Below are 72,089 nucleotides of genomic sequence, written 5' to 3' on the forward strand. Positions count from 1 at the left end.
ACTTGTATAAAGTACTCGAAATTTCTACTTGAGTAAAAGTACAAGTGCTCGATCAAAAAGTGACTTGAGTAGAAGTGGAAGTGCTCGCAGAAAAAGTTACTTAAGTAGAAGTACTAAAGTATTCAACATTTTTTTTACTTAAGTATTGCAAGTAGTTTTTTCAAAAAATTTGCTACTTAAGTACTAAAAGTAAAAAGTACCAGTAGTTTTGAAAAAAAAATTCTACTCAAGTACTGAAAGTAGAAGTACAAGTACTGTGTTATGTAGTTATTAAAGAAAGAAGTCAAAAGTTTGAACATCATATTGTTTTTTATTATTTCAAATGATTTATTCAAATGATTAACCTGTGTTTGTTAGTAGTTTCTTGATGCACTTTAAGCGCTGTAGCATCATTTATTTGTTTGTTTCATATTTTCTTTTTATTGGAAAGATTTGGTATAGCAGCTTTTATTATACACAGCCTTTATTTTCGTATGCGCTGATTTACAAATGACATTATACACATTTTTTTGAGCTTTATGCAACCTGCCATCTACTGTTCTGGCAGTGGTAATTTTTTTAAAAGTAACGAGTAACTATGCAGCACAAAAAAAAAATACTTGAGTAGAAGTATCAAAATCATCGAAAAAATGTAGTGAAGTAAAAGTAGAAGTAGGAGAAAAAAATTCTACTCTAGGAAAGTACAGATACCGCATTTCGGTACTTAAGTACAGTACTTAAGTAGTTCTACTTCGTTACTATACATCTCTGACTAAGTACTATTTCAGTGCATGTCACAAACATTACAGACCTTCCACCACTATTAGTCCGATCCTGGGGGAGGGGGCACAGTTTACTGTTAAATGACTTTAATATCAGGGATAATGTGATTTATAGGGACAGTATAGCCTTCAACATCAGTTTCCCATGGCTGCAGGACTACAAGTCCCAGCATGTTCTCTTGTGTCACTGGTGGCTTGTTTTTTCTGGATATCAATGAGCCACATCTACATTATCCACTATTCTCTCTCTCTCTCTCGTGGGTGATTGTGTACGCGGGGCCCCAGTGCACTGCATTGCCCGGGGGCCTATAAGGCTCTTAAGATGGCACTGGTGGGGGAGGGGTATGAAAAAGAGGATTTCCCCTCTACATATAGGAATCGGTTCACAGCAGAGGGAGCGGGGGAGGGGTGTGCCAACATTTCTACATACAGAGGATTTGGCTCAGTGCAAAGGGGAGGTGTAAGGGGAGGGGTCATGTCAGCATTTCTCTACAGTTTTTACATTGAGGACACAGATTACAGCAGAGAAGATGGGGGAGGGGCCATGGTAACACTTCTCCTATAAACAATGAAGTCAGCTTGAAGCAATGGGAGTGGGGGAGGGGTCTTCCTACAGAGGAGTCAGCTCACAGCAGACGGGGTGGGGCAGGGGGAGGGGCATGTCAGCTGTTTTCCACATGGAGGATTAAACTTACAGCAGAGTGAATGGGGGAGGGGACATGCCAATCTTTCTTTCTAAACTGGGGAGTGAAGTGGAAGCAATGGAGTGGGGGAGGGGAAGAAAGAAAGCATTTCCCCTCTACATATAGGGATCAGGTGACAGGAGAGGGAGTGGGGGAGGGGTGTGAAGAAGAGGGATTGGGGGAGGGGTGTGAAGAAGAGGGAGTGGGGGAGGGGTGTGAAGAAGAGGGAGTGGGGGGAGGGGTGTGAAGAATGATTAGATACTATAAAGAACAGACGTCTGTCCTCTATACTGCATTTCCCATTTCTCCATATTATACTTCCCCTCTACATATAGGGATCAGGTGACAGGAGAGGAGTGGGGGAGGGGTGTGAAGAAGAGGGAGTGGGGGAGGGGTGTGAAGAAGAGGGAGTGGGGGGAGGGGTGTGAAGAAGAGGGAGTGGGGGAGGGGTGTGAAGAAGAGGGAGTGGGGGGAGGGGTGTGAAGAATGATTTGATACTATAAAGAACAGACATCTGTCCTCTATACTGCATTTCCCATTTCTCCATATTATACTTCCCCTCTACATATATTGATCAGGTGACAGGAGAGGAGTGGGGGAGGGGTGTGAAGTAGAGGGAGTGGGGGAGGGGTGTGAAGAAGAGGGAGTGGGGGAGGGGTGTGAAGAAGAGGGAGTGGGGGAGGGGTGTGAAGAAGAGGGAGTGGGGGAGGGTTGTGAAGAAGAGGGAGTGGGGGGAGGGGTGTGAAGAATGATTTGATACTATAAAGAACAGACATCTGTCCTCTATACTGCATTTCCCATTTCTCCATATTATACTTCCCCTCTACATATAGGGATCAGGTGACAGGAGAGGAGTGGGGGAGGGGTGTGAAGTAGAGGGAGTGGGGGAGGGGTGTGAAGAAGAGGGAGCGGAGAGAGGTGTGAGGAAGAGGGAGCGGGGGAGGGGTGTGAAGAAGAGGGAGTGGGGGAGGGGTGTGAAGAAGAGGGAGTGGGGGGAGGGGTGTGAAGAATGATTTGATACTATAAAGAACAGACGTCTGTCCTCTATACTGCATTTCCCATTTCTCCATATTATACTTCCCCTCTACATATAGGGATCAGGTGACAGGAGAGGAGTGGGGGAGGGGTGTGAAGAAGAGGGAGTGGTTGAGGGGTGTGAAGAATGATTTGATTATATAAAGAACAGACGTCTGTCCTCTATACTGCATTTCCCATTTCTCCATATTACTCTTTAGGCTGTGACATTGAAGTGCTCAGCAAAGTCAGGATTAGAAATAGTGTGATGTCAGCTCTGGGCGGAGTCTCCCCGCCTCCAGTGTTTATTGGGGAAGCTGATTGGCTCAGGAGGTTCTCACACTAAAATACTGACATCTCTATGTACAGCAAAGACTCAACAAGAGATAGAAAATATATTTTATAAAGAGAATGATTTGTAATGAATAATACAGTCAGTCAGGTCATTATTTAGTATAGTTAGATAATTAGTGAATTAGATAGGAGAAGTGTGATTGGATATTCCCAATTATAGGTGATTATCTCTATGCATTTACTGGATGTGTTTTCTGCACATGGTTCTATTCCCTGACTCAGGGCGTACCATGAAATCAGAGGGCTGTGTGCAAGATTAAAACTGGGCCCTAGACGTTGATTTAAAAAAAAAATGCAAAAAGTGGCCTTGGTGTAAAGTGTGCTAAATATTTGACGTGGCTTAAAGGGGGCATGGTTAAAGGGGGCGTGGTTAAATAGGGTTGGAGATGACTTGCATAGTGCAGAATGTGGTAATGGTAAATAGAAGATGTACAGTGCGGAGTGAATGGCGGGGAGTAGAATGTGCGATGGTAAGACAGTAGAAGTTGTCAGCAGTTCTTCTAATTCTTACAACTTATTTTTTATTATTTTTTTTTTTAATTATTTAAACAAAAAGGTTTTTTTGGGGGGGTGGGGGCACAATGGACAGTTTCAGTAGAGCAGTGTACAGTGTCAGAATTGTATTATTTAATTTTTTTATTATTTAACAATTCTATAATTTACACTATATATATGCTTTAAAGATTTTATTTTCTTCGGGGGGGGGGGGGCATTGGACATTATCAGTAGAGCAGTGGATGGTATCAGTAGTTTTTTATTTTTATTATATTATTTTTATATTTATTTACACTTTTACATTTTTATAACTTTATTACAATTTGTTTTTAATATTACTTTTACAATGCTATGGGGGGGGGGGGGCGAACATTGTCCATAGGGCAGTGGACAGTGTCAGTATATATATATTTTATTTTATCTTCTAATATGTTTTACAGTTTTATTTTTTTAATATATTTTCAAAAAATAATGTCATTTCATTTTTTAAAGTGCCCCTGGGAGGGGGGCAGTGGATGGTCTCAGTAGGCACTGAACAGTGGTGTCAGTAGTTTTTATTTATTCATTTTTTTTACAATTATATTTTTTATTTAATTTATGTTGAAACACTTTTTTCACAGTGCTCCTGGGGGGCAGTGGATTATGTCAGTAGGGCAGTGAACAGCGTCAGTAGAGGAGTGAATTGTGTCAGTAGTTTTTTATTATCTTTTTTTTTTTGTTTTGTTTTTTTTACACATGTATTTTTTTTTTTACATCCCAATTCATGTTATTTTTTTTTTGTCATAGCTATGGATCATGTCATTAGGGCAGTGGACATTAAACGTAGTTCTTTATTTTATTATTTTTTTTAATTTTCTTAAATTTAATTGTTTCAACATTTTTTAAAGTTTCATTTTTTTTTTTTTTTTTTTAGAATTTAATTATTTTTTTATTCTTTTCATTCTTAAAAAATGCTTTTGGGGAGGCCAGTGGATAATACCAGAAGGGTAATAGGCAGTTTTAGTAGAACAAAGGACAGTGTCAAAATGGTATTATTTTATTTTTAATATTTTTTTTACAATTTTCTTATTTTTTACTATTTATTATGTTTTTCACAGAAAATATGCACCCCCCCTAATCGATCAGGGAAACGTGCTGTATCTCCACATGAAATTACTCCAAAAATCAAAACAGTCTAATATCTTTAGAGGCGTAAACATTGGTCATGGTCAACATGGGGAGCCTCCCCGAAAACCTATGTTTGGGGCAGCTGCTGGCCCTTTGCACCCTAGTAAAGGTGCTGTAACCAAAGCCCATAGGGATATGTCAACACTAGAGACTGATAGCAATCCCCCTTTGGCATGTACCCCAGTGCTGGCTGCGTCAGCAACGCAGCCGGTGCTGGGAGACAAGAGAATGGGGACGTTAGACTCCCATGTGGTCAAACTCAATTAGAACCAGACACACTTGATGTAGTTAACCTCTCCTCCTATCCGCTATCCCCAGTAGAAAAAGAGGTACTAGCACTAGGATTAAGTTTTTGCCCTTTGGACAAATTAGATAAGTTTGAGGTCGTGAAAGAATTGCATTTATTTGCAAGGAATCTGACTTTCAGATTTATATATGATAAAGAACGAGGCACCACGGAAGCAGGGTCAGATGAAACTTACAAGGACTTCAAGGTCCAGGACTTCAAGATGCTGAAAATCCTCATGCAGTTATTAGACGAAAATGAACAATATCAGGGAGGTGTGTAACGCTCCTGTGTTTTTGTTATAGGCTGGATTTTCAGCTGCAAAATCTCCACTCAGTAGTCATGTAGAGATGTGTTGAATACCAGATCCAACTCTCCAGGACTCATCACCGTGGGCCTGTCAGCTTCAACATACAGATATATACACACTCAATGAGATGTTCCTGGAGTGATAGGATGTATATGATAGTATGAAGGTGATGTGCTGAAGGGACAGGTGTGAACAGTGACAAGGATGGTAAGCACTTGATAGGTTTGTACAGGAGAGTTCAAGATGGTATTTATGAATGCAGATAAGTTAGTATCGAGTATGCTAACAGGTGGTGAGGACAGCAGATGACAAATACAGGATAGACTAACCCAGTGCAAGGATAGATAGTAGTAGACAGGAGAGCTAGCAATCTATGCAGCAGTGCAGATGATAGATGGTAGTAGACAGGAGAGCTAGCAATCTATGCAGCAGTGCAGATGATAGATGGTAGTAGTCTCAAGAGCTAGCAATCTATGTAACAGTGCAGATGATAGGATAGTATGGATAGGTAGTAACAGTCCTTAATGCAATAGTAGTAGTGTACGTTATGGAGGTTTCCCCTGCGGGGTACTTATCACTATAGTATAGTAGTAGAAGGGTCCGGTGATGAGGAAGTGATCCAGTAGCGAGATACAGGGATCAGTAGCGAGGTTCGGGTCTGAGGAAGTGATCCTGGTAGCGAGATACAGGGATCTGTAGCGAGGTTCCACAGCGAGACACGCTTGTAAGCATAGATGCAAGGCAGGTTGAACGAACATGTGAGTGAGAACGCCGGCGGTTGAAATAGCCGCTCTGCGGCGCTCAGTGATGACAGCATCGGTCTTAAAGGTGTATGCGCACCTACCAGAAGAGAATGGTGGGACGCATACACGGAATGGAAAGTGGAATAAGGGTACCAGAGGTACCAGAACATTACAGTACCCCCCCCCTTAAGGCCGGCTCCGGAAGGCCTCTAGAACTGTTTTTTCCGGGTATTTCGAGTGAAAATTGCGAATCAGTCTAGGGGCATGTATATCAGAGGTATCCAGCCAGGTGTCGTCTTGGGGCCCATAGTTCTTCCATCATACTAGATATTGGAGTCTTCTTCTGTGGATACGAGAATCCAGAATCTCCTTTATCTCATATTCTTCTCCGCCTTCAACTTGTACAGGAGGTGGAGGTGGGATGGTAGGCCTTATTCCTTGGTTAGGAACATGTGGCTTCAATAGCGACACATGGAAGATGGGATGGATCTTGAGATCTGCCGGTAAGGTGAGCTGTACTGCAGCTTTTCCAATTAGTTTCCTGATTGGGAAGGGTCCCAAGAATAAAGGCCCAAGCTTTTTGCTAGGGATCTTTAATCTTAAATTTTTTGTTGATAGCCAAACGAGGTCCCCAATAACATACTGAGGAGAAGGTCTTCTACGAAGGTCGTAGTACCTTTTTTGTTGACTATGAGCGTGTGATATGGTAGTATTGAGTAAACCCAAAGAGTCTTTTATTTGGGTAAGGTAATCCGAGGCTACTGGGTTACTCGATGGCAGGATGCATGGTGGAAGAAGAGTGGGATGAAACCCATAGTTCAAGTAGAACGGACTTTGCTTCGTAGTACTGTGGGTTGCGTTGTTGTAAGCAAATTCCGCTAGAGGAAGGAGATCCACCCAATCATCCTGCAGGTATGATGTGTAGCAGCGTAGATATTGCTCAATGCACTGGTTGACTCTTTCAGTCTGTCCGTTGGTCTGAGGATGGTAGGGAGAAGTGAGCTTTCGCTCAATGCATAAAATTTGACAAAGTGCTTGCCAAAATTTAGAGATAAATTGTGAACCACGGTCGGACAAAAGAGTCTTTGGAATTCCATGCAACTTGAACACATGTTTCATCAGTAGTTCCGCTGTTTGTTTGGATGAAGGTAGTCTACGGATAGCGATGAAATGTGCCATCTTTGTCAAGTGGTCCACTGACACTAGGATGGTATTAAATCCTTTGGAAGGTGGTAGTTCTACTATGAAATCTAAGGACACAACTTCCCATGGAACCTGGGGTATTGGTAGACTACAAAGTAGTCCAGATGGTTTTGTAGTGTCAATTTTGGACCTTGCACAGATGTCACATGAAGAAACAAATTTTTGTACAGACGTCTTCATATCAGGCCACCAAAACTGCCTGGTGAGTAAATTAAAGGTTTTCGTCATACCCATATGTCCTGCCATGGGTACATCATGCGATAACTCCAAGATCTTGGTGCGCATAGTAGGGGGTATGTAAAGTTTGTCATTGTAATAGAGGAAGCCTTCTGCATCAGTACTTAGTTGTGGTGGAGGTGAATCCATTCCTATACTGTGCAAAATCTCTTCCTTCAAGGATCGGACAACACCAATAATGCGTTCATAGGGTATTATGGGAATGGAAGGGATTTCGGCGCAGTTATCTTCGGTTAGTCGTGATAGCGCATCCGCTTTTTTATTTTTGTCTGCAGGCGTATAGGTCACTAAGAAATTAAATCTTAAAAAGAATAATGACCATCGTACCTGCCGGTGGGAAAGAGTCTTGTTAGTCTGGAGGTATTGAAGGTTTTTATGATCTGTATATATGAGTATTGGTAACTGGGTACCTTCGAGCAGATGTCGCCAATTCTCCAGTGCCAATTTTATGGCAAGCAACTCCTTTTCACCCACTGGGTAATTCACCTCTGGGCTGCTTAGTGATTTTGAAAAGAAAGCAACTGGGTGGAGTGATGAAGTGTTTGTTGGTCGTTGGGAGAGAACTGCTCCTACTGCCATATTTGACGCATCTACCTCTAGAATATATTGGAGGGATGGGTCTGGATGGCGTAGTATGGGAGCAGAAGTGAAGCTTGATTTTAACAAGCAGAAAGCTTGATTTGCTTCTTCTGACCATTTGAATGGTTTTTTTATACTTGTCAGTTGTGTGAGAGGTCTCACAATGGCGGAAAAGTTCTTGATGAACTTCCTATAGAAGTTTGAGAATCCTAGGAATCGCTGTAGGGCCTTACGAGTTGTTGGTATAGGCCAGTCTAGAATACAGGATATCTTACTCATATCCATCTTAATTCCAGTTTTGGATATGAAGTATCCTAGAAATAATATTTCTTCTTTATGAAATAGGCATTTTTTTAATTTCACGTATAGACTGTGTGAGAGCAGTCTGGACAACACAAGTCTTACATGTTTTATGTGTTCAGGCATAGATCGAGAATAGATAAGTATATCGTCTAGGTATACTACAACACAGACATCAAGTAAGTCTCTAAAGATGTCGTTTATGAATCTTTGGAAAGCTGCGGGAGCATTACATAGCCCGAATGGCATCACAAGGTATTCGAATAGTCCGTATCTGGTTCTGAATGCTGTTTTCCACTCATCCCCGTCACGGATTCGGATTAGGTTGTATGCCCCTTTCAGGTCTAATTTGGTGAAATAAGTAGCCCCACGCACTTGTTCAATAAGTTCAGGGATAAGCGGCAAAGGATAGCGATCCTTTATTGTAATCGTGTTTAATTGCCTATAATCGATAGGCCTGAGACTGGAATCCTTATTGCGGACAAAGAAAAGTCCTGCAGCAGTGGAAGAAGTAGAGGGTCTAATGAACCCTTTTGTCAAATTCTCATCCAAGTATTCCTTGAGGTGAGAAAGTTCATCCTGTGAAAGGGGATAAACATGACCGAAAGGCAATTTGCTGTTAGGGAGTAGATCGATAGTGCAATCGTAATCCCTATGGGGAGGAAACACTTGAGCATTTTTCTCAAGGAACACTTCGGACAGATCCTGATAGCATAGTGGTGCAATTTCATCTGACACCACAGACAGAATCTTCCCATAAGATGGGAGGTTACACGTATTCTCACAATAGTGAGAAGGGAAAACCAAAGTCCGTTTTTTCCAATCTATGATTGGTTGGTGTGTGTGTAACCAGGGAAGTCCCAAAATAATAGGAAAATGGGGTGAGGATAGTATATAAAAAGTGATGGTCTCCACATGTGACTCGTTGGTAGTGGCAAGGAGTGCCTGTGTCTGGTTGGTGATTGGACCAGAAGACAGTGGAATACCATTAATGAAACTAACAGAAACAGGCTTAGATTTTGAAATAATAGGTATTTTATTTAAGGTAACAAAGCGTGTATCAATATAGTTTCCACACGATCCAGTGTCGACCATAGCCTTGGTGGTGATCCTAGTTTGGTCCCACTGTAATATTAAATGAAAAAAAAGATAGGGGTTAGAAAAGGAAGTCGTTAATCCTCCCAGCAAGACATGTGAACACCCACCCTCTTTTTTGCGAACAAGGGGACAGGTGCTTATCAAATGATCCGGGGATGCGCAATACATGCAGAGATTTCTGGATGTTCTTCTAGCTCGTTCAGTAGTCGTTAAAGGTGGGCGTATGGTTCCTACATCCATGGGAGTAGGGTCAACGGCCGAAATCCGAGAAGGACTAGACAATGGCATTCCCATCTTTTCAGCCCTTCTTTCTCGCAGTCGTCTGTCGATGTTGATACTAAGTTGTATCAAGGCCTCCAAGGTGCCAGGTAAATCCGCTCGGGCGAGCTCGTCTTTAACAGCTTCCGATAACCCGAGTCTGAATTGAGTTCTCAAAGATGTGTCATTCCACCCTGAATCAAGGGTCCATCTTTTGAACTCAGATACAAAGTCTTCTACAGGTCTCCTTCCTCGTTTCAAGGCCCTCAACTGCATGTCAGCAGTACTCTGCCTATTGGGGTCATTGTATAAGCTGGTGAGTTCCGCTAGGAATAAAGAATAGATGTTGAGAATCTGATCATTATTCTCAAAGAGAGAATCTGCCCAGGCCCGTGGATCACCCGTCAAGTATGAAATAACGGTACAGACTTTTATTTGATCAGTGGGGTATGTACGAGGCTTTAACAAAAAAAGCAATTGACATGTGTTTTTGAATTCCCGAAATTTTTTCCGGTCGCCTGTAAACACTAGAGGGGGGTTTATTTTAGGTTCAGGAGGCTGAACAGCAGTAAGTCGTGAGAGCTGGGTTACCTGCTGTGTTAAAGTCTGATTCTTTTCTTGTATGTCAGTCAGAGCAAGTATTAACGCTTTTACTTGTTGTGTTAATTGTGTCACTTGAGTGGGTAATTCTGCTGAATCCATTTTTAAGGTTCGTTCAATCTGTAACGCTCCTGCGTTTTTGTTATAGGCTGGATTTGCAGCTGCAAAATCTCCACTCAGTAGTCATGTAGAGATGTGTTGAATACCAGATCCAACTCTCCAGGACTCATCACTGTGGGCCTGTCAGCTTCAACATACAGATATATACACACTCAATGAGATGTTCCTGGAGTGATAGGATGTATATGATAGTATGAAGGTGATGTGCTGAAGGGACAGGTGTGAACAGTGACAAGGATGGTAAGCACTTGATAGGTTTGTACAGGAGAGTTCAAGATGGTATTTATGAATGCAGATAAGTTAGTATCGTGTATGCTAACAGGTGGTGAGGACAGCAGATGACAAATACAGGATAGACTAACCCAGTGCAAGGATAGATAGTAGTAGACAGGAGAGCTAGCAATCTATGCAGCAGTGCAGATGATAGATGGTAGTAGACAGGAGAGCTAGCAATCTATGCAGCAGTGCAGATGATAGATGGTAGTAGTCTCAAGAGCTAGCAATCTATGTAACAGTGCAGATGATAGGATAGTATGGATATAGTATAAGCATAGATGCAAGGCAGGTTGTACGAACATGTGAGTGAGAACGCCGGCGGTTGAAATAGCCGCTCTGCGGCGCTCAGTGATGACAGCATCGGTCTTAAAGGTGTATGCGCACCTACCAGAAGAGAATGGTGGGACGCATACACGGAATGGAAAGTGGAATAAGGGTACCAGAGGTACCAGAACATTACAAGGTGATAGTATGGATTCCTCCTCTTCCAGTGAGGAGGAAGAAAAATCCACCCGAGTCCCCCTAAATTGAAGGCTAAATCTAAGGTGTTTCCAAAGTTGCAGACATGCCCAGCTATCTGGGCTTTTTTGAAACAATCAATTAAAGATATCGAAAACCTGCCAACTACAATGCCATATGCCCCAAATATAAGTAGTGAGCAGAAAAGGGCTCTTGACTGCTTGATCCGTAACAACCACATTGTCGTCAAGCCCTCTGGCAAGGGCGGCAATGTGGCCGTTATGGATTGCAGCCAATACGAGGATATGTGCCTCACCATCTTATCCAATCAGGACTGGTACTTACGTGTCTCATCTGACTTAGTTCAGGAGAAAACTGCCGCATTTGGGGATCTCCTACGAGAGGCACTAGCAAAGGGCACTATTGATCAAGACTAGGGTTGAGCGAACACGGACTGTATTATTCGTGTTCGTACCGAAATAATTGGATTTTTGTTACCCGAACACGGACACTTTACTGTATATTCGGGTAAAAATCCGTGTTCGGTCGTTTTATTTCCGGGTTTTGCATGCTTTGGCGCGCTTTCCATGGCGGGCTTTCAACAGCCAATCAACAAGCGTTTAACTGGTGTGCCTTAAGCCATCCCAGCCATACCTACAAATGTATCAGTAGCTGTGATTGGCCGTCTGAAGCATGTGACCAAGTCTTTATAAGTTCGAGGCAGCGCCGCTATGGCGTCATTCTGCTGCTTAGATCAGGGAGAGAGCACACATCAATGTGCTGGCTGCTGATTTTAGGGACAGACAGGAAAAAAAAACATTTGTGTCCGGATAGAATTGAGGGACAGGTCGGAGTGTGTTAGGCAGGGCGAGTTGTAGGCATTTTAGGGAGAGAGTCTGCTGTTTTTTAGGGAAAGTGTGTTCTACAAACTACTATCGACATTGCTGTGTGGGGTGGGGTTTGCACTCAGTCCCGATCTACGATCTCTTATCAATCCTGTTAGGGATAGAGTCTGCAGATTTTTAGGGAAAGTGTGTTCTACAAACTACAATCGATATTGCTGTGTGGGGTGGGGTCTGCACTCAGTCCCGATCTACGATCTCTTATCAATCCTGTTAGGGATACAGTCTGCTGATGTTTAGGGAAAGTGTGTTCTACAAACTACAATCGATATTGCTGTGTGGGGTGGGGTCTGCACTCAGTCCCGATCTACGATCTCTTATCAATCCTGTTAGGGATAGAGTCTGCAGTGCTGATTTTTAGGGAAAGTGTGTTCTACAAACTACAATCGATATTGCTGTGTGGTGTGGGATAGGAGATAGGCAGGTGTCAGTGATCCACATCCATTTTGCTGTGTGGGCTGCAGTGAACACAATCTTTTTGGGGTGCAGTGAACACAATCTTTGTGGGGTACCGTGAACACAATCTTTGTGGGGTGCAGTGAACACAATCTTGGTGCAGTGAACACAATCTTTTTGGGGTGCAGTGAACCTAATCCTTTTGGGGTGCAGTGAACACAATCTTTGTGGGGTGCAGTGAACAAAATCTTTTTGGGGTGCAGTGAACACAATCTTTTAGGGGTGCAGTGAACACAATCCTTTTGGGGTGCAGTGAACACAATCTTTGTGGGGTGCAGTGAACACAATCTTTGTGGGGTACAGTGAACACAATCTCATACTTCTGAAGATTTGAGGGTGCTGCCTGTTCCACACTCCCCCTACTCCTCATCCATCCTTTTAGGGGTACAAACAATAGTAATTGGGGCCTAGTGTGGTTGTGTACGTGTGAGATACATACACTTTTTTGGATCATATTTTCTATTTCGCTATTTAATCAAAAACCTTTGGGGATCAGTTAAATTGCGAGATAGTCTGTGTTGGTACGTGTGAGATCCACCTTTCCAAGTTTTTGAGGTTCATCTCATACTTCTGAAGATTTGAGGGTGCTGCCTGTTCCATACTCCCCCTACTCCTCATCCAGCCTTTTAGGGGTACAAACAATAGTAATTGGGGCCTAGTGTGGTTGTGTACGTGTGAGATACATACACTTTTTTGGATCATATTTTCTATTCCGCTATTTAATCAAAAACCTTTGGGGATCAGTTAAATTGGGGGATAGTCTGTGTTGGTACGTGTGAGATCCACCTTTCCAAGTTTTTGGGGTTCATCTCATACTTCTGAAGATTTGAGGGTGCTGCCTGTTCCATACTCCCCCTACTCCTCATCCATCCTTTTAGGGGTACAAACAATAGTAATTGGGGCCTAGTGTGGTTGTGTACGTGTGAGATACATACATGTTTTTGATCATATTTTCTATTCCGCTATTTAATCAAAAACCTTTAGGGGTCAGTTAAATTGGGGGATAGTCTGTGTTGGTACGTGTGAGATCCACCTTTCCAAGTTTTTGGGGTTCATCTCATACTTCTGAAGATTTGAGGGTGCTGCCTGATCCATACTCACCCTACTCCTCATCCAGCCTTTTAGGGGTACAAACAATAGTAATTGGGGCCTAGTGTGGTTGTGTACGTGTGAGATACATACACTTTTTTTGATCATATTTCCTATTCCGCTATTCGATAAAAACCTTTGGGGATCAATTAAATTGCGGGATAGTCTGTGTTGGTACGTGTGAGATCCACCTTTCCAAGTTTTTGAGGTTCATCTCATACTTCTGAAGATTTGAGGGTGCTGCCTGTTCCATACTCCTCCTACTCCTCATCCTGCCTTTAGGGGTACAAACAATAGTAATTGGGGCCAAGTGTGGCTGTGTACGTGTGAGATACATACACTTTTTTTGATCATATTTCCTATTCCGCTATTCAATAAAAACCTTTGGGGATCAATTAAATTGCGGGATAGTCTGTGTTGGTACGTGTGAGATCCACCTTTCCAAGTTTTTGAGGTTCATCTCATACTTCTGAAGATTTGAGGGTGCTGCCTGTTCCATACTCCCCCTACTCCTAATCCAGCATTTAGGGGTACAAACAATAGTAATTGGGGCCTAGTGTGGTTGTGTTTGTGTGAGATACATAAACTTTTTTTGATCATATTTCCTATTCTGCTATTCAATAAAAACCTTTGGGGATCAATTAAATTGCGGGATAGTCTGTGTTGGTACGTGTGAGATCCACCTTTCCAAGTTTTTGGGGTTAATCTCATACTTCTGAAGATATGAGGGTGCTGCCTGTTCCAAACTCCTCCTACTCCTCATCCAGCCTTTTAGGGGTACAAACAATAGTAATTGGGGCCTAGTGTGGTTGTGTATGTGTGAGATACATACACTTTTTTGGATCATATTTTCTATTCCGCTATTTAGTCAAAAACCTTTGGGGATCAGTTAAATTGGGGGATAGCCTGTGTTGGTACGTGTGAGATCCACCTTTCCAAGTTTTTGGGGTTCATCTCATACTTCTGAAGATTTGAGGGTGCTGCCTGTTCCATACTCCCCCTACTCCTCATCCATCCTTTTAGGGGTACAAACAATAGTAATTGGGGCCTAGTGTGGTTGTGTACGTGTGAGATACATACACTTTTTTTGATCATATTTCCTATTCCGCTATTCAATAAAAACCTTTGGGGATCAATTAAATTGCGGGATAGTCTGTGTTGGTATGTGTGAGATCCACCTTTCCAAGTTTTTGAGGTTCATCTCATACTTCTGAAGATTTGAGGGTGCTGCCTGTTCCATACTCCCCCTACTCCTCATCCATCCTTTTAGGGGTACAAACAATAGTAATTGGGGCCTAGTGTGGTTGTGTACGTGTGAGATACATACACTTTTTTGGATCATATTTTCTATTCCGCTATTTAATCAAAAACCTTTGGGGATCAGTTAAATTGGGGGATAGTCTGTGTTGGTACGTGTGAGATCCACCTTTCCAAGTTTTTGGGGTTCATCTCATACTTCTGAAGATTTGAGGGTGCTGCCTGTTCCATACTCATCCTACTCCTCATCCAGCCTTTTAGGGGTACAAACAATAGTAATTGGGGCCTAGTGTGGTTGTGTACGTGTGAGATACATACACTTTTTTGGATCATATTTTCTATTCCGCTATTTAATCAAAAACCTTTGGGGATCAGTTAAATTGGGGGATAGTCTGTGTTGGTACGTGTGAGATCCACCTTTCAGGGTTTTTGGGGTTCATCTCATACTTCTGAAGATTTGAGGGTGCTGCCTGTTCCAAACTCCCCCTACTCCTCATCCATTCTTTTAGGGGTACAAACAATAGTAATTGGGGCCTAGTGTGGTTGTGTACGTGTGAGATACATACACTTTTTTTGATCATATTTCCTATTCCGCTATTCAATAAAAACCTTTGGGGATCAATTAAATTGCGGGATAGTCTGTGTTGGTACGTGTGAGATCCACCTTTCCAAGTTTTTGGGGTTCATCTCATACTTCTGAAGATTTGAGGGTGCTGCCTGTTCCAAACTCCTCCTACTCCTCATCCAGCCTTTTAGGGGTACAAACAATAGTAATTGAGGCCTAGTGTGGTTGTGTACGTGTGAGATACATACACTTTTTTGGATCATATTTTCTATTCCGCTATTTAGTCAAAAACCTTTGGGGATCAGTTAAATTGGGGGATAGTCTGTGTTGGTACGTGTGAGATCCACCTTTCCAAGTTTTTGGGGTTCATCTCATACTTCTGAAGATTTGAGGGTGCTGCCTGTTCCATACTCCCCCTACTCCTCATCCATCCTTTTAGGGGTACAAACAATAGTAATTGGGGCCTAGTGTGGTTGTGTACGTGTGAGATACATACACTTTTTTTGATCATATTTCCTATTCCGCTATTCAATAAAAACCATTGGGGATCAAATAAATTGCGGGATAGTCTGTGTTGGTACGTGTGAGATCCACCTTTCTAAGTTTTTGAGGTTCATCTCATACTTCTGAAGATTTGAGGGTGCTGACTGTTCCATACTCCCCCTGCTCCTCATCCATCCTTTTAGGGGTACGAACAATAGTAATTGGGGCCTAGTGTGGTTGTGTACGTGTGAGATACATACACTTTTTTGGATCATATTTTCTATTCCACTATTTAATCAAAAACCTTTGGGGATCAGTTAAATTGGGGGATAGTCTGTGTTGGTATGTGTGAGATCCACCTTTCCAAGTTTTTGGGGTTCATCTCATACTTCTGAAGATTTGAGGGTGCTGCCTGTTCCATACTCCCCCTACTCCTCATTTATCCTTTTAGGGGTACAAACAATAGTAATTGGGGCCTAGTGTGGTTGTGTACGTGTGAGATACATACACTTTTTTGGATTATATTTTCTATTCCGCTATTTAATCAAAAACCTTTGGGGATCACTTAAATTGGGGGATAGTCTGTGTTGGTACGTGTGAGATCCACCTTTCCAAGTTTTTGGGGTTCATCTCATACTTCTGAAGATTTGAGGGTGCTGCCTTTTCCATACTCCTCCTACTCCTCATCCAGCCTTTTAGGGGTACAAACAATAGTAATTGGGGCCTAGTGTGGTTGTGTACGTGTGAGATACATACACTTTTTTGGATCATATTTTCTATTCCGCTATTTAATCAAAAACCTTTGGGGATCAGTTAAATTGGGGGATAGTCTGTGTTGGTACATGTGAGATCCACCTTTCCAAGTTTTTGGGGTTCATCTCATACTTCTGAAGATTTGAGGGTGCTGCCTCTTCCATACTCCCCCTACTCCTCATCCATCCTTTTAGGGGTACAAACAATAGTAATTGGGGCCTAGTGTGGTTGTGTAGGTGTGAGATACATACACTTTTTTTGATCATATTTTCTATTCCGCTATTTAATCAAAAACCTTTAGGGGTCAGTTAAATTGGGCGATAGTCTGTGTTGGTACGTGTGAGATCCACCTTTCCAAGTTTTTGGGGTTCATCTCATACTTCTGAAGATTTGAGGGTGCTGCCTGTTCCATACTCCCCCTACTCCTCATCCATCCATTTAGGGGTACAAACAATAGTAATTGGGGCCTAGTGTGGTTGTGTACGTGTGAGATACATACACTTTTTTTGATCATATTTCCAATTCCGCTATTCAATAAAAACCTTTGGGGATCAATTAAATTGCGGGATAGTCTGTGTTGGTACGTGTGAGATCCACCTTTCCAAGTTTTTGGGGTTCATCTCATACTTCTGAAGATTTGAGGGTGCTGCCTGTTCCAAACTCCTCCTACTCCTCATCCAGCCTTTTAGGGGTACAAACAATAGTAATTGAGGCCTAGTGTGGTTGTGTACGTGTGAGATACATACACTTTTTTGGATCATATTTTCTATTCCGCTATTTAATCAAAAACCTTTAGGGGTCAGTTAAATTGGGCGATAGTCTGTGTTGGTACGTGTGAGATCCACCTTTCCAAGTTTTTGGGGTTCATCTCATACTTCTGAAGATTTGAGGGTGCTGCCTGTTCCATACTCCCCCTACTCCTCATCCATCCATTTAGGGGTACAAACAATAGTAATTGGGGCCTAGTGTGGTTGTGTACGTGTGAGATACATACACTTTTTTTGATCATATTTCCAATTCCGCTATTCAATAAAAACCTTTGGGGATCAATTAAATTGCGGGATAGTCTGTGTTGGTACGTGTGAGATCCACCTTTCCAAGTTTTTGGGGTTCATCTCATACTTCTGAAGATTTGAGGGTGCTGCCTGTTCCAAACTCCTCCTACTCCTCATCCAGCCTTTTAGGGGTACAAACAATAGTAATTGAGGCCTAGTGTGGTTGTGTACGTGTGAGATACATACACTTTTTTGGATCATATTTTCTATTCCGCTATTTAGTCAAAAACCTTTGGGGATCAGTTAAATTGTTGGATAGTCTGTGTTGGTACGTGTGAGATCCACCTTTCCAAGTTTTTGGGGTTCATCTCATACTTCTGAAGATTTGAGGGTGCTGCCTGTTCCATTCTCCCCCTACTCCTCATCCATCCTTTTAGGGGTACAAACAAAAGTAATTGGGGCCTAGTGTGGTTGTGTACGTGTGAGATACATACACTTTTTTTGATCATATTTCCTATTCCGCTATTCAATAAAAACCATTGGGGATCAAATAAATTGCGGGATAGTCTGTGTTGGTACGTGTGAGATCCACCTTTCCAAGTTTTTGAGGTTCATCTCATACTTCTGAAGATTTGAGGGTGCTGACTGTTCCATACTCCCCCTACTCCTCATCCATCCTTTTAGGGGTACGGACAATAGTAATTGGGGCCTAGTGTGGTTGTGTACGTGTGAGATACATACACTTTTTTGGATCATATTTTCTATTCCGCTATTTAATCAAAAACCTTTGGGGATCAGTTAAATTGGGGGATAGTCTGTGTTGGTATGTGTGAGATCCACCTTTCCAAGTTTTTGGGGTTCATCTCATACTTCTGAAGATTTGAGGGTGCTGCCTGTTCCATACTCCCCCTACTCCTCATTTATCCTTTTAGGGGTACAAACAATAGTATTTGGGGCCTAGTGTGGTTGTGTACGTGTGAGATACATACACTTTTTTGGATCATATTTTCTATTCCGCTATTTAATCAAAAACCTTTGGGGATCACTTAAATTGGGGGATAGTCTGTGTTGGTACGTGTGAGATCCACCTTTCCAAGTTTTTGGGGTTCATCTCATACTTCTGAAGATTTGAGGGTGCTGCCTTTTCCATACTCCTCCTACTCCTCATCCAGCCTTTTAGGGGTACAAACAATAGTAATTGGGGCCTAGTGTGGTTGTGTACGTGTGAGATACATACACTTTTTTGGATCATATTTTCTATTCTGCTATTTAATCAAAAACCTTTGGGGATCACTTAAATTGGGGGATAGTCTGTGTTGGTACGTGTGAGATCCACCTTTCCAAGTTTTTGGGGTTCATCTCATACTTCTGAAGATTTGAGGGTGCTGCCTCTTCCATACTCCCCCTACTCCTCATCCATCCTTTTAGGGGTACAAACAATAGTAATTGGGGCCTAGTGTGGTTGTGTACGTGTGAGATACATACACTTTTTTTGATCATATTTTCTGTTCGCTATTTAATCAAAAACCTTTAGGGGTCAGTTAAATTGGGCGATAGTCTGTGTTGGTACGTGTGAGATCCACCTTTCCAAGTTTTTGGGGTTCATCTCATACTTCTGAAGATTTGAGGGTGCTGCCTGTTCCATACTCCCCCTACTCCTCATTCAGCCTTTTAGGGGTACAAACAATAGTAATTGGGGCCTAGTGTGGTTGTGTACGTGTGAGATACATACACTTTTTTTATCATATTTTCTATTCCGCTATTTATTCAAAAACCTTTAGGGGTCAGTTAAATTTGGCGATAGTCTGTGTTAGTACGTGTGAGATCCACCTTTCCAAGTTTTTGAGGTTCATCTCATACTTCTGAAGATTTGAGGGTGCTGCCTGTTCCATACTCCCCCTTCTCCTCATCCAGCCTTTTAGGGGTACAAACAATAGTAATTGGGGCCTAGTGTGGTTGTGTTCGTGTGAGATTCATACACTTTTTTTGATCATATTTCCTATTCCGCTATTCAATGAAAACCTTTGGGGATCAATTAAATTGGGGGATAGTCTGTGTTGGTACGTGTGAGATCCACCTTTCCAAGTTTTTGGGGTTCATCTCATACTTCTGAAGATTTGAGGGTGCTGCCTGTTCCATACTCCCCCTACTCCTCATCCATCCTTTTAGGGGTACAAACAATAGTAATTGGGGCCTAGTGTGGTTGTGTACGTGTGAGATACATACACTTTTTTGGATCATATTTTCTATTCCGCTATTTAATCAAAAACCTTTGGGGATCAGTTAAATTGGGGGATAGTCTGTGTTGGTACGTGTGAGATCCACCTTTCCATGTTTTTGGGGTTCATCTCATACTTCTGAAGATTTGAGGGTGCTGCCTGTTCCATACTCCTCCTACTCCTCATTCAGCCTTTTAGGGGTACAAACAATAGTAATTGGGGCCTAGTGTGGTTGTGTACGTGTGAGATACATACACTTTTTTGGATCATATTTTCTATTCCGCTATTTAATCAAAAACCTTTGGGGATCAGTTAAATTGGGGGATAGTCTGTGTTGGTACGTGTGAGATCCACCTTTCCAAGTTTTTGGGGTTCATCTTATACTTCTGAAGATTTGAGGGTGCTGCCTTTTCCATACTCCCCCTACTCCTCATCCTTCCTTTTAGGGGTACAAACAATAGTAATTGGGGCCTAGTGTGGTTGTGTACGTGTGAGATACATACACTTTTTTTGATCATATTTCCTATTCCGCTATTCAATAAAAACCTTTGGGGATCAATTAAATTGAGGGATAGTCTGTGTTGGTACATGTGAGATCCACCTTTCCAAGTTTTTGAGGTTCATCTCATACTTCTGAAGATTTGAGGGTGCTGCCTGTTCCATACTCCCCCTACTCCTCATCCATCCTTTTAGGGGTACAAACAATAGTAATTGGGGCCTAGTGTGGTTGTGTTCGTGTGAGATACATACACTTTTTTTGATCATATTTCCTATTCCGCTATTCAATAAAAACCTTTGGGGATCAATTAAATTGCGGGATAGTCTGTGTTGGTACGTGTGAGATCCACCTTTCCAAGTTTTTGGGGTTCATCTCATACTTCTGAAGATTTGAGGGTGCTGCCTGTTCCAAACTCCTCCTACTCCTCATCCAGCCTTTTAGGGGTACAAACAATAGTAATTGGGGCCTAGTGTGGTTGTGTACGTGTGAGATACATACACTTTTTTTGATCATATTTTCTATTCCGCTATTTAATCAAAAACCTTTAGGGGTCAGTTAAATTGGGCGATAGTCTGTGTTGGTACGTGTGAGATCCACCTTTCCAAGTTTTTGGGGTTCATCTCATTCTTCTGAAGATTTGAGGGTGCTGCCTGTTCCATACTCCCCCTACTCCTCATCCAGCCTTTTAGGGGTACAAACAATAGTAATTGGGGCCTAGTGTGGTTGTGTACGTGTGAGATACATACACTTTTTTTGATCATATTTCCTATTCCGCTATTCAATAAAAACCTTTGGGGATCAATTAAATTGGGGGATAGTCTGTGTTGGTATGTGTGAGATCCACCTTTCTGAGTTTTTGGGGTTCATCTCATACTTCTGAAGATTTGAGGGTGCTGCCTGTTCCATACTCCCCCTACTCCTCATCCATCCTTTTAGGGGTACAAACAATAGTAATTGGGGCCTAGTGTGGTTGTGTACGTGTGAGATACATACACTTTTTTGGATCATATTTTCAATTCCGCTATTTAATCAAAAAACTTTGGGGATCAGTTAAATTGGGGGATAGTCTGTGTTGGTACGTGTGAGATCCACCTTTCTAAGTTTTTGGGGTTCATCTTATACTTCTGAAGATTTGAGGGTGCTGCCTGTTCCAAACTCCTCCTGCTCCTCATCCAGCCTTTTAGGGGTACAAACAATAGTAATTGAGGCCTACTGTGGTTGTGTACGTGTGAGATACATACACTTTTTTGGATCATATTTTCTATTCCGCTATTTAGTCAAAAACCTTTGGGGATCAGTTTAATTGGGGGATAGTCTGTGTTGGTACGTGTGAGATCCACCTTTCCAAGTTTTTGGGGTTCATCTCATACTTCTGAAGATTTGAGGGTGCTGCCTCTTCCATACTCCCCCTACTCCTCATCCATCCTTTTAGGGGTACAAACAATAGTAATTGGGACCTAGTGTGGTTGTGTAGGTGTGAGATACATACACTTTTCTTATCATATTTTCTATTCCGCTATTTAATCAAAAACCTTTAGGGGTCAGTTAAATTTGGCGATAGTCTGTGTTGGTACGTGTGAGATCCACCTTTCCAAGTTTTTGGGGTTCATCTCATACTTCTGAAGATTTGAGGGTGCTGCCTGTTCCATACTCCTCCTACTCCTCATCCAGCCTTTTAGGGGTACAAACAATAGTAATTGGGGCCTAGTGTGGTTGTGTACGTGTGAGATACATACACTTTTTTGGATCATATTTTCTATTCCGCTATTTAATCCAAAACCTTTGGGGATCAGTTAAATTGGGGGATAGTCTGTGTTGGTACGTGTGAGATCCACCTTTCCAAGATTTTGGGGTTCATCTCATACTTCTGAAGATTTGAGGGTGCTGCCTGTTCCATACTCCCCCTACTCCTCATCCATCCTTTTAGGGGTACAAACAATAGTAATTGGGGCCTAGTGTGGTTGTGTACGTGTGAGATACATACACTTTTTTTGATCATATTTCCTATTCCGCTATTCAATAAAAACCTTTGGGGATCAATTAAATTGCGGGATAGTCTGTGTTGGTACGTGTGAGATCCACCTTTCCAAGTTTTTGAGGTTCATCTCATACTTCTGAAGATTTGAGGGTGCTGCCTGTTCCATACTCCCCCTACTCCTCATCCATCCTTTTAGGGGTACAAACAATAGTAATTGGGGCCTAGTGTGGTTGTGTACGTGTGAGATACATACAATTTTTTGGATCATATTTTCTATTCCGCTATTTAATCAAAAACCTTTGGGGATCAGTTAAATTGGGGGATAGTCTGTGTTGGTACGTGTGAGATCCACCTTTCCAAGTTTTTGGGGTTCATCTCATACTTCTGAAGATTTGAGGGTGCTGCCTGTTCCATACTCCCCCTACTCCTCATCCAGCCTTTTAGGGGTACAAACAATAGTAATTGGGGCCTAGTGTGGTTGTGTACGTGTGAGATACATACACTTTTTTTGATCATATTTCCTATTCCGCTATTCAATAAAAACCTTTGGGGATCAATTTAATTGGGGGATAGTCTGTGTTGGTACGTGTGAGATCCACCTTTCCAAGTTTTTGGGGTTCATCTCATACTTCTGAAGATTTGAGGGTGCTGCCTGTTCCATACTCCCCCTACTCCTCATCCATCCTTTTAGGGGTACAAACAATAGTAATTGGGGCCTAGTGTGGTTGTGTACGTGTGAGATACATACACTTTTTTGGATCATATTTTCAATTCCGCTATTTAATCAAAAACCTTTGGGGATCAGTTAAATTGGGGGATAGTCTGTGTTGGTACGTGTGAGATCCACCTTTCCAAGTTTTTGGGGTTCATCTTATACTTCTGAAGATTTGAGGGTGCTACCTGTTCCAAACTCCTCCTGCTCCTCATCCAGCCTTTTAGGGGTACAAACAATAGTAATTGAGGCCTAGTGTGGTTGTGTACGTGTGAGATACATACACTTTTTTGGATCATATTTTCTATTCCGCTATTTAGTCAAAAACCTTTGGGGATCAGTTTAATTGGGGGATAGTCTGTGTTGGTACGTGTGAGATCCACCTTTCCAAGTTTTTGGGGTTCATCTCATACTTCTGAAGATTTGAGGGTGCTGCCTGTTCCATACTCCCCCTACTCCTCATTCAGCCTTTTAGGGGTACAAACAATAGTAATTGGGGCCTAGTGTGGTTGTGTACGTGTGAGATACATACACTTTTTTTGATCATATTTCCTATTCCGCTACTCAATAAAAACCTTTGGGGATCAATTAAATTGCGGGATAGTCTGTGTTGGTATGTGTGAGATCCACCTTTCCAAGTTTTTGAGGTTCATCTCATACTTCTGAAGATTTGAGGGTGCTGCCTGTTCCATACTCCCCCTACTCCTCATCCATCCTTTTAGGGGTACAAACAATAGTAATTGGGACCTAGTGTGGTTGTGTAGGTGTGAGATACATACACTTTTTTTATCATATTTTCTATTCCGCTATTTAATCAAAAACCTTTAGGGGTCAGTTAAATTTGGCGATAGTCTGTGTTGGTACGTGTGAGATCCACCTTTCCAAGTTTTTGAGGTTCATCTCATACTTCTGAAGATTTGAGGGTGCTGCCTGTTCCATACTCCCCCTACTCCTCATCCAGCCTTTTAGGGGTACAAACAATAGTAATTGGGGCCTAGTGTGGTTGTGTTCGTTTGAGATACATACACTTTTTTTGATCATATTTCCTATTCCGCTATTCAATAAAAACCTTTGGGGATCAATTAAATTGCGGGATAGTCTGTGTTGGTACTTGTGAGATCCACCTTTCCAAGTTTTTGGGGTTCATCTCATACTTCTGAAGATTTGAGGGTGCTGCCTGTTCCAAACTCCTCCTACTCCTCATCCAGCCTTTTAGGGGTACAAACAATAGTAATTGGGGCCTAGTGTGGTTGTGTACGTGTGAGATACATACACTTTTTTTGATCATATTTCCTATTTCGCTATTCAATAAAAACCTTTGGGGATCAATTAAATTGCGGGATAGTCTGTGTTGGTACGTGTGAGATCCACCTTTCCAAGTTTTTGGGGTTCATCTCATACTTCTGAAGATTTGAGGGTGCTGCCTGTTCCATACTCCCCCTACTCCTCATCCATCCTTTTAGGGGTACAAACAATAGTAATTGGGGCCTAGTGTGGTTGTGTACGTGTGAGATACATACACTTTTTTGGATCATATTTTCTATTCCGCTATTTAATCAAAAACCTTTGGGGATCAATTAAATTCGGGGATAGTCTGTGTTGGTACGTGTGAGATCCACCTTTCCAAGTTTTTGGGGTTCATCTCATACTTCTGAAGATTTGAGGGTGCTGCCTGTTCCATACTCCTCCTACTCCTCATTCAGCCTTTTAGGGGTACAAACAATAGTAATTGGGGCCTAGTGTGGTTGTGTACGTGTGAGATACATACACTTTTTTTATCATATTTTCTATTCCGCTATTTAATCAAAAACCTTTAGGGGTCAGTTAAATTTGGCGATAGTCTGTGTTGGTACGTGTGAGATCCACCTTTCCAAGTTTTTGAGGTTCATCTCATACTTCTGAAGATTTGAGGGTGCTGCCTGTTCCATACTCCCCCTACTCCTCATCCAGCCTTTTAGGGGTACAAACAATAGTAATTGGGGCCTAGTGTGGTTGTGTTCGTTTGAGATACATACACTTTTTTTGATCATATTTCCTATTCCGCTATTCAATAAAAACCTTTGGGGATCAATTAAATTGCGGGATAGTCTGTGTTGGTACGTGTGAGATCCACCTTTCCAAGTTTTTGGGGTTCATCTCATACTTCTGAAGATTTGAGGGTGCTGCCTGTTCCAAACTCCTCCTACTCCTCATCCAGCCTTTTAGGGGTACAAACAATAGTAATTGGGGCCTAGTGTGGTTGTGTACGTGTGAGATACATACACTTTTTTTGATCATATTTCCTATTTCGCTATTCAATAAAAACCTTTGGGGATCAATTAAATTGCGGGATAGTCTGTGTTGGTACGTGTGAGATCCACCTTTCCAAGTTTTTGGGGTTCATCTCATACTTCTGAAGATTTGAGGGTGCTGCCTGTTCCATACTCCCCCTACTCCTCATCCATCCTTTTAGGGGTACAAACAATAGTAATTGGGGCCTAGTGTGGTTGTGTACGTGTGAGATACATACACTTTTTTGGATCATATTTTCTATTCCGCTATTTAATCAAAAACCTTTGGGGATCAATTAAATTGGGGGATAGTCTGTGTTGGTACGTGTGAGATCCACCTTTCCAAGTTTTTGGGGTTTATCTCATACTTCTGAAGATTTGAGGGTGCTGCCTGTTCCATACTCCCCCTACTCCTCATCCATCCTTTTAGGGGTACAAACAATAGTAATTGGGGCCTAGTGTGATTGTGTACGTGTGAGATACATACACTTTTTTGGATCATATTTTCGATTCCGCTATTTAATCAAAAACCTTTGGGGATCAGTTAAATTCGTTGATAGTCTGTGTTGGTACGTGTGAGATCCACCTTTCCAAGTTTTTGGGGTTCATCTCATACTTCTGAAGATTTGAGGGTGCTGCCTGTTCCATACTCCTCCTACTCTTCATTCAGCCTTTTAGGGGTACAAACAATAGTAATTGGGGCCTAGTGTGGTTGTGTACGTGTGAGATACATACACTTTTTTGGATCATATTTTCTATTCCGCTATTTAATCAAAAACCTTTGGGGATCAGTTAAATTGGGGGATAGTCTGTGTTGGTACGTGTGAGATCCACCTTTCCAAGTTTTTGGGGTTCATCTCATACTTCTGAAGATTTGAGGGTGCTGCCTGTTCCATACTCCCCCTACTCCTCATCCATCCTTTTAGGGGTACAAACAATAGTAATTGGGGCCTAGTGTGGTTGTGTATTTGTGAGATACATACACTTTTTTTGATCATATTTCCTATTCCGCTATTCAATAAAAACCTTTGGGGATCAATTAAATTGCGGGATAGTCTGTGTTGGTACGTGTGAGATCCACCTTTCCAAGTTTTTGAGGTTCATCTCATACTTCTGAAGATTTGAGGGTGCTGCCTGTTCCATACTCCCCCTACTCCTCATCCATCCTTTTAGGGGTACAAACAATAGTAATTGGGGCCTAGTGTGGTTGTGTGCGTGTGAGATACATACACTTTTTTTGATCATATTTTCTATTCTGCTATTTAATCAAAAACCTTTAGGGGTCAGTTGAATTTGGCGATAGTCTGTGTTGGTACGTGTGAGATCCACCTTTCCAAGTTTTTGGGGTTCATCTCATACTTCTGAAGATTTGAGGGTGCTGCCTGTTCCATACTCCCCCTACTCCTCATCCAGCCTTTTAGGGGTACAAACAATAGTAATTGGGGCCTAGTGTGCTTGTGTACGTGTGAGATACATACACTTTTTTTGATCATATTTCCTATTCCGCTATTCAATAAAAACCTTTGGGGATCAATTAAATTGCGGGATAGTCTGTGTTGGTACGTGTGAGATCCACCTTTCCAAGTTTTTGGGGTTCATCTCATACTTCTGAAGATTTGAGGGTGCTGCCTGTTCCATACTCCCCCTACTCCTCATCCATCCTTTTAGGGGTACAAACAATAGTAATTGGGGCCTAGTGTGGTTGTGTACGTGTGAGATACATACACTTTTTTGGATCATATTTTCTATTCCGCTATTTAATCAAAAACCTTTGGGGATCAATTAAATTCGGGGATAGTCTGTGTTGGTACGTGTGAGATCCACCTTTCCAAGTATTTGGGGTTCATCTCATACTTCTGAAGATTTGAGGGTGCTGCCTGTTCCATACTCCTCCTACTCCTCATTCAGCCTTTTAGGGGTACAAACAATAGTAATTGGGGCCTAGTGTGGTTGTGTACGTGTGAGATACATACACTTTTTTTATCATATTTTCTATTCCGCTATTTAATCAAAAACCTTTAGGGGTCAGTTAAATTTGGCGATAGTCTGTGTTGGTACGTGTGAGATCCACCTTTCCAAGTTTTTGAGGTTCATCTCATACTTCTGAAGATTTGAGGGTGCTGCCTGTTCCATACTCCCCCTACTCCTCATCCAGCCTTTTAGGGGTACAAACAATAGTAATTGGGGCCTAGTGTGGTTGTGTTCGTTTGAGATACATACACTTTTTTTGATCATATTTCCTATTCCGCTATTCAATAAAAACCTTTGGGGATCAATTAAATTGCGGGATAGTCTGTGTTGGTACGTGTGAGATCCACCTTTCCAAGTTTTTGGGGTTCATCTCATACTTCTGAAGATTTGAGGGTGCTGCCTGTTCCAAACTCCTCCTACTCCTCATCCAGCCTTTTAGGGGTACAAACAATAGTAATTGGGGCCTAGTGTGGTTGTGTACGTGTGAGATACATACACTTTTTTTGATCATATTTCCTATTTCGCTATTCAATAAAAACCTTTGGGGATCAATTAAATTGCGGGATAGTCTGTGTTGGTACGTGTGAGATCCACCTTTCCAAGTTTTTGGGGTTCATCTCATACTTCTGAAGATTTGAGGGTGCTGCCTGTTCCATACTCCCCCTACTCCTCATCCATCCTTTTAGGGGTACAAACAATAGTAATTGGGGCCTAGTGTGGTTGTGTACGTGTGAGATACATACACTTTTTTGGATCATATTTTCTATTCCGCTATTTAATCAAAAACCTTTGGGGATCAATTAAATTGGGGGATAGTCTGTGTTGGTACGTGTGAGATCCACCTTTCCAAGTTTTTGGGGTTTATCTCATACTTCTGAAGATTTGAGGGTGCTGCCTGTTCCATACTCCCCCTACTCCTCATCCATCCTTTTAGGGGTACAAACAATAGTAATTGGGGCCTAGTGTGATTGTGTACGTGTGAGATACATACACTTTTTTGGATCATATTTTCGATTCCGCTATTTAATCAAAAACCTTTGGGGATCAGTTAAATTCGTTGATAGTCTGTGTTGGTACGTGTGAGATCCACCTTTCCAAGTTTTTGGGGTTCATCTCATACTTCTGAAGATTTGAGGGTGCTGCCTGTTCCATACTCCTCCTACTCTTCATTCAGCCTTTTAGGGGTACAAACAATAGTAATTGGGGCCTAGTGTGGTTGTGTACGTGTGAGATACATACACTTTTTTGGATCATATTTTCTATTCCGCTATTTAATCAAAAACCTTTGGGGATCAGTTAAATTGGGGGATAGTCTGTGTTGGTACGTGTGAGATCCACCTTTCCAAGTTTTTGGGGTTCATCTCATACTTCTGAAGATTTGAGGGTGCTGCCTGTTCCATACTCCCCCTACTCCTCATCCATCCTTTTAGGGGTACAAACAATAGTAATTGGGGCCTAGTGTGGTTGTGTATTTGTGAGATACATACACTTTTTTTGATCATATTTCCTATTCCGCTATTCAATAAAAACCTTTGGGGATCAATTAAATTGCGGGATAGTCTGTGTTGGTACGTGTGAGATCCACCTTTCCAAGTTTTTGAGGTTCATCTCATACTTCTGAAGATTTGAGGGTGCTGCCTGTTCCATACTCCCCCTACTCCTCATCCATCCTTTTAGGGGTACAAACAATAGTAATTGGGGCCTAGTGTGGTTGTGTGCGTGTGAGATACATACACTTTTTTTGATCATATTTTCTATTCCGCTATTTAATCAAAAACCTTTAGGGGTCAGTTGAATTTGGCGATAGTCTGTGTTGGTACGTGTGAGATCCACCTTTCCAAGTTTTTGGGGTTCATCTCATACTTCTGAAGATTTGAGGGTGCTGCCTGTTCCATACTCCCCCTACTCCTCATCCAGCCTTTTAGGGGTACAAACAATAGTAATTGGGGCCTAGTGTGCTTGTGTACGTGTGAGATACATACACTTTTTTTGATCATATTTCCTATTCCGCTATTCAATAAAAACCTTTGGGGATCAATTAAATTGCGGGATAGTCTGTGTTGGTACGTGTGAGATCCACCTTTCCAAGTTTTTGAGGTTCATCTCATGCTTCTGAAGATTTGAGGGTGCTGCCTGTTCCATACTCCTCCTACTCCTCATCCTGCCTTTAGGGGTACAAACAATAGTAATTGGGGCCTAGTGTGGTTGTGTACGTGTGAGATACATACACTTTTTTTGATCATATTTCCTATTCCGCTATTCAATAAAAACCTTTGGGGATCAATTAAATTGCGGGATAGTCTGTGTTGGTACGTGTGAGATCCACCTTTCCAAGTTTTTGAGGTTCATCTCATACTTCTGAAGATTTGAGGGTGCTGCCTGTTCCATACTCCCCCTACTCCTCATCCAGCCTTTTAGGGGTACAAACAATAGTAATTGGGGCCTAGTGTGGTTGTGTACTTGTGAGATACATACACTTTTTTGGATCATATTTCCTATTCCGCTATTCAATAAAAACCTTTGGGGATCAATTAAATTGTGGGATAGTGTAATGTTCTGGTACCTTTGGTACCCTAATTCCACTTTTCCTAAGTGTATGCGCCCCACCATTCTCTTTTGGTAAGGTGCGCATACACCTTTAAGACCGATGCTGTCATCACTGAGCGCCGCTGGAGCGGCTATTTCAACCTCCGGCGGTCTCACTCACATGTTCGTTCAACGCCGCAAAATCTGCCTTGAAGCTCTCATGCTTGCAAGCATACCTCGCTATCGGAACCACGCTGCTGATCCCTGTATCCCGTTACCGGATCATCCGCTCTTGCCGAACCTCTCCTCTACTACATTGCTACTAGTGATAAGTACCCCACAGGGGAAACCTCTATAACCTTCATACTAAAGCTTACACAATCTAGCTCTGCATACTAAGGACTATTACTACATCTGCACTAACTAAGATTGCTAGCTCTTGAGCCTAATACCATCTGCTCTTGCACTGGGTTGGTCTATCCTGTATGTTCACCTGCTACTCTATCATCTGCTACCATACATGATTGCTAAACCTATCTGCATCCCATCTGCTACTATCTTACTTTCAAGAACATTCCTTTCAAGTGTCTGTCATCTACCATCTCTACCCAACCTGTCTCTTCATCCTATCATCACTATATTACTATACATATAAGTCACTCTAGGAACATCTTATTGAGTGTGTGTATTTACTTGCTGAATTGAGACTATCCACACATGATGAGTCTTGGGAGTTGGGATTGGTGTCTCAGCGTTTCTCTACATGACTACTGAAGTGGAATATTTCTCAAGTAACTGCGTTAATACACGCACTTGCTGAATTAAGAGAAGAAAATCAGGCTCTGACGCAGCAGGTAACCAGACTGACACAACTTACCACTGCTCAGTCCCCTGAACCCAAAATAAATCCTCCTTTGGTATTTACAGGCGATCGCAAAAAATTTCGCGAATTTAAAAACGAATGTGAGTTACTTTTCTTGCTAAAACCCCATACCTACCTTACTGATCACATTAAGGTTTGTACTATTATTTCTTACCTAACAGGCGATCCTCGGGCCTGGGCAGACTCTCTTTTTGAGAAAAACGATCAGCTTCTCAAATCCTATGCCTTATTTCTAGCAGAACTTTCTAGCCTATATGATGATCCCAATAGGCACAGTACTGCCGATCTTCAATTAAGGTCCTTGAAACAAGGTAGGAGACCTGTGGAAGACTTTGTCGCAGAATTCAAGAGATGGACCCTTGATTCAGAATGGAATGATGCATCTCTGAAAACTCAATTTAGGCTTAGCCTATCAGAGGCCGTTAAAGACGAGCTCGCCCGTGCGGATCTGCCAAAAACCCTGGATGCATTGATACAACTCAGTATCACCATAGATAGAAGACTACGAGAAAGAAAGGCTGAAAAAATGGGAATGCCATTATCCAGTTCTTCTCGGATTTCGGCCGATGACCCCACTCCTATGGAGGTAGGAACCATACTCCCACCTTTATCAACAGTGGAAAGAGCCAGAAGACGATCTGGTAATCTCTGCTTGTACTGTGCATCCCCGGATCACAAGATAAACATCTGTCCCCTAGTCTACAAAAAGAAGGGTGAGTGTTCACTTGTCCTCCTAGGGGGATTGACAACTTCAATTACTAACCCTTACCTTTTTGTTTGCTTAACATTACAGTGGGACCAGAACAGGATTACTACTAAGGCCATGATTGACACAGGATCTTGTGGAAATTATATTGACATACGTTTTGCTGCTTTAAATAAAGTCCCTATTATTTCTAAACCTAAACCTGTCTCAGTGAGTCTTATTAACGGTGTTCCTTTATCCTCTGGTCCAATCACTGATCAGACACAGGCACTCCTAGTCACTACTAACGGGTCTCATATGGAGACCACTACCTTCGACCTAATACCTTCACCCCACTTTCCCATTGTTTTGGGACTTCCCTGGTTACACACACATCAACCAACCATAGATTGGAAGGAACGGACCCTGGCCTTCCTCTCTTGCTATTGCGAGGGTACGTGTAACTTCCCGTCTTCCGGGAAGATCCTGTCTGTGGTGACAGATGAGATTGCACCACTATGTTATCAGGATCTCTCTGAGGTTTTTCTTAAGAAAAATGCTCAAGCACTACCTTCCCATCGAGACTATGATTGTAGTATTGATCTACTCCCAAATAGCAAATTGCCGTTCGGTCATGTTTATCCTCTTTCACAGGATGAACTTTCCCATCTCAAAGAATATTTGGATGAGAATTTAAAAAAAGGTTTTATTAGACCTTCCACTTCTTCCACAGCAGCAGGACTCTTTTTTGTCCGCAATAGGGACTCAAGTCTCAGGCATATCATCGACTATAGGCAATTGAATGCTATTACAATAAAAGATCGCTATCCTCTACCGCTTATCCCTGAGCTCATTGAGCAGGTGCGTGGAGCTACCTATTTTTCAAAATTGGACCTGAAAGGGGCATACAATCTCATTCGAATCCGTGATGGACACGAGTGGAAGACTGCATTCAGAACCAGATACGGATTGTTCGAATATCTTGTAATGCCATTCGGGCTATGCAACGCCCCTGCAGCCTTTCAACGATTTATAAACGATATTTTCAGAGACTTACTAGATGTCTGTGTTGTGGTATATCTGGACGATATACTTATATATTCAAGATCCTTGTCTGAACACATAAGACATGTAAGACTAGTATTATCGAGATTGCTTGCACACAACCTATACGTGAAACTGAAAAAATGCTTGTTTCATAAAGAAGAGGTACTGTTTCTAGGCTACATCATATCCAAAACAGGAATCAAGATGGCCATGAGTAAGATATCCTGCATTCAGGATTGGCCTACACCAACCACCCGCAAGGCACTACAGCGATTCCTTGGATTTTCTAATTTCTACAGGAAATTCATCAGGAACTTCTCTGCCATTGTGAGACCCCTCACACAGCTCACTAGCATTAAGAGACCATTCAAATGGTCAGATGAAGCAAATAAAGCTTTTCACCTGTTAAAGACAAGGTTTACTTCTGCTCCCATACTACGCTATCCAGACCCATCCCTCCAATACATTCTGGAAGTAGATGCGTCAAACATGGCAGTAGGAGCAATACTCTCCCAACGACCAACTAACACTTCACCACTCCATCCAGTCGCCTTCTTTTCTAAATCCTTAAGCAGTCCAGAGGTAAATTACCCCGTGGGTGAAAAGGAACTGCTTGCTATAAAATTGGCTCTGGAGAATTGGTGACATCTACTCGAAGGCACCCGATTACCAATACTTATATACACGGACCATAAAAATCTTCAATATCTTCAGACTAACAAAACTCTCTTTCACCGACAGGTACGATGGTCACTATTCTTTCTAAGGTTTAACTTCCTAGTGACCTACACACCTGCAGATAAGAACAAAAAGGCGGATGCACTATCACGACTAACTGAAGAAAACTACTTTGAAATCCCTTCCGTTCCTATAATACCTCACAAGCGTATTATTGGAGTTGTCCGTTCTTTGAAGGAAGAGGTTTTGCATGGTATAAGTTTGGATTCACCCCCACCACAACTAAATACCGATGCAGAAGGCTTCCTCTACTACAACGACAAACTTTACATACCACCTACCATGCGCACCAAGATCTTGGAATTATCGCATGATGTGCCTATGGCAGGACATATGGGTATGACAAAGACTCTTAATCTGATTACCAGACAATTCTGGTGGCCTGACATGAAAACATCTATACAAAAATTCGTCTCTTCATGCAATGTCTGTGCCAGGTCCAAAATTGACACTACGAGACCATCCGGGCTACTATGCAGTCTACCAATACCCCAAACTCCATGGGAAGTTGTGTCCTTGGACTTTATAGTAGAACTACCTCCTTCCAAAGGATTTAATACCATCTTGGTGTCAGTGGACCATCTGACAAAGATGGCACATTTCATTGCTATTCGCAGACTACCTTCGTCCAAACAAACGGCAGAACTCCTGATGAAACATGTCTTTAAGTTACATGGTATCCCAAAAACTCTTCTGTCTGACCGTGGATCACAATTTATTTCCAAGTTCTGGCAAGAACTATGTCACATACTACGAATTGAGCGGAAGCTCACTTCTCCTTACCATCCGCAGACCAACGGACAGACTGAAAGAGTCAACCAATGCATCAAGCAATATTTACGTTGTTACACTTCTTACCAACAGGATGATTGGGTGGATCTTCTCCCTTTGGCAGAATTTGCCTACAACAACGCAACCCACAGTACGACCAAGCAGAGTCCGTTCTACTTGAACTATGGGTTTCATCCCTCTATTCTTCCACCACGCATCCTTCCTTCAAATAACCCAGTAGCCTCAGACTATCTTACCCAAATAAAGGACTCTCTGGGTTTGCTTAATACTACCATTGCACACGCTCACAGTCAACAAAAGAAGTACTATGATCTTCGCAGAAGACCTTCTCCTCAGTATGCTATTGGGGACCTCAATTGGCTCTCAACAAAAAATTTAAGACTGAAAATCCCTAGCAAAAAGCTTGGACCTCTCTTCTTGGGACCTTTCCCAATCAAGAAACTTATTGGAAAAGCTGCAGTACAGCTTACATTGCCAATAGACCTCAAAATACATCCCATTTTCCATGTGTCGCTACTGAAGCCCCATGTTCCTGACCAAGGAATAAGGCCTACTATCCCACTTCCTCCTCCTGTACAAGTTGAAGGTGGAGAAGAATATGAGATAAAAGAGATTCTGGATTCTCGTATCCACAGAAGAAAACTTCAATACTTAGTTCGATGGAAGAACTATGGGCCCCAAGACGACACCTGGCTAAACACCTCTGACATACATGCCCCTAGATTAATCCGCAACTTTCATGCAAAGTACCCAGACAAACCAGCTCCAGAGGCCTTCAGGAGCCGGCCTTAAGGGGGGGTACTGTAATGTTCTGGAACCTTTGGTACCCTAATTCCACTTTTCCTAAGTGTATGCGCCCCACCATTCTCTTTTGGTAAGGTGCGCATACACCTTTAAGACCGATGGTGTCATCACTGAGCGCCGCTGGAGCGGCTATTTCAACCTCCGGTGGTCTCACTCACATGTTTGTTCAACGCCGCATAATCTGCCTTGAAGCTCTCATGCTTGCAAGCATACCTCGCTATCGGAACCACGCTGCTGATCCCTGTATCCCGTTACCGGATCATCCGCTCTTGCCGAACCTCTCCTCTACTACATTGCTACTAGTGATAAGTACCCCACAGGGGAAACCTCTATAACCTTCATACTAAAGCTTACACTATCTAGCTCTGCATACTAAGGACTATTACTACATCTGCACTAACTAAGATTGCTAGCTCTTGAGCCTAATACCATCTGCTCTTGAACTGGGTTGGTCTATCCTGTATGTTCACCTGCTACTCTATTATCTGCTACCATACATGATTGCTAAACCTATCTGCATCCCATCTGCTACTATCTTACTTTCAAGAACATTCCTTTCAAGTGTCTGTCATCTACCATCTCTACCCAACCTGTCTCTTCAGCCTATCATCACTATATTACTATACATATAAGTCACTCTAGGAACATCTTATTGAGTGTGTGTATTTACTTGCTGAATTGAGACTATCCACACATGATGAGTCTTGGGAGTTGGGATTGGTGTCTCAGCGTTTCTCTACATGACTACTGAAGTGGAATATTTCTGCAGCTGTAAATCCACATTATACATAAAACGCAGGAGCGTTACAGATAGTCTGTGTTGGTATGTGTGAGATCCACCTTTCAAAGTTTTTGAGGTTCATCTCATACTTCTGAAGATTTGAGGGTGCTCCCTGTTCCATACTCCCCCTACTGCTCATCCATCCTTTTAGGGGTACAAACAATAGTAATTGGGGCCTCGTGTGGTTGTGTGCGTGTGAGATACATACACTTTTTTTGATCATATTTTCTATTCCGCTATTTAATCAAAAACCTTTAGGGGTCTTTTAAATTTGGCGATAGTCTGTGTTGGTACGTGTGAGATCCACCTTTCCAAGTTTTTGGGGTTCATCTCATACTTCTGAAGATTTGAGGGTGCTGCCTGTTCCATACTCCCCCTACTCCTCATCCAGCCTTTTAGGGGTACAAACAATAGTAATAGGGGCCTAGTGTGGTTGTGTACGTGTGAGATACATACACTTTTTTTGATCATATTTCCTATTCCGCTATTCAATAAAACCTTTGGGGATCAATTAAATTGCGGGATAGTCTGTGTTGGTACGTGTGAGATCCACCTTTCCAAGTTTTTGAGGTTCATCTCATACTTCTGAAGATTTGAGGGTGCTGCCTGTTCCATACTCCTCCTACTCCTCATCCTGCCTTTAGGGGTACAAACAATAGTAATTGGGGCCTAGTGTGGTTGTGTACATGTGAGATACATACACTTTTTTTGATCATATTTCCTATTCCGCTATTCAATAAAAACCTTTGGGGATCAATTAAATTGCGGGATAGTCTGTGTTGGTACGTGTGAGATCCACCTTTCCAAGTTTTTGAGGTTCATCTCATACTTCTGAAGATTTGAGGGTGCTGCCTGTTCCATACTCCCCCTACTCCTCATCCAGCCTTTTAGGAGTACAAACAATAGTAATTGGGGCCTAGTGTGGTTGTGTACTTGTGAGATACATACACTTTTTTGGATCATATTTCCTATTCCGCTATTCAATAAAAACCTTTTTGGATCAATTAAATTGTGGGATAGTGTAATGTTCTGGTACCTTTGGTACCCTAATTCCACTTTTCCTAAGTGTATGCGCCCCACCATTCTCTTTTGGTAAGGTGCGCATACACCTTTAAGACCGATGCTGTCATCACTGAGCGCCGCTGGAGCGGCTATTTCAACCTCCGGCGGTCTCACTCACATGTTCGTTCAACGCCGCATAATCTGCCTTGAAGCTCTCATGCTTGCAAGCATACCTCGCTATCGGAACCACGCTGCTGATCCCTGTATCCCGTTACCGGATCATCCGCTCTTGCCGAACCTCTCCTCTACTACATTGCTACTAGTGATAAGTACCCCACAGGGGAAACCTCTATAACCTTCATACTAAAGCTTACACTATCTAGCTCTGCATACTAAGGACTATTACTACATCTGCACTAACTAAGATTGCTAGCTCTTGAGCCTAATATCATCTGCTCTTGCACTGGGTTGGTCTATCCTGTATGTTCACCTGCTACTCTATCATCTGCTACCATACATGATTGCTAAACCTATCTGCATCCCATCTGCTACTATCTTACTTTCAAGAACATTCCTTTCAAGTGTCTGTCATCTACCATCACTACCCAACCTGCCTCTTCAGCCTATCATCACTATATTACTATACATATAAGTCACTCTAGGAACATCTTATTGAGTGTGTGTATTTACTTGCTGAATTGAGACTATCCACACATGATGAGTCTTGGGAGTTGGGATTGGTGTCTCAGCGTTTCTCTACATGACTACTGAAGTGGAATATTTCTGCAGCTGTAAATCCACATTATACATAAAACGCAGGAGCGTTACAGATTGAACGAACCTCAAATGGATTCAGCAGAAATAACCACTCAGGTGACACAATTAAAACAGCAAGTAACTGCGTTAATACACGCACTTGCTGAATTAAGAGAAGAAAATCAGGCTCTGACGCAGCAGGTAACCAGACTGACACAACTTACCACTGCTCAGTCCCCTGAACCCAAAATAAATCCTCCTTTGGTATTTACAGGCGATCGCAAAAAATTTTGCGAATTTAAAAACGCATGTGAGTTACTTTTCTTGCTAAAACCCCGTACCTACCTTACTGATCACATTAAGGTTTGTACTATTATTTCTTACCTAACAGGCGATCCTCGGGCCTGGGCAGACTCTCTTTTTGAGAAAAACGATCAGCTTCTCAAATCCTATGCCTTATTTCTAGCAGAACTTACTAGCCTATATGATGATCCCAATAGGCAGAGTACTGCCGATCTTCAATTAAGGTCCTTGAAACAAGGTAGGAGACCTGTGGAAGACTTTGTCGCAGAATTTAAGAGATGGACCCTTGATTCAGAATGGAATGATGCATCTCTGAAAACTCAATTTAGGCTTGGCCTATCAGAGGCCGTTAAAGACGAGCTCGCCCGAGCAGATCTGCCAAAAACCCTGGATGCATTGATACAACTCCGTATCACCATAGATAGAAGACTACGTGAAAGAAAGGCTGAAAAAATGGGAATGCCATTATCCAGTTCTTCTCGGATTTCGGCCGATGACCCCACTCCTATGGAGGTAGGAACCATACGCCCACCTTTATCAACTGTGGAAAGAGCCAGAAGACGATCTGGTAATCTCTGCTTGTACTGTGCATCCCCGGATCACAAGATAAACATCTGTCCCCTAGTCTACAAAAAGAAGGGTGAGTGTTCACATGTCCTCCTAGGGGGATTGACAACTTCAATTACTAACCCTTACCTTTTTGTTTGCTTAACATTACAGTGGGACCAGAACAGGATTACTACTAAGGCCATGATTGACACAGGATCTTGTGGAAATTATATTGACATACGTTTTGCTGCTTTAAATAAAGTCCCTATTATTTCTAAACCTAAACCTGTCTCAGTGAGTCTTATTAACGGTGTTCCTTTATCCTCTGGTCCGATCACTGATCAGACACAGGCACTCCTAGTCACTACTAACGGGTCTCATATGGAGACCACTACCTTCGACCTAATACCTTCACCCCACTTTCCCATTGTTTTGGGACTTCCCTGGTTACACACACATCAACCAACCATAGATTGGAAGGAACGGACCCTGGCCTTCCTCTCTTGCTATTGCGAGGGTACGTGTAACCTCCCATCTTCCGGGAAGATCCTGTCTGTGGTGACAGATGAGATTGCACCACTATGTTATCAGGATCTCTCTGAGGTTTTTCTTGAGAAAAATGCTCAAGCACTACCTCCCCATCGAGACTATGATTGTAGTATTGATCTACTCCCAAATAGCAAATTGCCGTTCGGTCATGTTTATCCTCTTTCACAGGATGAACTTTCCCATCTCAAAGAATATTTGGATGAGAATTTGAAAAAAGGTTTTATTAGACCTTCCACTTCTTCCACAGCAGCAGGACTCTTTTTTGTCCGCAATAGGGACTCAAGTCTCAGCCCTTAATCGACTATAGGCAATTGAATGCTATTACAATAAAAGATCGCTATCCTCTACCGCTTATCCCTGAGCTCATTGAGCAGGTGCGTGGAGCTACCTATTTTTCAAAATTGGACCTGAAAGGGGCATACAATCTCATTCGAATCCGTGATGGACACGAGTGGAAGACTGCATTCAGAACCAGATACGGATTGTTCGAATATCTTGTAATGCCATTCGGGCTATGCAACGCCCCTGCAGCCTTTCAACGATTTATAAACGATATTTTCAGAGACTTACTAGATGTCTGTGTTGTGGTATATCTGGACGATATACTTATATATTCACGATCCTTGTCTGAACACATAAGACATGTAAGACTAGTATTATCGAGATTGCTTGCACACAACCTATACGTGAAACTGAAAAAATGCTTGTTTCATAAAGAAGAGGTACTGTTTCTAGGCTACATCATATCCAAAACAGGAATCAAGATGGACATGAGTAAGATATCCTGCATTCAGGATTGGCCTACACCAACCACCCGCAAGGCGCTACAGCGATTCCTTGGATTTTCTAATTTCTACAGGAAATTCATCAGGAACTTCTCTGCCATTGTGAGACCCCTCACACAGCTCACTAGCATTAAGAGACCATTCAAATGGTCAGATGAAGCAAATAAAGCTTTTCACCTGTTAAAGACAAGGTTTACTTCTGCTCCCATACTACGCCATCCAGACCCATCCCTCCAATACATTCTGGAAGTAGATGCGTCAAACATGGCAGTAGGAGCAATACTCTCCCAACGACCAACTAACACTTCACCACTCCATCCAGTCGCCTTCTTTTCTAAATCCTTAAGCAGTCAAGAGGTAAATTACCCCGTGGGTGAAAAGGAACTGCTTGCTATAAAATTGGCTCTGGAGAATTGGCGACATCTACTCGAAGGCACCCGATTACCAATACTTATATACACGGACCATAAAAATCTTCAATATCTTCAGACTAACAAAACTCTCTTTCACCGACAGGTACGATGGTCACTATTCTTTCTAAGGTTTAACTTCCTAGTGACCTACACACCTGCAGATAAGAACAAAAAGGCGGATGCACTATCACGACTAACTGAAGAAAACTACTTTGAAATCCCTTCCGTTCCTATAATACCTCACAAGCGTATTATTGGAGTTGTCCGTTCTTTGAAGGAAGAGGTTTTGCATGGTATAAGTTTGGATTCACCCCCACCACAACTAAATACCGATGCAGAAGGCTTCCTCTACTACAGCCGTCACTAAATGGCGGCCCGCGGTCCAGGAGCGGCCCGCACGATGCTTCCGCCCGGACCCGTCAGGCCGCCACTGTAAGTAGTTATTAGTTTGCTGGGACCGCGGGTGTCCCAGCAACCAGTGACATTACGTGTGTGCGCCCCGCCCCCTGCTTCTTTCTTCGGCTCCCTCCCAGCCAGCCGCGAGTTGGGGCGTGACGTCACGAGCGGGCCCCGCCCCCTGCTTCTTTCTTCGGCTTCCTCCCAGCCAGCCGTGAGTTGGGGCGTGACGTCACGAGCGGGCCCCGCCCCCCTGCTCCTAACTGCGGCTCCTGACTCTCACACTCAGCCTAGCCGCGAGCACGCCCTGCCCCTCTGATGTTCGCTGCTCCTGGCTCCCGCATTTTCTGCTCCCAAAGGTATGTGGGGCACATTTTTATAAAATGCAGACTGATGGGCATATTTTGTTAAGGGGCACACATTTGTGTCCATTAGAGTGCCCCATAAAATATGCCTATTAGAGTCCCCCCTAGCATAAAATGTGCCCATCAGCGTGCGCCTTATTTTATGTTAAGGGTCACGCTGATGGGCAAATTTTTTGTTAAGGGGCACTCTAATAGGCATATTTTATGTTAAGGGGAACTCTAATGGGCATATTTTATGTTAAGGGGAACTCTAATGGGCATATTTTATGTTAAGAGCAACGCTGATGGACACGTTTTGTTTTGCCCATCAGCGTGCCCCTTAACATAAAATGTTCCCATTAGAGTGCCCCTTAACATAAAATGTTCCCATTAGAGTGCCCCATATGTTAAGGGGCACTCTAATGGGAACATTTTATGTTAAGGGGCACTCTAATGGGAACATTTTATGTTAAGGGGCACTCTAATGGGAACATTTTATGTTAAGGGGCACGCTGATGGGCAAAACAAAACGTGTCCATCAGCGTTGCTCTTAACATAAAATATGCCCATTAGAGTTCCCCTTAACATAAAATATGCCCATCAGAATGCCGCCTAACATAAAATGTGCCCATCAAAGTGCCCCTAACATAAAATGTGCCCATCAGAATGCCCCCTAACATAAAATGTGCCCATCAAAGTGCCCCCTTACATAAAATGTGCCCATCAGCGTTCCCCTTATTTTATGTTAGGGTCACACTGATGGGCATATTTTATGTTAAGGGGCATGCTGATGGGCAAATTTTATGCTAAGGGTCACGCCGATGGGCACATTTTATGCTAGGGGGCAAGCTGATGGGAAAATTTTATGCTAAGGGTCACGCTGATGGGCACATTTTATGTTAGGGGGCACTCTGATGGGCACATTTTATGTTAAGGGGCACTTTAATGGACATATTTTATGTTAAGAGCAACACTGATGGACACGTTTTGTTTTGCCCATCAGTGTGCCCCCTAACAAAATGTGCCCATCAGAGTGCCCCCTAACATAAAATGTGCCCATCAGCGTGCCCCCTAACATAAAATGTGCCCATCAGAGTGCCCCCTAACATAAAATGTGCCCATCAGCGTGCTCCTTATTTTATGTTAAGGGGCACGCTGATGGACACATTTTATGTTAGGGGGCACTCAAATGGGCATATTTTATGTTAATAGCAACGCTGATGGACACGTTTTTGTTTTGCCCATCTTTCTGAGTCATAGCTCAGACTTCAGATTCGGACCTCGGCCCAAAGAAAATTTTAGCGACCGGACCTCCTTGAATTTTAATTCATTACCCCTGCTCTACTACAACGACAAACTTTACATACCACCTACCATGCGCACCAAGATCTTGGAATTATCGCATGATGTGCCTATGGCAGGACATATGGGTATGACAAAGACTCTTAATCTGATTACCAGACAATTCTGGTGGCCTAACATGAAAACATCTATACAAAAATTCGTCTCTTCATGCAATGTCTGTGCCAGGTCCAAAATTGACACTACGAGACCATCCGGTCTACTATGCAGTCTACCAATACCCCAAACTCCATGGGAAGTTGTGTCCTTGGACTTTATAGTAGAACTACCTCCTTCCAAAGGATTTAATACCATCTTGGTGTCAGTGGACCATCTGACAAAGATGGCACATTTCATTGCTATTCGCAGACTACCTTTGTCCAAACAAACGGCAGAACTCCTGATGAAACATGTCTTTAAGTTACATGGTATCCCAAAAACTCTTCTGTCTGACCGTGGATCACAATTTATTTCCAAGTTCTGGCAAGAACTATGTCACATACTACGAATTGAGCGGAAGCTCACTTCTCCTTACCATCCGCAGACCAACGGACAGACTGAAAGAGTCAACCAATGCATCGAGCAATATTTACTTTGTTACACTTCTTACCAACAGGATGATTGGGTGGATCTTCTCCCTCTGGCAGAATTTGCCTACAACAACGCAACCCACAGTACGACCAAGCAGAGTCCGTTCTACTTGAACTATGGGTTTCATCCCTCTATTCTTCCACCACGCATCCTTCCTTCAAATAACCCAGTAGCCTCAGACTATCTTACCCAAATAAAGGACTCTCTGGGTTTGCTTAATACTACCATTGCACACGCTCACAGTCAACAAAAGAAGTACTATGATCTTCGCAGAAGACCTTCTCCTCAGTATGCTATTGGGGACCTCAATTGGCTCTCAACAAAAAATTTAAGACTGAAAATCCCTAGCAAAAAGCTTGGACCTCTCTTCTTGGGACCTTTCCCAATCAAGAAACTTATTGGAAAAGCTGCAGTACAGCTTACATTGCCAATAGACCTCAAAATGCATCCCATTTTCCATGTGTCGCTACTGAAGCCCCATGTTCCTGACCAAGGAATAAGGCCTACTATCCCACTTCCTCCTCCTGTACAAGTTGAAGGTGGAGAAGAATATGAGATAAAAGAGATTCTGGATTCTCGTATCCACAGAAGAAAACTTCAATACTTAGTTCGATGGAAGAACTATGGGCCCCAAGACGACACCTGGCTAAACACCTCTGACATACATGCCCCTAGATTAATCCGCAACTTTCATGCGAAGTACCCAGACAAACCAGCTCCAGAGGCCTTCAGGAGCCGGCCTTAAGGGGGGGTACTGTAATGTTCTGGTACCTTTGGTACCCTAATTCCACTTTTCCTAAGTGTATGCGCCCCACCATTCTCTTTTGGTAAGGTGCGCATACACCTTTAAGACCGATTCTGTCATCACTGAGCGCCGCTGGAGCGGCTATTTCAACCTCCGGCAGTCTCACTCACATGTTCGTTCAACGCCGCATAATCTGCCTTGAAGCTCTCATGCTTGCAAGCATACCTCGCTATCGGAACCACGCTGCTGATCCCTGTATCCCGTTACCGGATCATCCGCTCTTGCCGAACCTCTCCTCTACTACATTGCTACTAGTGATAAGTACCCCACAGGGGGAACCTCTATAACCTTCATACTAAAGCTTACACTATCTAGCTCTGCATACTAAGGACTATTACTACATCTGCACTAACTAAGATTGCTAGCTCTTGAGCCTAATACCATCTGCTCTTGAACTGGGTTGGTCTATCCTGTATGTTCACCTGCTACTCTATCATCTGCTACCATACATGATTGCTAAACCTATCTGCATCCCATCTGCTACTATCTTACTTTCAAGAACATTCCTTTCAAGTGTCTGTCATCTACCATCTCTACCCAACCTGTCTCTTCAGCCTATCATCACTATATTACTATACATATAAGTCACTCTAGGAACATCTTATTGAGTGTGTGTATTTACTTGCTGAATTGAGACTATCCACACATGATGAGTCTTGGGAGTTGGGATTGGTGTCTCAGCGTTTCTCTACATGACTACTGAAGTGGAATATTTCTGCAGCTGTAAATCCACATTATACATAAAACGCAGGAGCGTTACAGATAGTCTGTGTTGGTACGTGTGAGATCCACCTTTCAAAGTTTTTGAGGTTCATCTCATACTTCTGAAGATTTGAGGGTGCTGCCTGTTCTATACTCCCCCTACTCCTCATCCATCCTTTTAGGGGTACAAACAATAGTAATTGGGGCCTCGTGTGGTTGTGTGCGTGTGAGATACATACACTTTTTTTGATCATATTTTCTATTCCGCTATTTAATCAAAAACCTTTAGGGGTCAGTTAAATTTGGTGATAGTCTGTGTTGGTACGTGTGAGATCCACCTTTCCAAGTTTTTGGGGTTCATCTCATACTTCTGAAGATTTGAGGGTGCTGCCTGTTCCATACTCCCCCTACTCCTCATCCAGCCTTTTAGGGGTACAAACAATAGTAATTGGGGCCTAGTGTGGTTGTGTACGTGTGAGATACATACACTTTTTTTGATCTTATTTCCTATTCCGCTATTCAATAAAAACCTTTGGGGATCAATTAAATTGCGGGATAGTCTGTGTTGGTACGTGTGAGATCCACCTTTCCAAGTTTTTGAGGTTCATCTCATACTTCTGAAGATTTGAGGGTGCTGCCTGTTCCATACTCCTCCTACTCCTCATCCTGCCTTTAGGGGTACAAACAATAGTAATTGGGGCCTAGTGTGGTTGTGTACATGTGAGATGCTTACACTTTTTTTGATCATATTTCCTATTCCGCTATTCAATAAAAACCTTTGGGGATCAATTAAATTGCGGGATAGTCTGTGTTGGTACGTGTGAGATCCACCTTTCCAAGTTTTTGAGGTTCATCTCATACTTCTGAAGATTTGAGGGTGCTGCCTGTTCCATACTCCCCCTACTCCTCCTCCAGCCTTTTAGGAGTGCAAACAATAGTAATTGGGGCCTAGTGTGGTTGTGTACTTGTGAGATACATACACTTTTTTGGATCATATTTCCTTTTCCGCTATTCAATAAAAACCTTTGGGGATCAATTAAATTGTGAGATAGTGTAATGTTCTGGTACCTTTGGTACCCTAATTCCACTTTTCCTAAGTGTATGCGCCCCACCATTCTCTTTTGGTAAGGTGCGCATACACCTTTAAGACCGATGCTGTCATCACTGAGCGCCGCTGGAGCGGCTATTTCAACCTCCGGTGGTCTCACTCACATGTTCGTTCAACGCCGCATAATCTGCCTTGAAGCTCTCATGCTTGCAAGCATACCTCGCTATCGGAACCACGCTGCTGATCCCTGTATCCCGTTACCGGATCATCCGCTCTTGCCGAACCTCTCCTCTACTACATTGCTACTAGTGATAAGTACCCCACAGGGGAAACTTCTATAACCTTCATACTAAAGCTTACACTATCTAGCTCTGCATACTAAGGACTATTACTACATCTGCACTAACTAAGATTGCTAGCTCTTGAGCCTAATACCATCTGCTCTTGCACTGGGTTGGTCTATCCTGTATGTTCACCTGCTACTCTATCATCTGCTACCATACATGATTGCTAAACCTATCTGCATCCCATCTGCTACTATCTTACTTTCAAGAACATTCCTTTCAAGTGTCTGTCATCTACCATCTCTACCCAACCTGTCTCTTCAGCCTATCATCACTATATTACTATACATATAAGTCACTCTAGGAACATCTTATTGAGTGTGTGTATTTACTTGCTGAATTGAGACTATCCACACATGATGAGTCTTGGGAGTTGGGATTGGTGTCTCAGCGTTTCTCTACATGACTACTGAAGTGGAATATTTCTGCAGCTGTAAATCCACATTATACATAAAACGCAGGAGCGTTACAGATTGAACGAACCTCAAATGGATTCAGCAGAAATAACCACTCAGGTGACACAATTAAAACAGCAAGTAACTGCGTTAATACACGCACTTGCTGAATTAAGAGAAGAAAATCAGGCTCTGACGCAGCAGGTAACCAGACTGACACAACTTACCACTGCTCAGTCCCCTGAACCTAAAATAAATCCTCCTTTGGTATTTACAGGCGATCGCAAAAAAATTCGCGAATTTAAAAACGCATGTGAGTTACTTTTCTTGCTAAAACCCCGTACCTACCTTACTGATCACATTAAGGTTTGTACTATTATTTCTTACCTAACAGGCGATCCTCGGGCCTGGGCAGACTCTCTTTTTGAGAAAAACGATCAGCTTCTCAAATCCTATGCCTTATTTCTAGCAGAACTTACTAGCCTATATGATGATCCCAATAGGCAGAGTACTGCCGATCTTCAATTAAGGTCCTTGAAACAAGGTAGGAGACCTGTGGAAGACTTTGTCGCAGAATTCAAGAGATGGACCCTTGATTCAGAATGGAATGATGCATCTCTGAAAACTCAATTTAGGCTTGGCCTATCAGAGGCCGTTAAAGACGAGCTCGCCCGAGCGGATCTGCCAAAAACCCTGGATGCATTGATACAACTCAGTATCACCATAGATAGAAGACTACGAGAAAGAAAGGCTGAAAAAATGGGAATGCCATTATCCAGTTCTTCTCGGATTTCGGCCGATGACCCCACTCCTATGGAGGTAGGAACCATACGCCCACCCCTATCAACTGTGGAAAGAGCCAGAAGACGATCTGGTAATCTCTGCTTGTACTGTGCATCCCCGGATCACAAGATAAACATCTGTCCCCTAGTCTACAAAAAGAAGGGTGAGTGTTCACATGTCCTCCTAGGGGGATTGACAACTTCAATTACTAACCCTTACCTTTTTGTTTGCTTAACATTACAGTGGGACCAGAACAGGATTACTACTAAGGCCATGATTGACACAGGATCTTGTGGAAATTATATTGACATACGTTTTGCTGCTTTAAATAAAGTCCCTATTATTTCTAAACCTAAACCTGTCTCAGTGAGTCTTATTAACGGTGTTTCTTTATCCTCTGGTCCGATCACTGATCAGACACAGGCACTCCTAGTCACTACTAACGGGTCTCATATGGAGACCACTACCTTCGACCTAATACCTTCACCCCACTTTCCCATTGTTTTGGGACTTCCCTGGTTACACACACATCAACCAACCATAGATTGGAAGGAACGGACCCTGGCCTTCCTCTCTTGCTATTGCGAGGGTACGTGTAACCTCCCGTCTTCCGGGAAGATCCTGTCTGTGGTGACAGATGAGATTGCACCACTATGTTATCAGGATCTCTCTGAGGTTTTTCTTGAGAAAAATGCTCAAGCACTACCTCCCCATCGAGACTATGATTGTAGTATTGATCTACTCCCAAATAGCAAATTGCCGTTCGGTCATGTTTATCCTCTTTCACAGGATGAACTTTCCCATCTCAAAGAATATTTGGATGAGAATTTGAAAAAAGGTTTTATTAGACCTTCCACTTCTTCCACAGCAGCAGGACTCTTTTTTGTCCGCAATAGGGACTCGAGTCTCAGCCCTTAATCGACTATAAGCAATTGAATGCTATTACAATAAAAGATCGCTATCCTCTACCGCTTATCCCTGAGCTCATTGAGCAGGTGCGTGGAGCTACCAATTTTTCAAAATTGGACCTGAAAGGGGCATACAATCTCATTCAAATCCGTGATGGACACGAGTGGAAGACTGCATTCAGAACCAGATACGGATTGTTTGAATATCTTGTAATGCCCTTCGGGCTATGCAACGCCCCTGCAGCCTTTCAACGATTTATAAACGATATTTTCAGAGACTTACTAGATGTCTGTGTTGTGGTATATCTGGACGATATACTTATATATTCACGATCCCTGTCTGAACACATAAGACATGTAAGACTAGTATTATCGAGATTGCTTGCACACAACCTATACGTGAAACTGAAAAAATGCTTGTTTCATAAAGAAGAGGTACTGTTTCTAGGCTACATCATATCCAAAACAGGAATCAAGATGGACATGAGTAAGATATCCTGCATTCAGGATTGGCCTACACCAACCACCCGCAAGGCGCTACAGCGATTCCTTGGATTTTCTAATTTCTACAGGAAATTCATCAGGAACTTCTCTGCCATTGTGAGACCCCTCACACAGCTCACTAGCATTAAGAGACCATTCAAATGGTCAGATGAAGCAAATAAAGCTTTTCACCTGTTAAAGACAAGGTTACTTCTGCTCCCATACTACGCCATCCAGACCCATCCCTCCAATACATTCTGGAAGTAGATGCGTCAAACATGACAGTAGGAGCAATACTCTCCCAACAACCAACTAACACTTCACCACTCCATCCAGTCGCCTTATTTTCTAAATCCTTAAGCAGTCCAGAGGTAAATTACCCCGTGGGTGAAAAGGAACTGCTTGCTATAAAATTGGCTCTGGAGAATTGGCGACATCTACTCCAAGGCACCCGATTACCAATACTTATATACACGGACCATAAAAATCTTCAATATCTTCAGACTAACAAAACTCTCTCTCACCGACAGGTACGATGGTCACTATTCTTTCTAAGGTTTAACTTCCTAGTGACCTACACACCTGCAGATAAGAACAAAAAGGCAGATGCACTATCACGACTAACTGAAGAAAACTACTTCGAAATCCCTTCCGTTCCTATAATACCTCACAAGCGTATTATTGGAGTTGTCCGTTCTTTGAAGGAAGAGGTTTTGCATGGTATAAGTTTGGATTCACCCCCACCACAACTAAATACCGATGCAGAAGGCTTCCTCTACTACAACGACAAACTTTACATACCACCTACCATGCGCACCAAGATCTTGGAATTATCGCATGATGTGCCTATGGCAGGACATATGGGTATGACAAAGACTCTTAATCTGATTACCAGACAATTCTGGTGGCCTGACATGAAAACATCTATACAAAAATTCGTCTCTTCATGCAATGTCTGTGCCAGGTCCAAAATTGACACTACGAGACCATCCGGTCTACTATGCAGTCTACCAATACCCCAAACTCCATGGGAAGTTGTGTCCTTGGACTTTATAGTAGAACTACCTCCTTCCAAAGGATTTAATACCATCTTGGTGTCAGTGGACCATCTGACAAAGATGGCACATTTCATTGCTATTCGCAGACTACCTTCGTCCAAACAAACGGCAGAACTCCTGATGAAACATGTCTTTAAGTTACATGGTATCCCAAAAACTCTTCTGTCTGACCGTGAATCACAATTTATTTCCAAGTTCTGGCAAGAACTATGTCACATACTACGAATTGAGCGGAAGCTCACTTCTCCTTACCATCCGCAGACCAACGGACAGACTGAAAGAGTCAACCAATGCATTGAGCAATATTTACGTTGTTACACTTCTTACCAACAGGATGATTGGGTGGATCTTCTCCCTCTGGCAGAATTTGCCTACAACTACGCAACCCACAGTACGACCAAGCAGAGTCCGTTCTACTTGAACTATGGGTTTCATCCCTCTATTCTTCCACCACGCATCCTTCCTTCAAATAACCCAGTAGCCTCAGACTATCTTACCCAAATAAAGGACTCTCTGGGTTTGCTTAATACTACCATTGCACACGCTCACAGTCAACAAAAGAAGTACTATGATCTTCGCAGAAGACCTTCTCCTCAGTATGCTATTGGGGACCTCAATTGGCTCTCAACAAAAAATTTAAGACTGAAAATCCCTAGCAAAAAGCTTGGACCTCTCTTCTTGGGACCTTTCCCAATCAAGAAACTTATTGGAAAAGCTGCAGTGCAGCTTACATTGCCAATAGACCTCAAAATACATCCCATTTTCCATGTGTCGCTACTGAAGCCCCATGTTCCTGACCAAGGAATAAGGCCTACTATCCCACTTCCTCCTCCTGTACAAGTTGAAGGTGGAGAAGAATATGAGATAAAAGAGATTCTGGATTCTCGTATCCACAGAAGAAAACTTCAATACTTAGTTCGATGGAAGAACTATGGGCCCCAAGACGACACCTGGCTATACACCTCTGACATACATGCCCCTAGATTAATCCGCAACTTTCATGCGAAGTACCCAGACAAACCAGCTCCAGAGGCCTTCAGGAGCCGGCCTTAAGGGGGGGTACTGTAATGTTCTGGTACCTTTGGTACCCTAATTCCACTTTTCCTAAGTGTATGCGCCCCACCATTCTCTTTTGGTAAGGTGCGCATACACCTTTAAGACCGATTCTGTCATCACTGAGCGCCGCTGGAGCGGCTATTTCAACCTCCGGCGGTCTCACTCACATGTTCGTTCAACGCCGCATAATCTGCCTTGAAGCTCTCATGCTTGCAAGCATACCTCGCTATCGGAACCACGCTGCTGATCCCTGTATCCCGTTACCGGATCATCCGCTCTTGCCGAACCTCTCCTCTACTACATTGCTACTAGTGATAAGTACCCCACAGGGGAAACCTCTATAACCTTCATACTAAAGCTTACACTATCTAGCTCTGCATACTAAGGACTATTACTACATCTGCACTAACTAAGATTGCTAGCTCTTGAGCCTAATACCATCTGCTCTTGCACTGGGTTGGTCTATCCTGTATGTTCACCTGCTACTCTATCATCTGCTACCATACATGATTGCTAAACCTATCTGCATCCCATCTGCTACTATCTTACTTTCAAGAACATTCCTTTCAAGTGTCTGTCATCTACCATCTCTACCCAACCTGTCTCTTCAGCCTATCATCACTATATTACTATACATATAAGTCACTCTAGGAACATCTTATTGAGTGTGTGTATTTACTTGCTGAATTGAGACTATCCACACATGATGAGTCTTGGGAGTTGGGATTGGTGTCTCAGCGTTTCTCTACATGACTACTGAAGTGGAATATTTCTGCAGCTGTAAATCCACATTATACATAAAACGCAGGAGCGTTACAGATAGTCTGTGTTGGTACGTGTGAGATCCACCTTTCCAAGTTTTTGAGGTTCATCTCATACTTCTGAAGATTTGAGGGTGCTGCCTGTTCCATACTCCCCCTACTCCTCATCCAGCCTTTTAGGGGTACAAACAATAGTAATTGGGGCCTAGTGTGGTTGTGTACGTGTGAGATACATACACTTTTTTTGATCATATTTCCTATTCCGCTATTCAATAAAAACCTTTGGGGATCAATTAAATTGCGGGATAGTCTGTGTTGGTACGTGTGAGATCCACCTTTCCAAGTTTTTGGGGTTCATCTCATACTTCTGAAGATTTGAGGGTGCTGCCTGTTCCATACTCCTCCTACTCCTCATCCTGCCTTTAGGGGTACAAACGATAGTAATTGGGGCCTAGTGTGGTTGTGTACGTGTGAGATACATACACTTTTTTTGATCATATTTCCTATTCCGCTATTCAATAAAAACCTTTGGGGATGTAACGCTCCTGCGTTTTTAGTATAGGCTGGATTTGCAGCTGCAAAATCTCCACTTAGTAGTCATGTAGAGATGTGTTGAATACCAGATCCAACTCTCCAGGACTCATCACCGTGGGCCTGTCAGCTTCAACATACAGATATATACACACTCAATGAGATGTTCCTGGAGTGATAGTATGTATATGATAGTATGAAGGTGATGTGCTGAAGGGACAGGTGTGAACAGTGACAAGGATGGTAATCACTTGATAGGGTTTGTATAGGAGAGTTCAAGATGGTATTAGGAATGCAGATAGGTTAGTATCGAGTATGCTAACAGGTGGTGAGGACAGCAGATGACAAATACAGGATAGGCTAACCCAGTGCAAGGATAGATAGTAGTAGACAGGAGAGCCATCAATCTATGCAGCAGTGCAGATGATAGATGGTAGTAGGCTGAAGAGCTAGCAATCTATGTAACAGTGCAGATGATAGGATAGTATAGATAGGTAGTAACAGTCCTTACTGTGCATAGGTAGATAGTGCAATAAGGTTATGGAGGGTTCCCCTGCGGGGTACTTATCACTTGTAATGTTAGTAGTTTAGAGAGGTCCAGTAGATGAGGAATGATCCGGTAGCGAGATACAGGGATCAGTAGCGAGGTTCCGGTCTGCTCCAGGTAAAGGGAATGGCTGGAGGTTCCGATCGAGAGACAGGCTTGAAAGCATGTGGGTAACAAGGCAGGTAGAACGAACAATGTGAGTGAGACCGCCGGCGGTTGAAATAGCCGCTCTGCGGCGCTCAGCAGTGACATCATCGTTCTTAAAGGTATATGCGTACCACCTGAAGAGAAAGGTGGGACGCATTACAGAGGAAAGTGGTGATTAAGGGTACCGGAGGTACCAGAATCTTACTGTACCCCCCCCCTTAAGGCTGGCTCCGGAAGGCCTATAGGACAGGTTTCTCTGGGTGTTTCGAGTGAAAGTTCCGTATAAGTCTACGAGCATGAATATCAGAGGTATCTAGCCAGGTGTCGTCTTGGGGTCCATAATTCTTCCATCTTATGAGATACTGGAGTCTTCCTCTATGAATGCGAGAATCCAAAATTTCCTTGATCTCATACTCTTCTCCGCCTTCAACTTGTATTGGAGGTGGAGGCAAGATGGTAGGCCTTATTCCTTGGTTAGGAACATGGGGCTTCAGTAGCGACACATGGAAGATGGGATGGATCTTGAGATCTGCTGGTAGGGTGAGCTGTACTGCAGCTTTTCCGATAAGTTTTTTAATTGGGAAGGGTCCCAAAAATAAAGGTCCAAGCTTCTTGCTAGGGATTTTTAATCTTAAGTTCTTTGTCGATAGCCAAACAAGGTCCCCAATAGCATACTGAGGAGAAGGTCTTCTACGAAGGTCGTAGTACTTTTTTTGTTGACTGTGAGCGTGTGATATAGTGGTATTGAGTAAGCCCAAGGAGTCTTTTATTTGGGTAAGGTAATCCGAGGCTACTGGGTTACTCGATGGCAGGATGCGTGGTGGAAGAAGAGTGGGATGAAACCCATAGTTCAAGTAGAACGGACTTTGCTTCGTGGTACTGTGGGTTGCGTTGTTGTAAGCAAATTCTGCTAGAGGAAGGAGATCCACCCAATCATCCTGTAAGTATGATGTGTAGCAACATAGATATTGCTCAATGCACTGGTTGACTCTTTCAGTCTGTCCGTTGGTCTGAGGATGGTAGGGAGAAGTGAGCTTTCACTCAATGCGTAAAATTTGACAAAGTGCTTGCCAAAATTTAGAGATGAATTGTGAACCACGGTCGGACAAAAGAGTTTTTGGAATTCCATGCAACTTAAACACATGTTTCATCAGTAGTTCTGATGTTTGTTTAGATGAAGGTAATCTACGGATAGCAATGAAATGTGCCATCTTTGTCAAGTGGTCCACTGACACTAGGATGGTATTAAATCCTTTAGAGGGTGGTAGTTCTACTATGAAATCTAAGGATACAACTTCCCATGGAACCTGGGGTATTGGTAGACTACAAAGTAGTCCAGATGGTTTTGTAGTGTCAATTTTGGACCTTGCACAAATGTCACATGAAGAAACAAATTTTTGTACAGATGTCTTCATATCAGGCCACCAAAACTGCCTGGTGAGCAAATTAAAGGTTTTCGTTATACCCATATGTCCTGCCATGGGCACATCATGCGATAACTCCTAAATCTTGGTGCGCATAGTAGGGGGTATGTAGAGTTTGTCATTGTAATAGAGGAAGCCTTCTGCATCAGTACTTAGTTGTGGTGGAGGTGAATCCATTCTTATACTGTGCAAAATCTCTTCCTTCAAGGAACGGACAACACCAATAATGCGTTCATAGGGTATTATGGGAATGGAAGGGATTTCGGCGCAGTTATCTTCGGTCAATCGTGATAGCGCATGCGCTTTTTTTTTTTGTCTGCAGGCGTGTAGGTCACTAGGAAATTAAATCTTAAAAAGAATAATGACCATCGTACCTGCCGGTGGGGGAGAGTCTTGTTAGTCTGGAGGTATTGAAGGTTTTTATGATCTGTATATATGAGTATTGGTAACTGGGTACCTTCGAGCAGATGTCGCCAATTCTCCAGTGCCAGTTTTATGGCAAGCAACTCCTTTTCACCCACTGGGTAATTCACCTCTGGGCTGCTTAATGATTTTGAAAAGAAAGCAACTGGGTGAAGTGATGAAGTGTTTGTTGGTCGTTGGGAGAGAACTGCTCCTACTGCCATATTTGACGCATCTACCTCTAGAATATATTGGAGGGATGGGTCTGGATGGCGTAGTATGGGAGCAGAAGTAAAGCTTGATTTTAACAAGCAGAAAGCTTGATTTGCTTCTTCTGACCATTTGAATGGTTTTTTTATGCTTGTCAGTTGTGTGAGAGGTCTAACAATAGCGGAAAAGTTCTTGATGAACTTCCTATAGAAGTTCGAGAATCCAAGGAATCGCTGTAGGGCCTTACGAGTTGTTGGTATAGGCCAGTCTTAAATACAGGATATCTTACTCATATCCATCTTAATTCCAGTTTTGGATATGAAGTATCCTAGAAATAATATTTCTTCTTTATGAAATAGACATTTTTTTAATTTCACATATAGTCTGTGTGAGAGCAGTCTGGACAACACAAGTCTTACATGTTTTATGTGTTCAGGCATAGATCGAGAATAAATAAGTATATCGTCTAGGTATACTACAACACAGACATCAAGTAAGTCTCTAAAGATGTCGTTTATGAATCTTTGGAAAGCTGCGGGAGCATTACATAGCCCGAATGGCATCACAAGGTATTCGAATAGTCCGTATCTGGTTCTGAATGCTGTTTTCCACTCATCCCCGTCACGGATTTGGATTAGGTTGTATGCCCCTTTCAGGTCTAATTTGGTGAAATAAGTAGCCCCACGCACCTGTTCAATAAGTTCAGGGATGAGCGGCAGAGGATAGCGATCCTTTATCGTAATCGTGTTTAATTGCCTATAATCGATAATAGGCCTGAGACTGGAATCCTTATTGCGGACAAAGAAAAGTCCTGCAGCAGTGGAAGAAGTAGAGGGTCTAATGAACCCTTTTGTCAAATTCTCATCCAAGTATTCCTTGAGATGAGAAAGTTCATCCTGTGAAAGGGGATAAACATGACCGAAAGGCAATTTGCTGTTAGGGAGTAGATCGATAGTGCAATCATAATCCCTATGGGGAGGCAACACTTGAGCATTTTTCTCAAGGAACACTTCGGACAGATCCTGATAGCATAGTGGTGCAATTTCATCAGACACCACAGACAGAATCTTCCCATAAGATGGGAGGTTACACGTATTCTCACAATAGTGAGAAGGGAAAACCAAAGTCTGTTTTTTCCAATCTATGATTGATTGGTGTGTGTGTAACCAGGGAAGTCCCAAAATAATAGGAAAATGGGGTGAGGATAGTATGTCAAAGGTGATGGTCTCCACATGTGATTCGTTGGTAGTGGCAAGGAGTGCCTGAGTCTGGTTGGTGATTGGACCAGAAGACAGTGGAATACCATTAATGAAACTAACAGAAACAGGCTTAGATTTTGAAATAATAGGTATTTTATTTAAGGTAACAAAGAGTGTATCAATATAGTTTCCACAAGATCCAGTGTCGACCATAGCCTTGGTGGTGATCCTAGTTTGGTCCCACTGTAATATTAAATGAACAAAAAGATAGGGGTTAGAGAAGGAAGTCGTTAATCCTCCCAGCAAGACATGTGAACACTCACCCTCTTTTTTGCGGACAAGGGGACAGGTGTTTATCAAATGATCCGAGTATGCGCAGTACATGCAGAGATTTCTGGATGTTCTTCTGGCTCGTTCAGTAGTCATTAAAGGTGGGCGTATGGTTCCTACATCCATGGGAGTAGGGTCAACGGCCGAAATCTGAGAAGGACTAGACAATGGCATTCCCATCTTTTCAGCCCTTCTTTCTCGCAGTCGTCTGTCGATGTTGATACTAAGTTGTATCGAGGCCTCCAAGGTGCCAGGTAAATCCGCTCGGGCGAGCTTGTCCTTAACAGCTTCCGATAACCCGAGTCTGAATTGAGTTTGCAAAGATGTGTCATTCCACCCTGAATCAAGGGTCCATCTTTTGAACTCAGATACAATGTCTTCTACAGGTCTCCTTCCTTGTTTTAAGGCCCTCAACTGAATATCAGCAGTACTCTGCCTATTGGGGTCATCGTATAAACTAGCGAGTTCCGCTAGGAATAAGGAATAGGTGTTGAGAATCTGATCATTACTCTCTACGAGAGAGTCTGCCCAGGCCCGTGGATCACCCGTCAGGTATGAAATAACGGTACAGACTTTTATTTGATCAGTGGGGTATGTACGAGGTTTTAACAAAAAAAGCAATTGACATGCGTTTTTGAATTCACGAAATTTTTTCCGATCACCTGTAAACACTAGAGGAGGGTTTATTTTAGGTTCAGGAGGCTGAATAGCAGTAAGCCGTGAGAGCTGGGTTACCTGCTGTGTCAGAGTCTGATTCTTTTCTTGTACGTCAGTCAGAGCAAGTATTAACGCTTTTACGTGTTGTGTTAATTGTGTCACTTGAGTGGGTAATTCTGCTGAATCCATTTTTAAGGTTGGTTCAATCTGTAACGCTCCTGCGTTTTTAGTATAGGCTGGATTTGCAGCTGCAAAATCTCCACTCAGTAGTCATGTAGAGATGTGTTGAATACCAGATCCAACTCTCCAGGACTCATCACCGTGGGCCTGTCAGCTTCAACATACAGATATATACACACTCAATGAGATGTTCCTGGAGTGATAGTATGTATATGATAGTATGAAGGTGATGTGCTGAAGGGACAGGTGTGAACAGTGACAAGGATGGTAATCACTTGATAGGGTTTGTATAGGAGAGTTCAAGATGGTATTAGGAATGCAGATAGGTTATTATCGAGTATGCTAACAGGTGGTGAGGACAGCAGATGACAAATACAGGATAGGCTAACCCAGTGCAAGGATAGATAGTAGTAGACAGGAGAGCCAGCAATCTATGCAGCAGTGCAGATGATAGATGGTAGTAGGCTGAAGAGCTAGCAATCTATGTAACAGTGCAGATGATAGGATAATATAGATAGGTAGTAACAGTCCTTAATGTGCATAGGTAGATAGTGCAATAAGGTTATGGAGGGTTCCCCTGTGGGGTACTTATCACTTGTAATGTTAGTAGTTTAGAGAGGTCCAGTAGATGAGGAATGATCCAGGAGCGAGATACAGGGATCAGTAGCGAGGTTCCGGTCTGCTCCAGGTAAAGGGAATGGCTGGAGGTTCCGATCGAGAGACAGGCTTGAAAGCATGTGGGTAACAAGGCAGGTTGAACGAACAATGTGAGTGAGACCGCCGGCGGTTGAAATAGCCGCTCTGCGGCGCTCAGCAGTGACATCATCGTTCTTAAAGGTATATGCGTACCACCTGAAGAGAAAGGTGGGACGCATTACAGAGGAAAGTGGTGATTAAGGGTACCGGAGGTACCAGAATCTTACAGGGGATCAATTAAATTGGGGGATAGTCTGTGTTGGTACGTGTGAGATCCACCTTTCCAAGTTTTTGAGGTTCATCTCATACTTCTGAAGATTTGAGGGTGCTGCCTGTTCCATACTCCCCCTACTCCTCATCCATCCTTTTAGGGGTACAAACAATAGTAATTGGGGCCTAGTGTGGTTGTGTACGTGTGAGATACATACACTTTTTTGGATCATATTTTCTATTCCGTTATTTAATCAAAAACCTTTGGGGATCAGTTAAATTGGGGGATAGTCTGTGTTGGTACGTGTGAGATCCACCTTTCCAAGTTTTTGGGGTTCATCTCATACTTCTGAAGATTTGAGGGTGCTGCCTGTTCCATACTCCCCCTACTCCTCATCCATCCTTTTAGGGGTACAAACAATAGTAATTGGGGCCTAGTGTGGTTGTGTACGTGTGAGATACATACATTTTTTTGATCATATTTCCTATTCCGCTATTCAATAAAAACCTTTGGGGATCAATTAAATTGCGGGATAGTCTGTGTTGGTACGTGTGAGATCCACCTTTCCAAGTTTTTGAGGTTCATCTCATACTTCTGAAGATTTGAGGGTGCTGCCTGTTCCATACTCCTCCTACTCCTCATCCTGCCTTTAGGGGTACAAACAATAGTAATTGGGGCCTAGTGTGCTTCTGTACGTGTGAGATACATACACTTTTTTTGATCATATTTCCTATTCCGCTATTCAATAAAAACCTTTGGGGATCAATTAAATTGCGGGATAGTCTGTGTTGGTACGTGTGAGATCCACCTTTCCAAGTTTTTGAGGTTCATCTCATACTTCTGAAGATTTGAGGGTGCTGCCTGTTCCATACTCCTCCTACTCCTCATCCTGCCTTTAGGGGTACAAACAATAGTAATTGGGGCCTAGTGTGGTTGTGTACATGTGAGATACATACACTTTTTTTGATCATATTTCCTATTCCGCTATTCAATAAAAACCTTTGGGAATCAATTAAATTGCGGGATAGTCTGTGTTGGTACGTGTGAGATCCACCTTTCCAAGTTTTTGAGGTTCATCTCATACTTCTGAAGATTTGAGGGTGCTGCCTGTTCCATACTCCTCCTACTCCTCATCCTGCCTTTAGGGGTACAAACAATAGTAATTGGGGCCTAGTGTGGTTGTGTACGTGTGAGATACATACACTTTTTTTGATCATATTTCCTATTCCGCTATTCAATAAAAACCTTTGGGGATCAATTAAATTGCGGGATAGTCTGTGTTGGTACGTGTGAGATCCACCTTTCCAAGTTTTTGGGGTTCATCTCATACTTCTGAAGATTTGAGGGTGCTGCCTGTTCCATACTCCTCCTACTCATCATCCTGCCTTTAGGAGTACAAACAATAGTAATTGGGGCCTAGTGTGGTTGTGTACGTGTGATATACATACACCTTTTTTTTTATCATATTTTCTATTCCGCTAATTAATCATAACCTTTGGGTATAAACAATTAAATTGCGTGATAGTCTGTGTCGGTACGTGTGAAATACACCTTTCCAATTTTTGGGGCGCATCTCATACTGCCGAGGATTTGAGGGTGCTTCAGTCTGCCTCCTGCCTGCTCCTCCTACTCATCTTCCTCATCCTGCCTTTAGGGTAGAAAAAATTGTAATCGGGGCCTAGTTTGTGTTTGTACGTGTGAGATACACCGTTTTGTAAAATTTGTCCTATTCCGCTATTCAATATACACCCTCTTTGAGTGTAAAAAATTAAATTGCGGGATAGTCTTTATCGGTACATGTGAGATACACCTTTTTAAATTTGTTTGGCGCATCTCCTTCTACCGCCGAGGATTGCAGGGCGCTTCAGTTTGCCTCCTGTTCCCAACTTCTCCTACTCCTCTTCCTCATCCTGCCTTTAGGGTACAAAAAATTGTAATCGGGGCCTAGTCTGTGTTTGTACGTGTGAGATACACCGTATTATAAAAGTTTTCCTATTCCGCTATTCAATATACACCCTTTTGGAGTGTAAAAAATTAAATTACGGCATAGTCTGTATCGGTACGTGTGAGATACACCTTTTAAATTAGTTTGGCGCATCTCCTTCCCCCGCCAAGGATTGCAGGGCGCTTCAGTTTGCCTCCTGTTCCCAACTCCTCCTACTCCTCTTCCTCATCCTCTCTTTAGGGTACAAAAAAATTTAATCGGGCCTAGTCTGTGTTTGTACGTGTGAGATACACAGTTTTTTATCCTATTCCGCTATTCAATATACACCCTTTTGGTGTAAAAAACATTAAATTGCGGCATAGTTTGCATATTTGACTGTGAGATACACCCGTGCGATACTGTTGTTCTTTTGTTCCGCTATTCAATAAACACCTTTCTAGGGCAAGATCTTAAATTACAGAAATATGAGGAGACCGTCAAATAAGGGCCGTGGCCTGGGTCGTGGTGCTGCTGGTAGAGCTCCTGTTGCAAGGAGAGGACGTGGTCGATCTGTGCCAGCTACACGCACAAGTGAAACACCTTCCTCAAGTGTGAGTAGGCGACAGAACCTGCATCAGTATTTGGTAGGGCATCATAAGCCTCTAGAAGTGATGAGGCCAGAACACAGAGAGGCGATAGTAGATTGGTTTGCTGCTGACAGTGCCTCCAGTTCCTTCACATTGTCTCCCACCCAGTCTACTGCAGAAAGGTCAGAGTTGGCACCTGCAGCCGATGTCCAACCGTCTTTCACCTCACCCCCTTGCAAATCAGGCAAGCAGTCTGAGCCCCAAGCCATACAGCAGTCTCTTATTCTTTTTGAGGACTCTGTCAGCAGGGTTTCCCAGGGCCATCCACTTAGCCCTGCCCCAGAAGTGGAAGAGATTGAGTGCAGCGATGCCCAACCACTTATTTCTCAAGATGAGTACATGCAAGGACCATCGCAGCACGTCTCCGATGATGACGAAACGCAGGTGCCAACTGCTGCGGCGTTCAGCATTGTGGAGACCGACAAGGAGGACAGGGGTGAAGACTGGGTGGAAGATGATGTGGAGGACGATGAGGTCCTCGACCGCACATGGAATGAACGTCATGCAGGTGACCTGAGTAGTTTGGAGGAAGAGGCGGTGGTCGCACAGAGCCACCAGCACAGCACAAGAGGGAGCAGGGTGCAGAAGCGGAGCGGCCGTGCCCTAGACACTACGCCTGCTACTGCCCAACGCAGCAAGGACAGGACACGAGTGGTTTGCACCCTGTGCAATCAGAGCCTGAAGTGAGGCATAAACCTTCTCAACCTGAGCACAACCTGCATGATCAGGCATCTAAGTGCAAAGCACGAGCTGCAGTGGAGTACACACCTTCAAAACCAAGAAACGTCTCTGGCTCATCCTGCTTCCTCTTCTGCTGCAGTCTCGGCCGCTCCAGCCACATCTGTAGTGATACCGGCACCTGCCACCCCGCAAACAGACGATCTGTCAGCAACACCACCACCTGGGTCACCAACCATCTCCACAATGTCCCGTGGAAGCGTTCAGCTTTCCATCTCCCAAACACTTGAGAGGAAGAGGAAGTACCCCCCTACCCACCCGCGATCCCTGGCCCTGAATGCCAGTATTTCAAAATTCTTGGCCTTTGAAATGCTGTCATTCCGTCTGGTGGAGACGCACAGTTTTAAAAACCTTATGTCGGTGGCTGTCCCACAGTACGTCGTGCCCAGCCGCCACTACTTTTCCAGGCAAGCCATCCCTTCCCTGCACAACCAAGTGGGGGAAAAAATCAGGTGTGCACTGCGCAACGCCATCTGTGCCAAGGTCCACCTAACTACCGATACGTGGACCAGTAAGCACAGTCAGGGGCGTTATATCTCCCTAACGGCACACTGCGTAAATGCAGTGGCGGATGGGCCTGAGGCGGATAGCAATTTGGCGCATGTCCTTCCACCACCGAGGATTGCAGGGCGCTTCAGTTTGCCTCCTGTTCCTAACTCCTCCTACTCCGCTTCCTCATCCTCCACCGCCTCCTCATCCGGACAGCGTAACACCTTCACCACCAACTTCAGCACGGCCAGGGGTAAACAACAGCAGGCAGTTTTACAACTTGCCTGTTTGGGGAACAAACCACACACCGCGCAGGAGTTGTGGAGGAGCATGGAACAGCAGACAAATGAGTGGTTGCTGCCAGCGAGCCTCAAGCCCGGCCTGGTGGTGTGCGATAACGGGCGAAATCTCATAGCAGCACTGGGACTAGCCGGTTTGACGCACATCCCTTGCCTGGCGCATGTGCTGAATTTGGTGGTGCAGAGGTTCCTTAAAAACTACCCCGATATGTCAGAGCTGCTGCAGAAAGTGCGGGCCGTCTGTGCGCACTTTCGGCATTCTCACCCTGCTGCTGCTCGCCTGTCAGCGCTGCAGCATAACTTCGGCCTTCCCGCTCACCGCCTCATATGTGACGTGCCCACAAGGTGGAACTCCACCTTGCACATGCTGCAAAGACTGTGCGAGCAGCAGCAGGCCATAGTGGAGTTTCAGCTGCAGCACGCATGCGTGAGTCGCTCTGCGGAACAGCACCACTTCACCACCAATAACTGGGCCTCCATGCAAGACCTGTGTGCCTTGTTGCGCTGTTTTGAGTACTCCAATAACATGGCCAGTGGCAATGACGCCGTTCTCAGCTTAACTATCCCACTTCTATGCCTCCTTGAAAGAACAATTCGGGTGATGATGGAAGAGGATGTGGCACAGGATGAGGAGGAGGAGGAGGATGAAGAGGTAACATTTCCAAGGCTTTCAGGGCAGTCATTCGCAAGGGGCTCCGAGGGTGGGTTCCTGCACACACAAACGCCAGGGACACAATTGTCCAGCAGGGGCACAGTTCTGGAGGATGAGGAGGATGGGGAGGAGGAGCTGGAGGAGGAGATGGAACCATGTTCACAGCAGGGTGGCACCCAGGCCAGCTCATGGCCATTACTGGTGCGTGGCTGGGGGGATACAGAGGACACGGACGATACACCTCCCACAGAGGACAGCCTTTCGTTGCCTCTCGGCAGCCTGGCACACATGAGCGATTACATGCTGCAGTGTCTCCACAATGACCGCCGAGTTGCCCACATTCTAACTTGTGCTAATTACTGGGTGGTCACGCTGCTGGATCCCCGTTACAAGGACAACGTACCGTCCTTAATTCACTCACTGGAGCGCGATCGCAAGATGCGCGAGTACAAGCGCACGCTGGTAGACGCGATGCTGCTGGCATTCCCACCTGACATCGGGGCCACGGTGGAAGCACAAGGCAGAGGAGGAGGAGGAGGAGGAAGAGGTCGCCAACGCAACCAGGGCACCGCCAGCACCTCAGAAGGCAGGGTTAGCATGGCCGAAATGTGGAATAGCTTTGTCAGCACGCCACAACAAACAGCAGCACCAGCAGCTCAGATGGAACGTCTTAACAGGAGGCAGCATTTTACCAACATGGTGGAGCAGTATGTGTGCACACGCCTACATGTAGTGAATGACAGGTCTGCCCCCTTCAACTTCTGGGTCTCCAAATTGGGCACATGGCCTGAGCTTGCCCTTTACGCCTTGGAGGTGCTGGCGTGCCCTGCAGCCAGTGTATTATCTGAACGGCTGGGGGCGTTATAACAGACAAGCGCAGCCGCCTGTCCAGAGACAATGTGGACAAGCTCACGTTCATTAAAATGAACCAGGCATGGATCCCACGGGACTTTTCCGTACCTTGTGCAGAATAGCTATAGATACCGACCTTACCCACCCATTGTTCCATTTTTGCTCTTTCTCACTCTTTGGGGTGTACCCTCATTTAAAATTTGTGAAAAGAAGCAGTGTTGGCTACCTCGTCCTCCTCCTCAGGGCCAGATTAACATAGGGGCTATTGGAGCTGCACCTTTATATAGGCCCCGGGTGGGCCATATTCACTGTTACCGCTCTTCTGTCACTTGTAAACACAGAAGTCTGGCTTCTATGCTCGCTTCCCCAGGCAGCTCCCTCAGAACCTCCCCACACAGCACGAAGGCCGGACAAGGAGGGACAGTTGCCGATGCATGGATGTGTTTATGGGCTTCAGAGACAGCATCCCATGTTGAATTAGGCATGCATGGCTGCACCCTTCCTCCTCTGGGTGCATGCCAAGGCACGGCCCTTAAGGCCCTTCAAAATCCCCAGCACCAAGCCCATGATGCTCTTAATCTGGCCCTGGTCCTCCTCCACCGCCGCTTCCACCTACACCGCCCATAGGTGTGCGCAGCCTATTGCATTAGGGTGTGCACCCCAAAGTTTAAATACACATGCATGTGTTTGCCTACATGTACATGGCCCCGATACATTACTCTCCCTGCTGGCAAAGAGAAATAGAGCAGAGCAGGTCCGAGGGAGATCTTTCCCATCTCCTCACTGGCAAACAGAGTGATAATGCTATGTGCCCTAGGTGATTAGGGTGTGCCCAGGCACACCCGGCACACCCTGTGCGCATGCCTATGACACTGCCACATCCACCACCACCTCAACCTCCCTCCTACTCCATATGGGCCTCGTCCTTCAGAGATGAAGAACATTGTTTTATTTTTCTGTTTTTTTTTGTTGTTTTAAGTTATTTGCCTATCCACATTTGTTTGCAGAGCACTTGCCATGCCCTTAATTACGTTTTGCTGCCATTTGCAGCACTCTAGCCCTTTCCTTTGGTGTTTTAGAGCCATTTTAGTGCCTGAAAGTTCGGGTGCCCATTGACTTCAATGGGGTTCGGTGTCCGGGAAAAGTTCGGCAAAAGTCCGGGACACGGACCCGGACTTTTTTTTAAAGTTCGGCCGAACCCGTCGAACACGGACATCCAGGTGTCTGCTCAACTCTAATCAAGACCTCTATGAGTTCCTGTTCGTCAAATGGCCCATTTTACCCATGTTTTACTCCCTCCCGAAGGTCCACAAGGACCTGAAACGACCTCCAGGATGACCTATTGTGTTGGGAGTGGGGTGTGCAACAGAGATGGCAAGCAAGTATGTTGATAGTCAATTAAGGCCCCATGTTGCGAGATTACCATCTTATCTCAAGGATACCCTCAAATTACTTAAGATTTTAGACGGAATAACGGTACCGGAAAACTCTTTGTTAGTTGCCATAGACATTGAGGCCCTCTACTCAAGCATCCCACATCTCTTGGGACTAGAGGTGGTGGGTACCTACCTCCGCGAACAGGGACACTCTCATTGGGCACAGGCCGAGTTTGTTCTCGGCCTTTTGCATCATATTTTACATTCCAACTTATTCACCTTCAATGGTGAAACATTCCTCCAGGTACAGGGGGTTGTGATGGGGACCTTTTGTGCCCCATCGTATGAAAACCTGTACCTGGGAGGATGGGAGCGTTCACTGTTCGCGGAGGATATGGCATCGTCGCTACTCCGCCACATTGCCCTTTGGCGTCGATATATCGACGATGTCCTACTAATTTGGACCGGATCTATAGATGAGTTACACCAATTTATGGCCTTTCTAACTACCAACAAATATAATCCTAAATTTACAATGCAGTGGAGTCATACGGTTATACCGTTCCTGGATACTCAAATACAGTAAACCCCCCTCCATTGCGGGGGTTACGTTTCGGACCCAGCCGCGAAAAGTGAAAATCCGCAAAATAGAAAAACCCTATTAAAATGCATTGTAGGCATGTTTTTTTTTACTGTCACTGTACGTGTAAAGCATTTTAAGGTCTTTAAACACACTTTTAAAACAATAGAAACTCATTTAAACACATAAAAGATACTGAGAGACATAGCAAGAGCTATGGAAAACACAAAAATATTTCATTTTTAATGATTTATATAGTAAAATAACATTACAAAAAAACCGCAATATACTGGGACTGCAAAAACGGAACCGCGATGGAGCGGGGGTTTACTGTATTCCTCAATGAGGATGGCTCGATTCATACCTCGCTGTACCATAAGAGCACGGCAGGAAATACAATTTTACATTTTGATAGCGGACATCCGCGCCCTCTAGTGCAGAGTATAGCATATAGCCAATATATTAGGCTACGCCGTAACTGCACTAGAGAGGCAGACTTTAAAAGAGAGGCAGATGCCCTACGTATTCGCCTACGTGCTCGAGGATACAGCAACAAGGTGTTTAAAAGAGCCTTTTTCAAGGGCAAAAGTGATGGAAAGGGACCAACTGATTTTTGGACCAAAAAAACGTCCACATGAGGGTACCACGAGAGTCATTACGAGGTACAATGCCCACCATCAAGTCATTAGAAAGGTTCTTTCTGATAATTGGCATTTTTTAAGGGATGACCGAGTGATCTCTAAATATGTAAAAACGCAACCTCAAATTACATTTAGAAAATCGAGATCAATCAAGGACTCCCTGGTCAATAGCCATTATCATCCTTCTCGTGAACAGATTGAGGGCTTTGATAATTTAAAGGGTACCTTTAGGTGCGGCAGTTGTGATTTCTGTCCATGGGTTAAAGAGGGCAATATACTTGCCCTACCCCGTGGAGGAATTCTAAAATGCCGCTCCTTTGCAAATTGTACAACCGAAGGAGTAGTCTATATTGCTAATTGCCTCTGTGGGGCATTTTATGTGGGGAAGACGAAAAGGAGATTTGCCAAACGAATACAGGACCATTTATACTATCTAGAGGTGGGGTTGATTTTTACACCCATTTGCAAACACGTGGGCGTACATCATGTATTTAATCCAGACTATATCAGTTTTTCAGTTCTTGAAGTCATACCCAGGAGTGTCCATGGGGGAGACTTTGACAACAAAATCCTGCAAAAAGAGGCTAAATGGATTTTTAATTTACAGGCAACGGTATGGCCGGGTCTCAACACGGCAGTATCGTTTAAGCCTTTTTTGTAACATTTTCCATCATGTAACCCACATGTATATGCATTTAGCTGATTGGATGCCCTTGACAAATGTCTCCCTATATATTTTTATTCTAATTCATTATTTTCCTCTTTTCTCTTTTTCTGTTTCTTCTTTTTTTTCTCTCTCTTTTTTCTTTCTTTTTTCCTTTTAATTTAATTTTCTTTTCTTGTATGTGTTTTGTCTTGTTCATTATGTAATGATGTTCATGTGCAGATTTATATCTCATATAACCCGTAGCCACTATGATGCAATGATATGGCAATGCACTTCTGACTGTATGATATTTATATTTTTGATGTAACTAACTATTGTCTGTTTTGTATCCAGTGGATGGCTGCCGGGATGGGACGGATACAGGGTCGACTGTGCAGCCTCGGGCGCAAAGCGGAGGAATGCTCCCTCTAGTGGCGGGCTGTGCCTCCTCCAATCGTTGGTCGGAATCACTGACAGCTGCGAGAGAAGGGGCAGGATCTCCCCTCTTGCGGCGGCCGGATGTGACGTAATACGCCCGCACTGGAAGTGACGCGGGCGGGCTAGGCGTCACTTCCAGTGGGACTAGCTTAAAGATGGAGCGCACGTGGAGGACGCCGTTAGCGGCTCCTCCTCGCTCTCCATCTTGTATTGCGGCAATCCTTCATTTTTGGTAAGCTCCTTTTGGAACATGGTAGAAAATGGCCTCTGCACCTGGGGATTTTTTACTTGCCCATCGTTGTATACTGACAGAAAATTGGGGATTAGTCTTGGACTCATCTTTTACTCTTATAATACAGGGAAATGGAAACGAATTGTTTGCTGGGGCTCTCTTTCCCTCCCTTTTTCTGGTTTCCCACTATTTTCTGCCCCTATTGTCTTGCCTCTTTAATAAGAGGCTAGGACTATATGGAAGCAGTTTTCTTTGAAACCTTTGAAGTTGTAATTGGTTTATGATATATGAATGCCATATCTTTTCCCCTTTTCATATACAGTATACTGTGTGTGATATATTGGAGATGATTAATGATAACATGATGGGGCACTAAATGGGTGACATCTTGGGGCTGATCCCTTGATTGATTTTATATACATTTGAATTCTTAGAGTTGATCGAGTACCAACTCCCCTACCTGCTGTGGGACAAGTCTGCATCAAGCAAGCTGGTCCAGTCTGCACTATATGGCTGATTCTTTGGGAGATAGATGCTGTCCCCCATGATATACGGCTAAGACTACGATCCACTTATACCGGCGATCCATTTTACTGGAGTTCGATTAAATTGTTAAAATATGTGTGAAGTATGGTAAGTAGGGATGATCGAACTTTTCAAAAGTTTGGTTCGGCCAGAACATCCGAACTTCCTGAAAGTTCGGCCCGGATTTCAGAACCCCATTGAAATCAATGGGACCCGAACTTCGGTAATCAAAAAACACCATTTGAAGCCCTAAAACCCAATAAATGCCCCTAAAAAGTGCCTAGGGTTCTTGGTCATACCCCAGGGACTATTAGTCACACAAAAATATTGTTCTTAAAAATTGTCATTTTTGATAGAGAGCCAATTATTGAAAAAATTAAAAAAAAAATTAAAAAAAAAAACTATTTGGATTTAGTATCTGGGGGGTCTAAAAGGTGTACCTGTGAAGTTTCAGCTCTGTAGCATGTACAGAACCATAAAAAAAAAGGTTTGTATTAGGTCACTTATAGAACAGGTTAGTGGCTTCTCGCTTTTCACACCTTGCCGGTTTAGTGGCAAGCATTTTTTTGGGCATTTTTTGGGTTCTTTGGAGGCAGGAAAAACATCTGAACTTGTGTATAGTGGTATATACACACACATACTTATATGTATTTTACACTTAGACATATATAGGTGTTATAGGAGCGTAACCATATTAGTGTAAATGATTTCATTAGCGCAAGCATATATTTCTGCTACTATCACACCTATATATGTCTAGGTGTATATATACATATAAGTATGTGTGTATATATACCCGTATACACAAGCTCAGATGTTTTGCCTGCCTCCAAAGAACCCCAAAAAATGCCCAAAAAAATGCTAGCGCCAAAAAAAAAACACCCAGGTGTGTTGTTGCAGGCATTTTTTTGGGTTCTTTAGTGGCAGGCAAAACATCTGAACTTGTGTATAGTGGTATATATACACACATACTTATATGTATTTTACACTCAGACATATATAGGTGTGATAGGAGCGTAACTATATTGGTGTTAATTATTTCATTAGCGCAAGTAGTTTTTTCTGCTCCTTTCACACCTATATATGTGCAGGTGTATATATACATACATGGGTGTGTATATATACCCCCTATACACATGTTCAGATGTCATGTCTGACTCCAAACATGTGCTCAAAAGATCCCTATAGACGCCTGCAGCCAAAAAGAATGCTGACGGGGGCAAAGCCATATTACTGCAGCGAAAGTGACTTCAGAGAAACTACCTTTTCTCTATAGCGGTCACCCTGATATGGAAGGGTTTTGTCACCCTGCCATAGCAGTCACTGTCAGTTAACCCTACACTACACTACGGTCCCCTTACACTTAACACTTTCCCTACAGAAACGGAATAAATTAAAGCTAACTAAAGTGTAAAAGAGCACCCTAACTACACTAGATATCCCTTTCCTCACACTAATAAATGCTAAATGACACTTTGTAGCAGAAGTCCACGAACTGCTTCCACTCTCTTCCATGTCCCTGTATAACAATGCTAGGAATTTGGCGGGGGCTATCTTATATACTGGGGGGCGTATTCACTAATGATTGGTCTATGGACCCCCTAGTCACTCCAATCACATTCCTAGCATTCTCCTGCCCCCTCAATTGGCTTTTGCTAATGGTTCTGGTCCAATCATGGGCTCCACTTCCTGTCCCATTGCATTTTGGTCGGTTCTGGTTGCCGAATTCCGAACTTTTTGGGCAAAAAGTTCTAAATTCGGCCGAACCTCGAACAGCCAATGTTCGGGTCGAACCGATGGTCGACCCGAGCCGTTCGATCATCCCTAATGGTAAGCTGTTATAATATTTGAAGAAAAAGAATTGGAATTGTATAAGGCATGTGAGTGCCATTATTTGGTCATTATGTACTGCCTCATAACTTATTGTTGTGTTTCTTTATATTATTAAAGTATTGGAAGATGAATATATTGCTATTGCCCTCATTCCTGATGAAGCAAGTTCTGTGCAATCAGTCTGAGAAACGCGGTGAATGAACGGGCGTCTGTTTGTTATTCATCCAATTTGATATGTACTGTATTTGTTATCACGCATGTCCTTATCATGTTGAATTTTAATATGTATTTTTTGTAATAAATTTTTGGATTTTATCGCTCTTGCTTACCTCAATTACTTATATGCATCCATTCCTACAAAGTCCCATACTCCAATATGACAATGACTGGGTGCTGAGACCAGTCGGTCTGTCTTTGAAGTTTTTCACAAACATTTTGGGGGAGCAGTGCATATGGAGTAGTAGAAAAAAATATATTTGTCAATAGTTTTAGATTTTTTATAATTATTAACTATTTTAATTTTTATTATTACCTTTTATTTTTATTATTTATTTTCACATTGCTATTGGAGGTTTAAAAAGTGACTGGTGTCAGTAGGGCAATAGACAGTGTCAGTAGAATTGCTGTTTTTATTTTTTTAAATTTGTTTTTTAATATTTTTTTTTTACAGTGCCTCTAGGAGTGGTGCACTGGATAGCCTTAGCCGGGCACTTAGCAGTGTTAGTAGAGCAGTTAATGGTGTCAGTAAATTAATTTTTTCATTTAAGTTTTTCTACAAATGTATTTTTTATTTTAAATTTCAATTTTATTATTCATTTTTTGAAATGCTTTCTTATAGTGCTTCTTAAAGGCCAGTGGATCGTGTTAGTAGGGCAGTGGACAGTGTAAGTATTTTTTAATTGTTATTTAATTGTTTTATTTATAATACAAATGTATTTTTTTTACATTTCATTTTTTTTGTTAGGGATGTGGATCATGTCATTAGGGCAGTGGACATTGTTAGTTGTTCTTTCATTTTATGTTATTTTTTCTATAATTTTTTTTTCTTACAATCTAATTTATTTTATAGTTACATTTTGTATTTGTTGCATTTTTAACCACTTTACCACCGGAGGATTTTGCTGTCTTACGTCCAGGCCACTTTTTGTGATTCGGCACTGTGTGACTTTAACTGACAATTGCGCGATCATTCAACGCCGTACCCAAACGAAATTTCTTTCTTTTGGTGGTATTTGATCACCTGTGCGATTTTTACTTTTTGCGCTATAAACAAAAAAAGAGCGAAAATTTTGAAAAAATAACAATATTTTTCACATTTTTTTATATGAAATTCCCCCCCCAAAAAATGTAAAAATCTAAATTTTTTATCATTTTTGGCCAATTTGTTTTCTGCTACCTATGTTTGGTAAAAAAAATCACAATAAGAGGATTTTGATTGGTTTGCGCAAAATGTATTGCGTTTACTAACTAAGGGAAAGATTTCTGTCATTTTTGGTGGTTTTTTTTTTAACGAGTAATGGCGGCGATCTGCGTTTTTTTTTTTTTTTTTGCGGGACTGTGACATTGCGGCGGACAGATCGGACCCTTGACTGACATTTTTGACACTGGGGGTACCAGTGACATTACTACAGTAATCAGTGCTATAAATATGCACTGTTACTGTAAAAATGACACTGGCAGGGAAGGGGTTAATTTTATTGGAGAGGGAGGGGTTAATGTATGCCTGGTGCTTACTAACGTGTGTGGGGGGAGGTGACTGAGTGACACAGGCACAGATCGCAGGTTCAGCTATGCTGAACCCTGCAATCTGACCCTGCCTGTCACTTAGGAGATCCGCCCGCTTTGTTTACACAAGCGGGCGGATCTCCACACTCGATTCCCCGATGATCGGGGAAGAGCGGCGGTGATCACCACCGCTCCTCCCCTGGCCCGACTCCCGCTGTGACTGAACACAAGGGGAGGAGTCCAGCGACGTAGGTCTACGTCGCTGGACGATAACGAGCCACATTGCTGCAGCAGCAGCAATGTGAGCGTACGTAAAGTGGTTAAAAAATGCTTTTAGGGGTATTGGATGGTGCCAGTAAGGTAATCATCAGAGTCAGTAGAGTAATGGACAGTGTCAATTTTTTTTTTTTTAAATAATTGGTCAGTTGAACAATGCTTTTCTCAAAAGTTTTATATTTTTATTTTATTTTTTAAATTTTTTACAATCTTATTTTACATTTTTTTTACAATGTCAGGAAGGGGTTGGTGTCAATTGGGCAGTGGACAGTGTCAGTAGAAATTTGTTATTATTATTTTTTTTTTTTTAATATTTTATAAAAAATATGTTGTTTGAGGGGCACAGGGGATGGTCTCAGTGGAGCAGTGATAGCAAACCAGTTAATTGTGTCAGTGTTTTTTTTTGTTGTTGTTGTTTTTTGTTTTTTTTCAATTTATTTTTCTCTATAAATGTATTTTTTTTTGTTTTAAAATTTTATATTTTTAATTATTTTAAAATGTATTTTTCAATTTTTTTTCACAGTCCTTTTTTTCATAATATCTTTTACAAGTCTATTTTGGGAGATTGGACAGTGTCAGTAGTTTTATTTTTTTAATTTTATTTTTTTTTACATTTTTATTATTATTATTATTTTTTTTACATTGATTTTTTTGTATGAACAATGTCAGTATTTTTTTTTCTTGGATTTTTGACAGTTTATTTTTTCAGTGCTTCAGGAAGGAAGTAGTGGACTGTGTCAGTAAGGCAGATGACAGTTTCAGTAGAGCAATGGACAGTGTCAGCATATTTTACAGTTTTGTGTATTTTTTTATTGTTTTCTTTTTTGGAATTTGTTTATTTTTTTTCACAATGCTTTTTTGGGGAGGGGTTAGGGCGGTGTATCAGTTCATTGGGGTAATGGACAGTGTTGGTATATGTGTGTGTGTATATATATATATATATATATATATATATATATATA

The sequence above is a fragment of the Pelophylax lessonae genome, assembly GCF_965119305.1.
Source record: "Pelophylax lessonae genome assembly, chromosome: 9".
In the NCBI taxonomy this organism is placed as follows: Eukaryota; Metazoa; Chordata; class Amphibia; order Anura; family Ranidae; genus Pelophylax; species Pelophylax lessonae.